Genomic DNA, 70,485 nt, shown 5'->3' with positions numbered 1-70,485 from the left:
CATAGCATCTACAATTCAAGAAGACAATTCCACCTTGGTATTGTCCTCGCTTGTGGGCATGACAAGCTTTCATAAGGATTTGTGCTTGCATTATAAGAATGATAGGGTGGGCTTCCCTAAACCCAAGCACACCCTATTATAATTGTCTACCCTCTTTACTCACACAAGCCCCCATGGTTTGGGCCTAGTGCCATGGGCATAAGGGTTTGCCCAATCATGTCCATTTCTTTATAGCAAATGTGGTGGGCCTTCAACATCCCTTTCTTTCACACCGGTGTTCAAGTCTCCATGCAACGTGTGCATGTATGGGTTTGGTGAAAGGAGAATTCCACCTAGTGAACTTTTAATTATTATAGTTTCAAGGAGGCCTTTGGTTTCTAAAATTATCGTGGTAATTAAAGTGAACTGATTCACAACCCTCATGGAATTTATTGATCTTGATTTTTAATGGATGGCAATATGAAGTAGTAGTTACATTCACTTTGTGAAGGGCTTCTAAAGGCATATATAGAGGAGTGGGCATCTTGTGGAAGAAGTTCAAGGAGAAGAAATGTGTTTCCTTGAATAATAAGTTTTCCATCATTTTCACCTACCACCAAAAATTTTCAAAAAACGTCAATAGAAAGGCAAAAAAGCTCAAATCTCGGTTAACAAGAGCCTCTAGATACTCTTTGGACATGGGAGGGGGATAGCCTGATTTCTCCTGGGAGTCTGCATGCTTGGAAAACACTATGCACGTGCATGTGTGTGTGCACGTGTTCCCCTTCTTTTTTGCTAGTTTATTTTGCATTTAAACAGATTGCTTTTGCATTTTACAAACTAATGACGTGGATTATGACATGGAAACCTTCGTGCTTGCTCTAGATTTGGACAGCCAACTACCATGCCTTAGCAATGAAAATAATTGAATGGTAAAAACAAAATCAATTTTCTAAGAATAGAGATGCCTTTGCAATAGTATTAATTACCTATAGCTTGTGGCATGACACCTATAACCTAGGTCTGGGAGGGGGGGGTGCTGCTGTTAAAAGAAAGGAAGAAAGCATAAAGTAAGAAAGGAAAAGTTGGCAGTTAGGTGAGATGCATGGCTATCTAAAGCAAAAGCATCTTTCAATGATATCCATAGTTGATGGGCAAGCAATAATTTAAATCTTGAGCATACATCATGAATAAAAGAAGATGGTCAAAAAATGGAGAGAGAGAGAGAGGGGGGGAGGGGAGGGGGCCGTGGAAGGGGGGGGGGCAGGGCCGGGGTTGGGGGGGGGCAATATTAGCTAGGAATGGGCCAAGTGTATAAGTGGAGCTAGTGATGGGATATCAATGTTTATCTTTGTATAAAGCTATGTGGTGCAATGACAAAAGCTAAGTTAAGCAAATGAGAAAAGCTATAGTATGTCCCCATAACACTGATAAAGTTGAGCGAGTATGTCCCCATAACATAAAGTTCAGCAAGCACATTATCAAGCTTAGGTTGTATTATTATGTTTCCAATGCAATTAGATTACATCATTATCAAGCTTAGGTTGTATTATTATGTTTATAATGCCATTTTATTACATCATTATAATAGATGAGTCATAAGAGACACTACTTAAGCCCCAAAGATTGCTAGCTTTGCATTCTGAGGATTGAGCGGAGTAGAGTATAGGAGTGGAGAGTTGTGCATGCGTGATGAAGCTGATGAGGGTGCTTGCCCTATCCCCACTCCAATCTTCGGAGTGCAGGTTAAGAGGTTGTGAAGTAAGGAGTCGGGTGTTGCGAGGGTGTTGCATTCGAGGTGAGCACTATCAGAGGTTTAATGTTTATTAATGTGGAGAAGGTGGGTCGAGGTGAGGTGTCCACGGAGAGGTCATCATTGACATGAAGGAGATCGTTGGGGAGAGGACACCCTCATATGCAGATAAGGGTAGCGAGCTATTCAATAAGGGATTTTGGGGTTGTCTGATGAGGAGGCACATCATGTAGATATTGCTCCTAGAGTCCAAGAGGCATAGAGGAAGGATATCCAAGGAGGAGGGAGGGAGGCATAGAGTTTGTTATAAGGTTATGCTATAAAAAGTAAGCCTATGGGTGGGGCATAGCACATGGGTTGAAGGGTGTGACTAACTGGGAACTATGCGCTAGACGCTTGAGAGTGGCCCGTGGAGAGATGTCGTACCGTTTTTTTTTACTCCACATGCAAAAATATTGAAAGTTGATGCTGTTGATCACCTCCTGGCCACAGACAATGCTCTTTTGCTGATGGATATTTCTCATGTCCAAGACTCTTACACTGAGAAGGCCAAGCAAGGGTGTGGCAGTTTTGGTTAGGACGATGTAGTGCTTGCTTTGCTTAGCTTGAGATATTAGCGAGCTCAATGCCAAACAATGATAGTCGAATGTGGTTGATGGGGTGCCTAAAGTTTTCAAAGCTTCCTTTCAACATTGAGCACTTGTGCCAAGAATATGCGAGGTTGAATGCATGTGGCTTTTTTATGATGTTTATGGGTAGACTCCCTACGGTTTACAAATTCCCTCATTGGTTGGCGGATGTTTTCCAATATCAATGTACTTTGTAGGACTTTTGTTTTGTTGGTAAGGGCTTTTTCCAAGGAATTGTTTTGGCCAAAGTAGAAAGGGACTAGATGCTCTCCTATTTTGTTGGGTTCAAAGGTAATCTAATTCATTGAGATGTGTGTCGAATTTGTGGCCAACTAATTATGTGGTTAGTTCTAGTCAACGTATTTTCGATTAGTGGCTACTGAGTACAGGTTTCGTGTTGACGAAAAAACAGGCTAAGGTGGTTTGTAGGGACTTGATGATGGACAAGTCATTGGGTGCAAGGCCAATTGATAAGTGGAGTCTTTGACACGGTATTCACTGGTGGAGTAGTAGAATGGAGGAGATTTGGAAGCCAGTTGGCATTGGAAGGGTGAAACTTCTTTTAAAAGTGCTCTAGAAGTGGTTTCCTCTTCATAGCAGGTTGTTTAAATGGGTGAACAATAGCCATTGTACCCATGTGAGCCATGTAAATAGGAAATTTGTGGTTTTGAGTGGTCTGTGGAAGAGATTGGAGGAGTCACTTCAATAGGTGGGGTTGATGCTGAGATTTTGGTGTAAGTTCAATTGGAGGTCTATGCTTGTGGAAGTGCTAGTGGGAGATACCCAAGGGTGGGAGAGATTGGAGTTAATTGGGAGGTACCCAAGGGCAGAAAGATTGCAAGGCCAAATGATAAGTGGAGTCTTTGACAGGGTGTTAACTAGTGGAGGAGTAGAATGGAGAAGATTTGGAAGCTAGTCAGTGCTGGGAGGGTGAAACTTCTTTGGAAAGTGCTCTGGAAGTGGTTTCTTGTTCATAGTATGTTGTCTAAATGGGTGACTGAACAATAGCCATTGTGGTTTTGAGTGGTTTGTGGAAGAGATTGAAGGAGTCAATTCAATAGGTGGGGTTGATGCTGAGATGGTGGTGTAAGTTCAATTGGAGGTATGTGCTTGTGGGAGATACCCAAGGGTCACATCTAATATGTGTTTGTCGTATTTGAGGGGTGCAAGTTTGCTAGGTATTTGGAGTGTGTGGAACTAGCGGCCTTTGAGGAGGAGGCCCAATTGGAAGGCTATGGTGCAATAGTGGCTCCCTTGTTGGAAAGAAATTTGTTAGATTTTAGTGATTCTGAAGAGAGAAGATGGTTGAGACTAGGACTTTGCTTGACATTTGTCATGCACTGATAGTTTAGTTCTTGTGGGCTGCCTGGCATGGGTAATATGCATTTTGTTGCTTTGGTCATTGTTTTGTGTGCAAGTTTTGTATATCTAGTATCTTATTGGATTTGAACAACAGTTAATATAAGCCAGCTAGTACCACCCACCCCAACAAAGAGAGACACCTCCTTAAATGAACTAAGAGACTTAAATGCCATGATCACCACACATAACTCATCTAGGATCACTAGAAGAATTACTCATTTAAGGATATTTACTAAAACATTACCAATGATCATGATCTAATAGGTTGTTAAGAGGCCTATGCTTTGTGCTATTTCTAGATCTTCTCTCGGTGTCCCATCACACCACCTCCTACTACCAAATTTGGAATTCCTTCTTTTGACTTGTTCTCACATTCCCAACGATTCAATGTTGTAAATCTTCTCCATCTTGAATTTGAATTCAAGATGGAGACGATAATAATTTAATCTTCTTTAGGACTACAAACATGTTCTTTAATTTTCCTACTAGCCAAGACTGAGAATAAAAGATGGAGAAACTTTTAGAGTCAAAAAATGACCCAAGAATGACGTTAAATCAAAGTTCAATGGGTCCAATACTACATGTGAAACGATTATTACATAACCACTCATTCAAATGAAAGGAATAGCATTTTCACTCCACATGAAAAGAAATTATTTGTCTCTTGGAGAGAAGTCATGGTTACCATATCATCCTTGATTTGAAAACTCATTCCACATTCTCACATACACATTTGTGATTCAATGTCATAATATGTGACTCATCCCACATCCATACATGCACACACACATGCATGCGCATGTGCGCACGTACACATGTGCACGTGCATGCGCTTATGTGCATGCGTATGCACACATTCCCTTGGGGATCCTTGTAATCTTTAGGGTTTGTCAACACTTTGATGACCCTGACCAACATATTGACATTCCAGGATCTATATAGACCCTATTATCGAAGAGCCTTCACTTTGTAAAGTACTCTATCACTTTGGAATCAATGTTGGATTAATTTTATGATTTATGGACATTGATAGACTCTGGGTTTTGCCTTTTTAATTGATGTAGCCTCCCCTTTACATTTTACAATACGGGGATTGCTACTTTAGTTCTTATCCTCATAATGTGAGTTGAGCACATATTGTGCAGCGATAGTATTTGAGGACCTTGATAATAATGTGAACTAAGCGCATATTTAGTAGCAATATATTCTCTTATTGGAAGAGTATACAGAAATTGTCAATTGGATCCCTTCAACCCTTGAGACATAAGGACGAGGAGAAGGGTAGATTTATGATTATAAGCATCCCTTTGATCCTGGATAAATATAGTCCATGAGAAGTTTCTACCACCATGAGATGTTTCGATTGAGGAAACATGCCAAGAAGGATATACGTAAGGTTCCATGGAAAGCCTTACTCCTCTTGACCACATAATTATTTTAAAGGTTTATAATTATGTAACTTTTTCTTTGGATGATATAATTCCTAAATGATGACCTTAGGAAATAACGCATGTGATTGAATTGGGTGCTTTTGATCCACCTACCTTTGAATATCCCTAAAACCATATAAGAAGACTTTTGAGTTGGGCCACATAGATCCATTATACCATGCATGGGACAATTTATGAGGAGAAATGGAATGGGTAATGGTGGAGATTGTGGTGTATTTCTTGTCTAAAAGTGTAGGATTTTTGAAAATGGATGAAGGAATTCCCACTTACATCCAATAACAACATTGGGAGATAAAAGAAAGAGTAAAGGCCCCTTTAGTCTTTATTGATCATGGGAGCAAAGGAGGAGAAGAACTGGCATTATACAGCCGGAGATGGATAGGGGCCCTTATGAATTCAAGGGAGCTCAACTTGAGGGAATTGAACACAAGGCTTGCCATTCATTTACTTAATAGCAACTTCTCAGGAGTCCAAGGAACATTCATGTTGTAGCCTAGCCCTTTGCTTTGAGGCTGACGGTTGATGGAGAACAATTGGAGACTAACCAGATCTTGCCCCTCTTTGCTCATCCTCCCTCTCGAAGCAACATTTCTTCCCAAATTGTTTTCTTTTTATAAGCGGATATACACTTACTCTCATTAGGAGGGAGTCAACATTTTGCTTATTTGGAAACACGTTTAACAATCACTTTCACTCCTACAATCTATGTTGCCTTCATACTTTTCTACTTTTGGAGGGAATGCAGTCATTCCTTCATTGAAATGCCTTCATTTCTCTAATTTGAGACTATAAGTTTAAATATTGAAACGTTGCAAATGCCAACCTTTGATTACTCTTGGACAATAAGGATGCCAGAATTCATTTATTCCTATTCTAGATTGAGTGACAAGGATAACAACCGTGTGCTAGCGATGAAGCGTGGCTTCCACAACATAAATGGATTTTTCTAACCAGTGAGTTTGGACACTTCTCCACCATTAGATTTGCAAATCAGAATCTTTGGCATGGCATATGGATCAAACAAATTTACATAAATGTATTGGATTGCAGTGAAAACTATAGTAGACTACATGAAATTCCTCTACCATTGTTGAAACATATTGAATGAAAAGGGATACCATTTTCCTTGATCTAGAAATACAAATAAATATTATGTATACTTGTATTATTTGCTTCATGCCTCCCTAATTATATGAATATGGATATGCTATACAATTGAATCGTTATGTTTTTTAGAAGCCATAGGCAAAACACACCCTTGTATCACCATCATAAAAGGTAACAAATACCCTATTATTGATGATTGTACATGTTAATCTAGGTTTCAACAAGGCAAAATGACCTCACAAGGTTTGGATATGGAAACCCAACACTAGCTCCATCCATGGTGTACCAGGCCATAATGATGGTTGGGAGAGACATCCAAGGCAATGAAGGGATACTCTTAGACTTCTTTCTAAATTTACTTTGCTTTTGGTATAGGTCAGGCCTACCATTATAGGATTGGTTCACTATTTACCAACTCTCCTCATGGGAAATTGACGAGGAATTACCTTTTTGGGGGATTTTTGGTCACTATTCATTGGGAAAAAGGTCCATCCCCACTTCTTTTGATATTAGGTGTTTGAAACAATTTATATTCAAAATATGGTATGCTTGGATGTCTTTGCATCCACATAGCAAAGCAAGAGGAATTATAACAGTCTTCATGCATCCATTTATAGAAAATGTGAAGCCAACTAGCTTGGGCTGAAATATGGACCTGTAACACTCTTACATTGGCCTATAGCTAGGGCTCAAAATTAAGGAAATTATAATATATGTTCCATGAACATGACATGAGCAAGCCAACTAACTTGGATGGGTATTTGGGACCCATTACATCTTTACACTCTTACACTTATTTTATTGAATGGGTTTGTTGACCCATTATACTTTATAGTTCTTTCACTAGGACCTCAATGGCCAATAATCGTGGCTCAACTTTAATGAGGATCCATTTTATACTTTATTACTGTAGGGCAGTAGTCCCCACACACACACATGGGGGGATTACTACCCTCCTTGTGTGTTGGTGTGGAGAGGCCTATAGCAAGTTGTAGTTTGGTGGGCTACACATGCATGCGCGCACGCATGCACTTTGATGACCCTGACAAGCATTAGTGAGATTCCAAGATTTGTATAGAGCCTTGATATTATGGCAATTCAATTGGAAAGATCCTTCACTTTGTAAAGTACTCTGCCACTTTGAAATTAATGTTGGGATTTATTTTGTGATTTATGGACATTGATTGACTTTGGGTTTTGCCTTTTTAATTGATGTAGTCTCCCCTTAACATTTTATAATAGGGGGATAGCTACTTTAGTTCTTATCCTCATAATGTGAACTGATCACATATTGTGTATAGCAATAGTATTCGAGGCCCTTGATACATGATGTAAATTGAGTGCATATTGTGTAGCAATAGTATTGTCTTATTGGAAGAGTATACAGAGATGTCAATTAGATCCCTTCGATCCTTGATACATAAGAGCAAGGAGAAGGGTAGATTTATGATTATATGCATCCCTTTCAAAAAGTATATATGTAAGGTTCCCATGAAAGGCCTTACTCCTCTTGACCACATAATTATTTTCAGGGTTTAGGATTATGTAACTTTATCTTTAGATGATTTAAATCCTAAGTAATGACCTTAGGAAATGACAAATATGATTGAATTGGGTACTTTCAGTCCCCCTAGCTTTGCATAACCCTAAAACCACATCACAAGAGTTTTGAGTTGGGCCACATAGAGCCATTATATTATATGTGGGACAATTTATGAGGAGCAATGGAGCAAGTATGGTGGAGATTGTGGTGTATTTATTGATTAAAAGTGTGGGAGTTTTGGAAATGGAAGAAGGAATTCTTGTTTACATCCATTAACAACATTGGGAGATAGAAGAAAGAGTAAAGGCCCCTTTAGTCTTTAAGGGAGCAGTGGAGGAGAAAACTGGTGTTACGCAGCTCGAGATGGACGAGGACCCTTAATTAATTTAAGGGAGCTCGGCTTGAGGGAACTAAAAATAGGGCTCAAGGCACTGCCATACGTTTACTTAGTAGCAACTTGCCAAGGATCCAAAGAACTTTTACATTGTAACCCAGCCCTTCACTTTGAGGCTAACAGTTGGTGGAGAAGAATTGGAGACTAACCAAGTCTTGCACTTTTCCTAAACAACTCTTGCAATCTATTTTGATCCTCCCTCTTGAAGGAACATTTGTTTTGAAAGTAGATCTAGACTTCCTACAGGATCTAGATCCTCTTATATGGTCCTCACTCTTCTTCCTGGTGACATGTCTTGCCTCCACTTCAAAAAAAATTATTCAGGAAGGAGCCACCACTTTGCTTATTTGGAAACACGGTTAACAATTACTCTTGCAATCTACGTTGCCTTCATACTTTTCTAGTTTTGGAGGGAATGCATGCATTCCTTTATTGAAATGCCTTCATTTTTCTATTTTCTAAAACTTTAAGTTTAACTATTGAAATGTTGTAAAAGCCAATCTTTGTTTACTCTTGGAAAATAAGAATGATGGAATTTATTTATTCCTAATCTAGATTGAGTGACAAGGATAACAATTATACGCCAATGTGAGAATTGAAGCCTTGGCTTCCACAAATTAAATGGATTATTCTAGATTTTATTTTTTTATCATGATGCTAGGTAAGTTGGGACGTTTCTCCATTAAATTTGCAAAGTAGAATCTTTGGCATGGTGTTATGGATCAAACAAATAATGTTGGCAACTTTGAACTTAACACTTTGGGTAACCAATGATAAAGGATCGGGTACTTTTAACCTTTGTCATACATATTTACAAAAATTGTTGGATTGTAGTGAAAACTATATAGTAGACTAGCATAAAATTCCTCTACTATTCTTGGAACACATTGAATGAAGAGGGATACCATTTTTGCTTATCAGGGAATACAAAGAAATCTTATGTTTACTTGTATTATTTGTTTGCATATCTCCATGATTATATGAATATGGATACACTATACAACTGAATCATTATGGCTTGCACTCATGCTCTTAATGGATGGATTGGCAATGCAATGGGTTTAGAATGAGTGATGATTGTTTTATGTGGAAGCTGTGATTAGTAGTTTTTCTTGGACATAGGCAACACACACATCGACATCCAAATATGAGGCCAACATGTATGAAAATTTTAAAATCCTATGATGATGAGAAGAACATTATGCATAAGCAAGAACATGAGTATCCTATGATGACAATGAGAACATTATGTACAAGCTAGAATGAATTATTATAGTTCTTATCACATGAAGCACACTCTTCCCCTCCTCAAATTTCTTAGATGCTTGATTTTTTGAATCTAAGAAATCAATGCATGGTTTATAATGGGAGTCTTCTTCAACCTAGTCTCAAGGATCTCTATCACCCTTTATCGTCCTAAGGTATTCAGATACTAGCATGGTACCCCTCACTCCACCTTTAAACTACTCTTAGGGATCTTTGTCACCTATGGCTATTCCACGGCCTTCAATCGTTATATGGTAGCTTCTCTTGTGTGTAGGAGCTTTGATCTTTAGTAACTCTAGCTCTAGCTCCTCTTCTAACTCTCAATCTCAATTCTCTAAAATATCATTGCTTCTTTTGCCTTTATAATCAATTTGGATGCCATAGGGGAAATTCCTAGTTTAAAGCTATTTTGGTATATAGATAGAACAAAATATCTTTAAATACAATGTCCTATTGATCAAATCCTTCTTTGTCTCCTTGTAATATAGCTGGTAAGCCTTTGAATATTCATTGCGCTTGATAAAGATGATGCACAAATTACATTTGATATCCCACTTGTTCTTGGTATCTTTATGAACATGCAAATAAGTTTCAAAACCAAAAACTCCTGAGTGTTGTACAGGATTCTTACTTGAAAATGCATCCAATGATGAAAAGAACCTTGCAAGATTATTTTGTTGTGTCACTCACAATTCTATCTTAACAATTAATTCTTCTCTCGCTATCACACCTACAGCATGCATCAAACTCACTTGATGTGAACTCCCCTCCCTTGCTCTATTGTGAAATTTTCAATATCTTTTTGGAATCATTTTCTTTTCTTTGCATACAACTTGTTAAAAGCTTTAGATATTTTAAAAACAATAAATACAAATCATTCTGCTAAAGACATCACTTAAAGTAAAGAAGAATCTTCATGATCATGTAGGTAAAGAAGAATCCTAATCTAGATCATGATCTTGAAAGCATGGGCTCATAGAAAGATGGATGCTTGTCTTCCCAATTGTTTGGTACTTCTAGATGCAAAGAGGTGTTTATGTCATTCCCGCTATAATTATGTAAGCTATGGAAATCGTATGCACCATATTAAGCCCGTCATTTTAGGTGAATGAACTGTGTAAAACATGAAGACATGATTACAAAGGTTTGAGGAGGTTTGACTAGATTGAACTTGGAGACGATAAGCTCTCCTATTTAGATGAAGAGCTCAAACATCGAACTTGAAGATCTCAAGCCTTGATTATGCATCATCAATATGTCAAACAAGTTCACATTTCAAGGCAAAGTTTTCTATTTTCCAGACATACTTTGTACTGTATCATGCACCAAACATAGTGTCTATACTTTGTACTGTACTATGGACAAGTGCTTGTTTTATGCCTTTGTACTCTCCAGATGCACTTTGCACTGTATCATCTAACATTAGTACACTGTATCATTCAAACTGGCCTATGGCCATCCTTTGTATATATATTTTCACATAGATATGTATAAAGTGGCTCGAGTTTTTCTTTTCTACTCCCCAAGGATTTTTTCATCCGTAGCTAGAGGGCCTAGTTTGAGTGGGGGTGTTATCTAGCAATATATAGCTTGCCCTAACTCAACCTATTCCTCAACTATATATATGCCTATGATGTATGAATAGAATCACTTCCTTAGGAGCAATTCTTGTGTCCGTCTCTCTCCTCTTTCTCTTCCTCTCAATAGAAAGAATATGGGGAGTCTTCTTATGAATCCTTTGTAGTAAAAATGGACTTTATAGGATCCTTTTACTCTGGCACTAGACTAATTCCCACTAGAACTATTATCATTAATATAGAACTACCATCGATAATGTGATGTATTGGTAATAAATTTACCAATAATAACCTCGTACAGTAGTAGCTGCTCATCCCCCTCTGGTCTTTCTTCCCCCATTCTTAGCTATAGTAGCTCTTGTAGTGGCTGCTCATGCCCCTCTACCCTTTCTCCCTCCATTCGTAGCTATAACACCTCTAGGAGCAGCTGCTCATCCCCCTCTACTCTTTCTCCCTCCATTCCTAGCTACAGCACATCTTGGAGCTTCTCTCAACCTTCAGTTGCACCCTCTATACCGTCTCCCTCTCTCTCCCTCTATCGGAGTTGCTCTCTTCCTCCAAGCTGCACTTTCTAGTCCACTATTGTTGTTGTGACCTCTGTACAAGCATGGTGAGGAGACCACACATGTAGTCTGTGTCCCATAGGAGCAAAAATGCACTGGGTGAATGGGTGCCTTGCACCTATAGCTTGAATGATTGGATAGTCATGAGAGCATCTACCAAGGGTCCACATAAGCTTCCCAAGAGCAAAAGAGGTGATCTTTTGCATGAATGGAATAGCCACATCATGAAGTTCAAGCTTGGGAAGAAAGGATTGCTTACAAAGGTGCAACAGTCCTTACTACACTAACACATATCTAACCCCCCTAATACACCTACATCAACACTTGGACAAAGGCACCCGTTCCACCTCTCACCAAATCTGCATGCAACTATGCTTCGACCAATGCCTCTAACAACCCTTTGCCCTGAATTCCCTCCCTGAAATTCAGCCAATTCCTTTGACTCCTCCATGACACAACATGGCAGACTGCCATCGAGATGATGGTGACCTTGAACTCGAAGCAGATGGGAAAATTTTATTTGACCCTCGCAATAATTTTGGCCGCAACAATAACAATCAAGGCCGACGCCCCCTGGGCAAACTCTAACTTCCCAAATACAATGGTAGGGGCGGTCTAGCATGATTTCTCCAGCATTTTGATGCCGCATGCCAAGCTGGAGGAGATCAATCCAATGAAACCAAGGTCGCATTGTTCCCCATGGCCTTCACCGATGAAACCTTTTAATCTTCTTTTGCATCATCATCCACTGTTTCATCCTATTAATACTCGCTCTTGCTCACAGACATGCGTTAGGCTTGGTTAGATGGTCGAATTGTTGATTTGAGATTCTAAAAGAGCAATAAAAATAGAGGATAAAATATAAATAAATGTTTCTCTCTCTCTCTCTCTCTCTCTCTCTCTCTCTCTCTCTCACACACACACACACACACACACACAATCCTTTTCTTCCTTTTTTCCATGCAACTTACATTCTTTCCTTGTTACCCTTTCGTAAAACCTCTCTCTTCAAATAAAACTTTCTCCCACACTCTCTATGCTTCCCCTCTCTTTCTTCTAATTTCCCTCATACCCTTTCTCAACTCCCCCCCCCTCCCCCTCGCCCTTTTTTTCCTAATCTAAGACCCATTTTTAAATAAAAATATTTTTTGTCCTATTTTTCCAAAAATTTAAAAATCTTTTTATATTTTTTTTATATTTTCCTCTTTGTTTCCTCTCTCTCTCTCTCTCTCTCTCTCTCTCTCTCTCTCTCTCTCTCTCCTTCCCCTCAGTTCTTCCAATTTTCCCATTTTCTCCTCTCACTAATCACTCCTCTCTCTTTTCCCTAAATTCCCTAAGTTCAACTCTCCCAAACTTCTCCTCTCCTAATTTTCCTTCTCTCTACCTATTTTTTTCCTAAGTTTTGCTTTTCCTCTTTTTTGCCCCTTTTTTTCTAATTTCTTTTATTTTATCCTAATTTCCTATCTTTTTCTAATTGTTTCCTTCTTCTTTTTTTCTCTAATTTCTTCTATATTTTCCTTTTTTTGTTGCTATTCTCCCAATTTTCCCCCTTTTTTCTTTAATTCTTATCCTAATTTCATATTTCTTCCTAACTGCTCTCTATTTCTCCATATTGCTTCGTAATTTTCCTAATTCCTTCAAATCCTTTCTATTTTCCCTAATTCTTCCCAATTTTTCTAATTTTCCATTCTTTGAAATTCCTTCTTTAAATTTCTTTGTTTTGAATTTCTTTATTTAATTTTATTCTTTTTTTTAAATCTTAAAAATCTTTCGTTAAATACATTTGAAATTCCTTTAAGCTCCTCTTTCTTATAAATTCTCCTTCTGTTATGCTCTAAATCTTTAAATAGATACGATTCATCATATAATACAATCTCTTTTTAATGTAGTTTGAATTCTTGCTTGAGTTGAAATCCTCACTAAAACCCTCTATTTCATCAACTTTGTCGGCTTCACACATGTTACACCAGCAATGGGCTTCCATCCTCAAATGTGAGTCTCTTGATCAGCCACCTCACCAAATTGACACAATTTAGATCATTACTCACAGTTGACGATGCATTAGCATTGTATGTCGTATCCACCACTACACCTACACCAAGGTCACACACACACACACACACACACACATACACACACTATCCTTTTCTTCATTTTTTCCATGCAACTTACATTCTTTCCCTTCTTACCCCTTTGGTAAAACTTTTTTAACAACCTCTCCCGTCTCTCTCTCTTCAAATAAAACTTTCTCCCACACTCTCTATGATTCCCCTCTCTTTCTTCTAATTTCCCTCACAACCTGTTTTTAAATAAAAATATTTTTTCTCCTAATATTTTTCTATTTTTCCAAAATTTCTAAAATTTTTCTATATTTTTTCTATTTTAAATTGTTCATATTATTTTTTCTCCCTATTTTGTCTAATTTCCTTTTCATCTCTCTCTCTCTCTCTTTGTAAACTTCCCCTCAGTTCTTCCAATTTCCCTATTTTCTCCTCTCACTAATCTCTCCTTTGTCAATGCAAGTTCTACATGTAGAGAGAAAATGTCTTACAATTCCTACATGTAAAGAGAGAAGCTCTCCAACTTGTATAAATACCCCATAATGGAATGAAGCCCACACTCTTTGGGGCATCATGTTGAGTTCTACTTTGGTATTCCAAGCAATTGTCTCCAAGTGTCTTTGCTTCCTTGCACTCCACGTCCAAAAGCATGTCCTAACCTTGCAACTCCTCCTCCCCTCTCCTCCAACCTTGCAACCCATCCTCTCCCTCTCCTCCTCCTCCTCCTCCTCCTCCTCCTCCCTCCTCCTCCCATCTCCTCCCTCCTCCTCCTTCCTCATCTTCCCCTTTCCTCCTCCCTTTTCCTTCCCTCTCCTCCTCTCTCCTCCCCTCTCCTCCTCCTCCTCCCTTCTCCTCCTCCCTTCTCCTCCTCCCTCCTCCTCCCTTCTCCTCTCTTCTTCTCTCTCTCCTTCCCCCCCATGCTCTTACACCTTCTTCCTCTCCCACTCCTATGCTCCCCCTAAACCCTTAGTCCCTCAACCCTTGACCTCCATGATCTATGAGGGAGACGAGTTCTCCACCATGTACTCTACCCTAGACCTTGGATCCTCCTTCTAACCCTTAAACCTCCTTTTGAAGAACCTCCTTATAAACCTTGAATCTCCCTCTAACTCTTAAACTTCTCCTAAACCCTTCAACCCCCAATGAAGGCCAAAGCTTTCATTACCGCAATCATGATGATGCATGTCCCTTTCACACATACATGCACTATATTTGCTTACCGTACTTAAGCCTACGTCTCTCACCAAGGTCTTGAGCTACACTTATACTATAAACAACGACACTGATATATCTGTAGGTGACAAAAAGCCTCGTAACCTTGCATACTGAAAATACCTTGCTCTTCCTGCGAAAGCCATGGGAAAGAGCCAACGCTGCCTAACCAAGCCTACTCACATCCTCTTACATAATTAATGTATGGCCTAATTGTTCTCATTAGGTAAATTAATTTACCAATGATATTTTGATATAATGTAGCATCTTGGAACTATTCACTATCAATTTTAAAGTTACTAAGACCTCTTTGAAGAGGTTTGCATTCTCCCATACGATTTTTTGATCATGTCATCAATGTAGGTACTTCCTTTCTATTGACTTCACTGCACAAAATATAATGCAATCTCAATAAATCCTTTATGTCAGCTAGATACTGGTTTGATGTATCACCTTCATACTATTGCCTGTAAGGATCACATCAATGAATATCAAAACTATACTTTATCAAAAGATACATAGTTTTTATCCATTACATTCAACACTCTACACGAGGGGAGCATTAGAAAAGGCAGAGGCAACATGTTCTTCTACTCAAGGGGTGATAAACATCAGCATGTATGCAGAGACTTCAACTTCTGATAAATAAAGGGAACACAAAGTAACATGTAGCAGGAAGACAAACAACAATAGCTTCATTTTGAATCCAAGACAAGTTGAATACTTCCTTTGTGTTGGCATTCTCTATGATTTTAGTTGGTAACCTGCTTCATGATCTTAGATTTCTTTGAGAATATGGTCATGGTCCTTGCTAAAGGTTCTGATGGTGTGGGCCAATCTCTCATGATCCTGATAGCCAGTCCAAAAAGAAAATTTTAGGATTAGTAACAATTTCATTGAATTGGAAAGCATTTCTAGAAATCCAAATATACGAAAGAGCATGAGCTCTGACGGATATCTAGATAGACTCTTTAACTTTAGTGAATTTCCCAATAGGATAGACTTCTAGTTCAGAGGTTCACCCAGGTATATCTAACCTATTTTCCACATTTTCTTGGCAAAAGGGCATGCAACAAACAAATGAAATATGTCTTCTTTGCACCCTCAGCAACATTTACAAAGTCCATCCCCCTTGCCGGATCTATGTCCCCTTGTATTAGTCTAAATTGCTTTATGCAAAATTAGCCACAAAAGTGTACACATTTTCTCTGGGATTTCCTTATGCTAGATTCTACCAAACCTAGTCTTCCAACAAAGGATACTATCTCCTACCTTCCATTTAGAGGTCATGACCCTTACCATGTCATTGATGTCCTCACTGGGCATGGGAATAGGTAGCAAGTGGTTGGAGTTAACCGAGTTGAACTCAATTAAGTAATTAAGGACTTTTCCTCCCTTCCATTGAACATATCCTTCCCATAAGGCCAATCTTGAAGTTATCAGCTTTTCAAATGGTTAGAAAGCCCAAAGTGTCTTCAGAGCTCTAGCCAATTCATCCATTTGAACCGATCTCTCAACCATAATTGTCCCCAAATCCATAGTCCTTTCTTATGAAGCAAACTGGTGATAAGAAAATATGCATTCCCAAGGGGAGATTTTTTGTGTATTACAGAAACCCAAATAGAATCAAGTCTCATAACAGATCCTTTCCCTAAAAAGGTGAGCTAGCTTTTAATCGTCTCAAAGGCTGACCATAGGGATTTCTAGAGCTAGCTACCTTTAGTGGAACAAGGCTTAGGATAGAAGATAGCCCAAAGTATAGGATATTCCTTCCATTTACCAGCCTTGACAAGTCGAATAAGTTTAAAGTTCCTTGCAAAAGTAGGTGGGCCCAATCAAGCTCGAGGTTAAGGATGGCCTTGATTATCCAAGATCCATCTAGTTTGGTAGTAGCCTGCTTCACATCTACCACCCCTAGTCCTAACTCATACTTAATTAACTAAACCAAATTTGCTAGAGTGCTAGCATGATAAATAAAAATCTGCAGTCCCAAGGGGAGATTTTTTGTGTATTCCCTAAAAAGGTGAGCTGGCTTTTAATCGTCTCAAAGGCTGACTGACCATAGGGATTTTTAGAGCTAGCTACCTTTAGTGCAACAAGGCTTAGGACAGAAGATAGCCCAAAGAATAGGATATTCCTTCCATTTGCCAGCCTTGACAAGTCGAATAAGTTTAAAGTTCCTTACAAATAGCCGGGCCCAATCAAGCTTGAGGTTAAGGATGGCCTTGATTATCCAAGATCCAGCTAGTTTGGCAGTAGCCTACTTCACATCTACCACCCCTAGTCCTAACTCAAACTTGGATCTGGTGCAAAATTTCCATCTCACTTTGGAGATCCTCTTGCTTCCCCCCAATAGAAAAGATATGCATTGTGAAATTATCTTAACCAAATTTGCTAGAGTGCTAGCATGGCAAATAAAAATGATAATAGGATAGATATAGTGGTTGAGCACCATTTTCTTCCATCTAAATTTGCTCGAAAACCTCTCCACCTCTCAAGGCTTTTACTGAATCTAACCATCTCGCAATCCCATCTATCCTTCATAGAGACATCAAACCCCTATAGGTATACCTAGTGGTCAAAAAGTCATCCCTTTTGGAATCTTGTGACACCCCAACTTGTCAAGATCCTCTTGACTTTCACCACTCAAATTTTCGTATCCCATTTTCAAGTGGTTAATTTGGGATCCACAAGCTTTGCAGAAAAGCTCAAGGCATTTCAAAACACCCCTAACATTATTTTGAGTGTTGTGGGGGTCAAGTTGGTATCACCTGGAAATTGCTAAGAGACCAGCTATTTACCAAAAGGCAGCTCAATTGCTTTCAGAGACTCTTCTTGGGTTTTTTCTAGCATTAGCCAGCCCAAAGCATCTGCCGCAATAGCGAAAAGTAGGGGAGCAATGGGACACCCTTGTCTTATGGATCTTTTTAAGATGAAATAGCATGACATAGTTTACCTTTACTGTCGCATTGGTTAAAAGTAAATTTATGTAAGATACATACTTGGTTCCAAGACTCGTGTCCTGCAAAGACTGGATATCTAAGTCCCATTCAAGCTATCGTAAGATTTATCAAAGTCAACCTTGATGAAACAAATGTCCTCCTTGGTATCTCTAGCATACTCACACCTTCCTAGAGGTTGACTATAGCTTCTAACAAGTGCCTCGGCCCTCCCCTTGATAAAACCTTTATGTCCTTGCAAGATCCAAGCATCCATCCTATTTCAAATCCTCAATGCTAGGGCTTTTGCAAAGATTTTGTAACTGCAATATATTGAGGGGCCTCCAATTTTTTAAAAGATCCATTTGTCCCTCCTTAGGGATAAGCTTGATATTTCCACCATTAATATGAGCAGGGAGTTGATATGTTTTAACACTCTCTTCCTAGACTACTAGAAGTATAGGATCCATGGCATACGACCCACGACATCCCAAAAGGTCTTGTAGAATTCAACTAGCAAGCTATCCTCTCTTAGTGTCTTTCCATCTTTCATAATTAAAATATCATTCTTAAGTTCCTAGAGAGTTAGGGGAGCTTCAAGAAAGAGTTGCTCAAGACTTTTTATAGACTTCTTCCTAACAAGCTGGCAAGTGGCCCTTGATAGCTCTATCTCGTCACTCTTCTGTATAGAAGAGGAGGATAAGAGATTTTGGAAGTGCTTGAGAATACATTCTTGATTTTCAAGATCATTGGTGCACCACTTGTTATCTCTGATCTTTACCAAAGGTATCTCTTCATTCTCCCTCTTTCTTCCATCATCTTGAAAACCTCCTTTGACGGCCTATCCATTTTGCGAGCCCACCACTTCTTGAAGTAGACCTTATTGTCTTGAAGCTTGACCAATTCCTACCTCCTAGTTTTAGCTTTAGCCTCTACCAATTCCTCTTGAGCATTACCACAGGCCTGCTTGGCTAGCATTTCAACCTTTGCATCATTGGCATCCATTCTTCTGGCCCGAATTTTAGCACGATTTTTTCTTGTCTCTCAGAGAATTCTTGGGATTGCAAAAATTGCATTCTGCTAGAAATCCGTGTCCGTTTCTCCCTCAGAATAAGGGGCGCTCCAAAATTCAAGAATCTACTTCTGCACCATTTGTAGAGAGAAGAGGGAGGGGTCAGCTTTAAACCAAGAAGGGAAGAGTCCCTACCTTCTCCAAAATCATGAACCATTAAGAGGGGTTTGTGATCTGAGATTAATAGGGAGGAGAACACCTATGTGCTGATCTTTATAGCACACTTCAAGAGATCTTGAGAAAGGTAAGATCCGCCCAGGCATGCTTCCCTTCTAAGTTCTTCAACCACTCGGCCTCACATTGAAGATTGTTAAATCTATCTCCATCTCAATGTGGGCATCTTGCAGTCATATGTGCTCCCGAAATAGCTTGTCATAGATTGTTGATGATCCTCCAACTATTCACAGAGAGACTTGCATTCTTTAGCCAAATCCTGGGCAGGTTGGTCATTTGCTCCTCAAAAAACCTTGACATCTCTTTTTCGTATTGCATTAAAAGAAACAAATTATGCCCAAGTACTTGAGAAAGGATAAAAAGTCCAACGCCTACACCACGTGCACCATGTTCTCCCTTAGGACCTTCCACTTGCTCTCAGTGGCATCCCTATCCTGATGATAAATCAACCAGGCACAATGCATCCTTAAGTGATTCCAATCTTGCAACTCAAATCCTTTGAGAACTGGCCTTTTGCATAGCCATCTGTCCTCTCTATGCTCTACCATATTGAAATTTCCTAAGACAATAGCATTTCCATCCAAGCCTTCAAGAGATGTTTAGGTTCTTTTCCTTTTGTAGGTGCGCAAACAGATATCACCATAAAATGCATGCCTTTGATAGTGCATTGCAGTGCCATCCATCTTCTCATATCATTTGCAAAACTCTTGAGGATTCCTTGTTTGTAATGGGAGAGTATCCCAATAGTAGTACCTCCCCTGCCCTTCTCATGCTAGTTGTAATACCACTCTCTTCATTTGTCAATGGCTTTAAGCCTTGCTTCAAGAGTAATAATTGTTACCTTGACCTCTTGTAGGGCCAAAAATATAGTGAGAGAGAATTTTCTCTCAGCCAACTAGCTACAACTTCCCACTAGAGGGGTCAGTCAACCCACACACATTTAATGTGAGAAAAGACATAGGCTTACTTACCATATTTTTTGGGGTTGGGGCTCTTAGCATGGGCCGAGGCTAATCCTCTTATTCTATATGATTGTAAGAGCTTTACCCTACATAGCCACATCTTTCTCGAATTGTGGAGGTGTAGGAAGCTCTTCTTTTGAGTCATCTTCATGATCCTCTGCAAGCATCTCATCTATTTTATTAACTTCTTTTTTGAACTGCAAGGTTTCCTTGATGGTGGTCTTGATTGATTGGAGCTGTGAGTCGTGACTTGTTCATGAGTGTGAATGCCCTGTCTTCCCATTGTCATGCAGTAGGGTTTGGGCCAAGTGCCTGATGGACTGACAGCGTTGAGTACTGTGCTGAGACTGAGTCGGTGTTAGGAGAGAGGGAACGACTCGAGAAGGAGGGTAGTCGGTCGAGAGGGAGTGAATCTGGAGGTTCCTGAGGGTGAAGTTGCGAGCAAGGGTTGTGAGGAGTCATCTCAGCCATCTTACCTTGACACCCTCACCAAAAGAATTGGAGGGGGGTGCTCAAACCTCGATGATGAGACTGCGAAGAAGTTTCTTCATTCGGAGGCTGAGAGAAGGGCAAGAGAAACTGCATGGAAGCCTTGGTATGAAAGCAGCAAGAAACATTCGGTGGTTTGTAGGTTCTGCATTCAATATCTCAAGCTTGAACTTATATGTTTGGCTAGAGGATGGCTTTATCTGTTTTTCACGAGCAGGATCCCGTCTTTTTCGAATGTGACATCCCTCCAGTAGGGTATTCTGCAAGGTTCCTCTGGAAAGGATCCTCCTTGCTTCGTATGGCCTCTGAGCAACTCAGAGATGAGTGGTGGGTAAATATCCTTGGAGCCTCGATTTTAGCATTGATGAATTTTTGTTCCATGAATGCCTGGTGTGGGTCGATTTTCCAAACCTTCTGTCGATCTTGGGAGAGTCGGTCGAGAGATTGGCTTCAGCACTAAAACTTATTGTGGTTACTTGGATCCTAACTCTTTTATGTCAATACACAAATCACCATTTTAGGAAGGAAAATTTTATGAACTTGAATTATAACTAAGAATCAGTACATAAATCAACATTTTAAGCAGGCAAATTTCATGAACTTGGATTATAACTAAGAATCAGCACCAGCGAGCATCCGCAGACAGACAACTGCACTGAGATTTGAGAGTCAATGTCTGAAGAGCATTGCCCAGATTTACCCAATGTGTACATTGCCAAAGACATGCAAGAAGCAAGCTTAGTTTAGGGAGCACAAAATATTGTCGCTAAGCCCTTCTCCACCACCATCTGAATGACTGGTCCATACTGCATCAGATCACTACTTCCGTCTCCATAAGCTCCCTTGCCCCTGGCTAATACTTCACCGTCTATATCGACAAATCCTCCTCGTATTTTGTTCCCTACTCTCCCACCTGGGGCCAAATGGAAAGCTTTCACCTGTTGCCATTTAGAAACACAACCGGATTATCATGTCATGTTGAACAAAAACTGAGGGAGAATAATCCATGACTTAACATTACTTCACTACTGGCCTTTTCCAACAGACAAAAAGATTAGTACTTGCCATTCCCAACAGAAACGCAGCAGTGTAGCACACGAGGCTTACAAAGAAGAATAACTTGGCTTCTTTGCAAAAAAAGAAGAATAATAACTTGACACTTTATTGGTCATTACTCCTCTGCTTGAAGAAAATAGTCTTTCATCCTTTGGAATAAATAATTGAACAACTTTTGTTTTCTTCATGTGTCTTTAACATCATCATAGCTACCATAAAATTGCGCACTTGATCCTCAATGGTCAATACCGTCCATTCTTTCCAAGATTGTGAGTCATCCTCAACGGTCAATACTCCTCTGCTTGAAGGAAAGAAACTATGCACATATGCAAGAAATAAACTCAAGACTAGTTTCATACACATTAAATGGAAGTAGCCATGATTTCTTACTAGATGTCAGCAGCGGCCTCCACAGCTCCTTCCAATGGCGTGGAGAGGAGATGGACCAGAAGTGATAACAGAATGGAGGGTAACTCTCACCTTTTCATAGCCCCTTGTGGGCTGGAATGAAGGGACTGCTCTTAGGGAGATTGACTTGCAAACTCCCAACTAGCACATGGCAGGTGACTGGGCCACATCAGTTGTCAGCTACATCAACATACAGCCGTCTGTCACTGTTAGTAGCCACCGTGTTTCCCATGCCATCAACTGCATGTGACACATCAGCATCACCCATCTTTGCCACATGATTACTAACAAGTGGCTGCCGCATGAACATCATGAAATGATGCATATCCAAGGTCTTCGATTGACCCTCCAATGCTTGTAAGCCAATGCATTTCATGGCCATTCTACCATCTGTCAGAATTCTTCACCTATCATATTGCTTGCTGGAATCTCATCATTTGGGGACCTCACATGTTGGCCATCTAACTACTGGGTGTCCAAAGGGTGGAGCATTCAACTATAACTGTAAACCGTACCCTCTAAGACATCACTTCAACCCTTCTTTAGCTGGCCTTCAAGGATACTTTCAACTGAGGAACTATGTCTTCACCTCTATCTCGTGGCGTCAACCTGAAGTAGGGACATTGCAAAACCTGTCATTGGCAACCCATCACCCTCTTAGACCCTACCTAGAAGATCTTAGACAAGTTCTTGAGTTTTCATGTCATTCCTTCTTCCAACCACAATCCACCACACACAAATAAGATTGCTCAATAACATAACAACTTGGAAAACACCTCCACCTTCCAAGAGGCCACGAATCGGGAACTCAATAGAATCATCCCTTTGTTGACCTTTGAGAAGGCCTACGATCCAATGGAATTGGGTGTTCTAGAGTGCACAAAGGGCTGGATGTGTTTCTCAAAGATGGATCCACGGCATCCTTGTAAGAAGCTTGGGCCAAGTGGTCATTATGGACATGAAAGATGCCTTCCCTCTATCAAGGTCGGTCCAATAGGGGTGCCCACTAACATGTTTTCTTCTCATCTTTGTGGCTGAGGCCCTCCAAGGCCCTAATATTGTAGGCATGCAACTCCCAATAAGGTAGGAGCACAAGCTTCTAGATTGAACTCATACACGACACTACCCTTTATGTGGAGGGGATGGCCCTGGGATCTCTCCTGATTTGGGGGCTTACAGGTGGGGCATTGACATTCTTATTCCAATGGTGACATTATAGGTGGGGCATTGACATTATACTTCCAATGATGGTGTAGCCGTAGTGATGGGTTTGTCATAAGCATGGAGTGACATTGCATACTGCGCACGCGGTGGGGAACGACCCAGCTGGTTGTGACAAGCAGGTTGGGAGGAACAGCCATTCGTTACGTTCTTTTGGAAGCTATTGCCTTTAGTAGGTTGGCTAGGCTAAGGCTTGCTTTAGCCTTGGCAAAGCGGATAGGTTTTGGAACAGAGCCATGGAAGCACCTTTTGCGGCATGGCATTCTCGAGATCTATGGGGTTCATGATAGCCCTAGTTCCTCACAGATGCCCATCACCCATAAGCATCCGTCATCGTCAGACACTCTGGTCTTTGTTGGTATCAATAATCATGTGTTATTAGCACTACATGCGGGAGATACCTAATCACACTGACACAATCTATGTTCTAACTCTAACTCAGATCACGGGCGATGGCACTTCGTTTGTTCCACCCAGCCATACTCTCCTGGATCACATTTTTTCAATAGATACGTTTTTTTAGTTTTCCTCATGCATATCCACGAGACCCTCAACTCCCTAGATGGTTCCCCTTGCCACGTCATCATTTTAGCCTTTTCACTTGGTGCACCATTTACCCCTCTCTTGGGACACATTTAAACCTGTTGCCCCTTGGCATTATTGCACATTTAGGTGCACCTAGGCCTTAGCACTCAGAACCACCTAGTCAATGCCATTTCACCCTCACCTAGGACCTTGGCAGTTACTTCTCTTGACCATTTCATTTACGCACATTAATTATTACAAAAGTTGGTCATCTAAGAGAAAATGCCCACCGATCTTTCCGAGGTCATGCTATCTCGGCTAGAGCATAACATTCCTTCCCTCTTTAAGCATCAGCGTCCTCAATGATGAAATCTGGGAATACTCTCCGTAATTGGTATACAGATTCCCAGGTAGCTTCCGATAGAGGCTGACCATGCCATGCAACCAACACCATGGGTATCTTCCGATTTCGTATTTGCATTGTTCCTCGGTCCAAGATTCTTGTTGGTTTGCGTCTTGCATTATCCTCTATCTCCTGAAACAAAACCACACCTTCGATTAGTGAGTCACCAATATGCAAAAATTTCTTTAAACGAGAAACATGAAACACTGGGTGCACCTTACACCCCGGTGGCAATTCTAATTTACAGGCTACCTTGCCTATTCTTTTCAGAATTAACCACGGCCCACAGTATCGAGGTGATAACTTAGCACACTCTCCTGAAGTCAACAACTTCGAGTGCGAAGGAACTCTGAGAAAAACTTTTTCTCCTTCCTTAAATACTCTTATAGACCGGTTCTCGTCCGCATATACCTTGGCTCTATCCATAGCCTGGCGGATATTAGCCCTCGCAAGTGCTAGCATCTCCCGCATCTGAACCACAAAGTTCGCGGCACTAGGCACTTTCTGAGGGACTCCAACTATAGTTCGATTGGCTGGTCTATAACCATAGTTCAGCTCAAACGGACTGAACCCGGTAGATGAATGCTTTCTATCATTGTAGGCAAACTCCAACAATGGCAACCACTTGTCCCACGTATGTTGCCTCAATGACACATATGCTCTCAGCATAGCCTCTAAAGTCTGGTTGACTCTCTCCGTCTGACCATCCGTCTCAGGATGGTCCCCACTACTCATTCCCAACTCAGTCCTTAGTGCCTCGAATACCGCTGTCCAAAAATGACTGGTAAATCTGACATCTCTGTCTGACACTATGGATCTAGGCAATCCATGCAGACGAAATATATGTCTAATGAACAAATCCGCCACTTGCGGGGCACTAACAGACTCTCTAGTCGGAATGAAGTGAGCCATCTTGGTTAGACGATCAACCACCACAAGGATAGAATCAGACCCTCCTTGTGTCGTAGGCAGCCCTACAATAAAGTCCATGGAAATGCTCTCCCACTTACCTAGTGGTATCTCCAAAGGCTGTAAAAGTCCGGGTGGCTTCACCCGCTCGGCCTTTCTTACCTGACACGAGAAACACCGTGTCACATATTCATGAATATGCTTTAAAATCTTTGGCCAAAAGAAATCTCGCTTCACGAGATCATATGTCTTCTCGACTCCTGGATGTCCCGCACACGGGCTATCATGGCACTGTCGAATGACTCTCTGCCTGAGATCATTCTGACTAGGTACTACGACCTTGCCATTTCTTTCTAGCATACCATCCCTTATGATATATCTTGCATAAGTTTGGCCTTTTTTGGATGCCAGGTCATCCTTTTCATTTTCCCCGGGTTTTAACACATGAGCCTTAGGCCATAAGCTCTGGACAAACTCATCCACCTTTTGAGTTTCTCTGATCTCGGTCATTAGAGCACTCTCTAATACCGTGAAACTCAGGTTGTGCATAATGCGAGACAACGCATCAGCAACCTTATTATCTTTTCCTCTTCGGTACCGAATCGTTAGATTAAACTCCTGCATGAGCTCTGCCCACCTAGCTTGGCGGCCCCTCAAGTCAGGCTGTTTACTAAAATGTTTCAGAAAGTCAGGATGTTTACTAAAATGTTTCAGAGTATCATGATCCACATCCACATAAAACTCTGAACCATACAAATAATGCCTCCATGTTTTCAAAGCATGGATAACTGCATACAACTCTAATTCATGAGTTGGCCAGTTCTTTTGAGAGGGAGAAAGCTTCTTGCTTTCAAAGGCTACTGGCCTTCCCTCTTGAAGGAGAACTGCTCCTACCGCAATGCCACTTGCATCGGTTTCTAGGAACAACGGTTTCTGGGGATCAATTGTTTTTAACACCGGTCCTGTGACCACAGCTTGTTTTATGGTGTTAAAACTTTCTTATTGATCCTGTCCCCATATAAAAGGTACTTTATCTGAGGTCAGATCAGTCAATGGCGATACTATTCCGGAATATCCTTTGATATGCCTTCTATAAAACTGGACAAATCCCAAGAATGATCGCAACGCGGTCAGACTCTGAGGGATTGGCTAAGTCAGTATCGCAGCCACTTTCTTCAGATCCATTTCTACCCCCTGTGGAGTAATTATGAATCCTAAATATTCAAGCCTAACCATACACAGTATAGTTTTCTTTTTATTTACATAAAGACTGGCTTTCCTCAAAGTACTGAATACTACTCTTAAGTGTTCACGATGCTCAATAATACTTTTACTGAATATTAGGATATCGTGAATAAAATGTACTACGAACTTTCCCATATACGGACGTAGTAAATCATTCATAAGCATGACGAATGTAGCTGGAGCATTGGTAAGTCCGAAGGGCATTACCAAAAACTCATAATGACCAAACCTGCTCCTGAAAGCGGTTTTATGCACATCCTCGACTCTAATCCGGATCTGATGGTAGCCACACTTAAGATCTATCTTGCTGAAAACCACGGCTCCATGTAATGCATCTAGCAAATCATCAATCAGAGCCATCGAATACCTGTGCTTAACAGTGATATTATTCAATGCTCTGTAATCTATACAGAGGCGAAACGTATCATCCTTTTTCTTCTTTAATATCACTGGCGAAGCAAAAGGTGAGAAACTTGGTTGGATCTGCCCCAACTTGAGGTATTCTTCCAATTGTCTACGCACCTCCGCCTCTTCAGTAAAACTCATTCTATAGGGAGGTCTATTTACAGGTTCTGCCCCCGGGATCAGTTCAATTTTATGCTGAACTTTTCGCTCTAGAGGTAACCCATAAGGTAGTTCATCCCTAAAACATTCAGAGAACTTCTCTGATATCTCTTTAGCCAACTCGGCCATTTCCCCATCTTGGGTAGCCTCAGTGCTAGTTGATGCATCATCAATCGACTCTACCGATGCTATACACAGACACAAAAACTCTTTCGGAGTCCTCCGAATTTCCATGGCTGAAATCAGTGGCCCTCGAGGTAAATCCTTCTCACCTCGCAAAACATATTCTACCCTGTTCATCTTGAACTGGTAAATATGCTTCTTCCAATCAATGGCTGGATTTTTCCGAAAATGCCAAGCCATGCCTAGGGCTATATCTGCGTGAGCAAGTCTGGTCAATTCAAAGTCCAGCTTCTCAACATAGTCCTGAATTCGAAGTTCTAACTAGGTAACCCTCTGGTCCCATACTTCAGTTGAACTTCCGTCCGCCATCCTGACCGTAAAAGCATAGTCAGACGGACTGGTTTTCAACTTGAGCCTCTTAATAAGCTTCGAGTTGATTACATTGTGTGTTGACGCTGAGTCAAAAAACACAATCACATCATGACTGGCTACTTGCCCTTTCATTTTAATTAACTCGGGCTCATCGAAAATCGTATATCCCGTTGCAGCGGGCTTAGAAAGGATGTTATCAGGTGCACCGCTTACTAACTTAGTAACAGACACACTTAACAACACAAGTACTAACCTCTGAGAAGGTCCCGTCAATTGCATCTGCATATGTTCCGCATTGGGACTCTCCTGCATTTCCACATTGCATTCAGATATTATCATATTAGCCGTGCAACGGTCTTTATTCAGTGGACAATCTTTCCACTGATGTCACTGAAGGCAGCCGAAGCACAATCCTTCTTTTCTAGCTTTCTCTTTTTGTTCAGGGGTCAACGAGGACTTTGACCAAGCCCGGGCTGCAATTGGAGTTATTTTTCTTTTCACCCCAACGGTGGTACTTGTTTTTGCTGGTCCCTCAACCGGCTTCACCTGCTTGGTTTGGCCACTTGGCTGCGAGACACTTGTCTTTGAAGTCCATTTCCTCTGAAATCCCCCTTTTCTCGAGTACTCATACTGAGTCCCTGCCTGCACAAATCCACTAGATCTGCCTCTGGCATCCTCATAGTTCAGGGCTACTGCAATAGATTCATCTAATGTAGTCACATATTTAGCCCGAACTTCCATTTTGATCTTGTCGTTCAGTCCATAGATATAGTCTTTTAACTGAACCGACATAGGGAGAGGGCCTGTTATTTTCATGACACATTCCCTGAATTTGTCAGTGTACTTTGCCACCGACAGACTCCTCTGACGAAGATTTCTATAAGCATCCCAAGCTCGGGATTCTTCATCAGGTGGAAGAAAGTGTTTCTTAAATTCAGCTTTAAACCCTTCCCAGGTGATAGGAGCAACTTGATCCTTCTGTTGCTTTATCCACCATCTATCCGCTGCCTCAATAAACAGGTGAGTGGCCTCACGGATTTTCTTCAGATCAGATCTGATTTCACAAATGGCGAAGGCTTCTTCCCACTTGTGTAACCAAACCTCGATCACATCAGAACTGCGCTCGGTCATCCGACCAGCGTACTTCTCCGGTCTATAGTTAGCAATATTAGGCACCTTGACCCTCGCGCGCTCTGATGAATGTATACTGGGCTCTGGCTCTGCTGGAGCTTTGCCCTTATCAATTCTAGATGGCCTAGCTGACAAGGCTTGCACCATCTCCCTAATCTCATTCTCACCAGCATTCACTTGAAGCTGCTAGTTCATAATTTGCTGTAAAGCATCTTCTAATACCGAAATCCTACCGACCAAAGTAGGTGTTGTGTGATGTGACATTTGTTGTGTAGACCGTGCTCTAGACTCACTAGGATTCACCTTGGAATCTTGTCCTTCTGCCTCCATAGTTTCAAAAGGGAAAATAGTTTTTTTTTTGTTTTCAGTCTTTTCTAGAACCCAAATAAAATATATATACACCTCTTTTCTATTTTGCTTTCCTGTTTTTCTTTCTCCTGCACACTAAACTCCCAAATATATAATACTCTGAACGTTCCTTTTACTGTGCAGAAATAACATGACCATAAATAAAAACTGTAAAAACTATATCGAAAGAAGGTGCTCCCTGATCTCTTTCTCAAAATGTCGATTGATCTCCCAACTCAGCCACCAACTGTCCTCAGCCTGCAAGCGTCTTTTCCCTTGTCGTATCTATCTCTGGTTCGCTGTCAATTTTTTTATTCCGAGTTCAACGATCAGGTTTAAGCATCCTGGGCTGACCACGATCTTTTCCCTCCACCTGCGTTAGGAAAAAATCCCCACTTCGCAGCTCTTAATGGAATATATACGGTACTGTTTTCTCTCTTGGCAGGTGAAATAAAAAGATGCAGATTACGATTCCCTTTCACGATGCTATACACAATCGAAATTCTCTGATAGTGATTCGCCGTTCGTTCTTTTCTTGACGATCCTGATCTACAATTATATTCCATCCCTCAATACAGCCGCGCTCCCTTTTTCCACAGTTCTGTCCACGTTTACAGAAAAATCACGATTTAATTAATTTGCATCGCCTTCACTACTGTTACTTGAAAAAGTAAGCCACAGTTCCCCTTTGAACAGATCGCGTCCCAATTTCTGCAATCGATTCTTCTAGACAAATCCTTCCTGTACGCTCTGCTATTCCCTACACCTGATTGAAATCCTCCACCACCACGAAGGTTCCCCGTCACGGACAGCGATCCTCCCGTCCATCGCACGTCACGAACAGGCGATGCAAATGACCACCTTGCGTCACCTCTGCGCTCCAAGCCAGCCTTCCGTCACCTAGCTCGTCGCTCTTCCCTTGCCTTGAGCTCTGATACCAAATGACACGATCTATGTTCTAACTCTAACTCAAATCACGGGCGATGGCACTTCGTTTGTTCCACCCAACCATACTCTCCTGGATCGCATTTTTTCAATAGATACGTCTTTTTAGTTTTCCTCATGCATATCCACGAGACCCTCAACTCCCTAGATGGTTCCCCTTGCCACATGTCATCATTTTAGCCTTTTCACTTGGTGCACCATTTACCCCTCTCTTGGGACACATTTAAACCTTTTGCCCCTTGGCATTATTGCACATTTAGGTGCACCTAGGCCTTAGCACTTAGAACCACCTAGTCAATGCCATTTCACCCTCACCTAGGACCTTGGCAGTTACTTCTCTTGACCATTTCATTTATGCACATTAATTATTACAAAAGTTGGTCATCTAAGAGAAAATGCCCACCGATCTTTCCAAGGTCATGCTATCTCGGCTAGAGCATAACACACACATCGATCAATTACATGATCAAAAGTGTCAATAAAACTTAAGTAAAGAACAAGAAGTAAATTTTGTTGTTCAAAGAAGCAAACAGAAATGAACCATAAAATTGGCAAACATTCAGATGCTTACAGACCCACAAAAATTATTCATGTCATTATTTTTTGCTAAAAATGAAGAGTTTCTCACCTTGATATATTCCACATGCTTTGACTTCACATGACTTCCGTCCTTCAATCTCAGAAATAATGCCAAAAGTACCCACCAGGGGCAGTCCTTGATAATGATCAAGTCCAAAAACCCATCGGCAAACTACATATACAGATAAAAAAACAAAAACGGGTTCAAAATCACATGCTAGAAAGTTAATGCTTTACTTCAAATTCGGCATTATAAAGCAAACATCAAAATGAAAACATGTAAGCGACATGACATTTTGGTTTTCAATGACGTAATCAAGCACGTAATTTATTGCAGTCTTCAATCAATGCTGCAATTTTCTCATTATGACAATGGTGCAAAAAATATTTAATAAATATATAATTATTCACAATCGAAGCAAAAGGAATGGCATGTACAAGGCCATGCTTACCATTGCTGATGGAGCAGCCAAGACATCCTCAGAAGCCCATGGAACATTTTGCAGCCACACCATCACAAAACTGCCTCGAATGAATCTCCAATCACTTTTTTCTGGAACTAAAATAGGTCCCATGTATCCTGTCTTATGCCAGCTTCTCTCACCGCCCAAATTGATATCAAGACTTTCTGTGATAAACAACTCTGACTCCCCACTGACTGATTCACCTGAACCTTCATAGCCAGGGGCAGGAACATAAGCAAGGCTACCAGTATACTTTCGTAGCTTTAAGATACGAATGAAGGCCTGAAAAAGAAAATTCAAGCATCAGATGCTTAGTTATGAGAAACTGGCATACTGGAATGTAAAACACAAAAGCTAAGATAAAAAAGGAAAAACTTTTTCAAAATGTATCTAGGAATATATTGAAGATAGACAGGCACTAACAATCAGATTGACAAGGAGATCCAGTTAACCAGGCATACACATGGAAGAAGTATTAACTCTTCTACTAAATTGAATGACAAGACAGCTTCCTTATCTACAATTCTTTTTCCATGGATTCATGATCCATATGGTAAAGATGTGTCTAGACCCCGATATCAATCTCTTGTCTTTACAAACTAGGTAGAGTCATACAATATGCAGCTCCACACAGGCAACAGACTTCAAGGGGAAAAGAAGAAGAAGATGCAGCAGAGGACCCGGGTGGTTGTTTTCTGGAGGGGGAAGGGGGGTGCAGGAGGTGGAAAGTTTTATGAACTTTCTAATACTAGACCTGTTGAACCCTGAATGTAGCTCACAGTCAACTCTATCTTGTCCAAAGACCAAGAGGAAGGTTTTATGAGCTCTCTGATATTGAACCGTACATATAGCTCACAACCAACTACATGTCTCATCACTCTTTCTCGATCTGGAGATTTAAATATCCTCAACCTTATAGCACTATTTGTGCATAAGAGGTGGTCCACTTCCATACAATCGGTTCTTGGTGAATTTCTTTCGCAATGAATTTTTCTAAGTTGCAAGGAAACAGGAAATGGCTTTTAAACAGACCAACACTATTTCAAATTTCATGAAATAGATAAAATAAAAAGGCAAGTATGAAGGCCTGATAGGTTAGGAGGCAAGGCCTAGCAAACATTAGGATTGATTCGAATTATAATTGACATAGAGCAATTAATGAGGAAAAATCAGCGATTCATTTATTTACGAAGAGAAGACAATTTAAAAAAGTGTAAGGCTATGGATATGTGCTTCAACTTTACATTAAAGCTAGAAATAGTTCTTCAGAAGGTTTGAATTACATAGAAGTCTCTTTTTTCGTACTCTGTAAGGATGAGTCATCTCAAATAAATGCATGCATGACTAGCAAGTTTATTTACGCTTTGGCAGCAAAAAAATAAAGTATAAAAAGGGCTACGATAAGACTAGGAGATGCTCCTGTGAAATCCCAAACTAGGACTTTAAAAAAGAGACAAAAATACAAGGTTGGCACAGCCAATCTGCTATTGGCGGATTTCACACAATGCTCCTTTGTGGACTTCAAGACTCTTTGCCTTTTTAACAAGCTACTTTCACATTGTCTGTTGTTGTAATGATGTTTTACTAAATCTGTCAATGATTGTAACTCCCTCCCTTTGAGCCATTATTATCATTTCTTTGGCTCTGCAGTATATGGCTATGGATGTGCGCTTGTGGCCATTTTAGCAAAAGCAAAAGCCCTTTACTGCTTGGCTCTCTTTCAGTACTCTTGAAAGAATGTCTCGAGTTGAAGGAATGCATGCATGACTATTGGTACGTGTTACCAACACTTCTTTATTTAATTCAATAGTATTTGCTCTTTTTATACAGCTCTTTTTGAATCGTTTCTCTATCCTTGTTTTTGTGATGAAATGCTAGCAGGTCTTATCAATTCAATCAATGAGTATAGCTCATTTCAAGTTTTTGTGCACACATCCTCAACCAAGAGATCATTCACAGAATTCAAGGAGGAACAGTTTTCCTCAAAATTTCACCGCATATAAGGTCTTGATTGTAGGTTAGGGTGTGAAGTTACCACCCCAACATTGTAGGCCATGGCTGATTCTAAAATAAATAGGCAAGGTAGCCTGTAAATTGGAATTACCACTGGGTCACAAGGTGCATCCAATTAATTCATCTTCTCGTTTAAGGCAATTTTTACAGTCAAGTGATTCGCTAATCAAAGGTATTGTTATGCTACAAGAGATAGAGGGCAATGCAGAGTGCATACCATAGTTATCGCTAATCGAATGTACTGTTATGCTACAAGATATAGAGGGCGATGCAGAGTGCATACCATAGTTATCAGGGAATACACCGTTCGCCCTTCCGGAATGGTTAACGCTGTTCCATGATGGAAGGAGGACCCAGAACCTGTCCCATATTCCTAGAATGAAGACCAGGTCCAAAACGCTGGGGAAACAGGTTCCCCATTCTCTAAGCACATTTCCGTGCGTTTTGGCATCCCCTCAAGTTTTGTTTTCATGATTTGGTATATTTCCATGTGATTTGATAGCATGTCATGTGACATGGTGTTCACGTTCCCCCTGCCATGTTCCCCCATCCCGAAAGATTCCAGTTCGGGCATCGGACGTTCCTGATATGTTCCAGTGTGTAGACCAATAGGAATCCTAGACCGGGGAAAAATGCAAGTTCGAAACTAAAAGGCAGCCACGGTGTTGGTTGCATGGCATGGAGTTCCTCTATCAAAGGCTTTATGTGAACCTATTTACCAAATATGGAGTGCATTCCCAAATTTCATCATCGAGGGCGCTGATTCTTTAAGAGGGAAAGCAAAAGAATGAAGGAGAGAAGGGAGTTTGTAAGCGAATTTAAACAAAATTATAGGTAAATAAGAAAAACTAAAATTAAAATAAGTTAGTAAGCAAAGCTACACTTATGTTTTCATCAGCACCCAAGCATAAGCTGCCATTTGGGTTCGAAAGATTCTGAAATCTCTTAATGTTTGCTAGAATTTGAGATCCCAACCCAAACAACAAAAACTTTGATATCAAACAAGAATTAAACAAGAAGAAAATAAGAAAAAGAAATGTGTGTGTGTGTGTGTGTGTGTGAGAGAGAGAGAGAGAGAGAGAGAGACTAGGTTAAATATCAAAAACCAAAAACACTAATGCTAACACAATGAAACAAAGATAAACCAACGCACATATAAGAAAACAAATCAAACACCAACACAAATGTGGTGTCACTCAAGACGACTCTCCACAAAGTAAAACCTTCTAGCTGCACCTGAATAAGTTGACCCCCAAAAAAAAGGGCAGGGGGGGCTGAGTGCAAATGTCTGATTCTGAAAGTTAATGTTGGACTGCCTGCACCTGAAAAACAACCCCAATGCACAAGGGCCTAATGCAAAAAATAAATGGAGCAACAACCCCCATTTTTATAAGGCAAGATGTACCAAAATAGCAGCCAAAACCTACTCAGTAAGCCTCCGAAGAAAAAAGCAACAAACAGTCTGCTTTGTCTGACAGTGCAGTCAACGATAGTCAACCACACTAAACCTTTGACTCGTACAAGTCTCTATTGAGCAAACATCTGCTCCAAATCCACCAAATTTGTGCCGATTCAGCCGAAAATGGAAGCAAAGAATGCTGATACCAATCTGCCTGTGCATAGCAAGCATAAAATGGCCAAAAATGGCAAAAGATAGGACAGCTCTCCTCTGAACATGAAGGCGGAAGATGATGTACGAGATCAGGAGAGCATTAATCAGCCAGAGCTTAAAGGTAGAAAAGCTAGATGGGCTGAGTTAATGCAAGAGCTTGATATACAATTGACATATAGGAAAGGGAAGTCGTGGTAGCAGACTCTCTTAGCCAATTGTTAATGAATTGAGTTTTACTCAATTTCAAAATGATTTCCTAGAGTCCTTAAAGAGGAAATGTGAGTTTGATCCTCACTTCTCTAAAATATGGAAAGCAATTAGAAATAGGGATCCAACTAATCAGTCACATGGAAATGGTGACACACCACAAGTTGGTGATAAAGGACTCAAGTGGAAAAAATATACTATTGAAGATGACTACTGCTCTACAGGGTAGAGTATGTGTCCGGGATAATAATGACATTAGGCGCCAAATTCTTTTTGAATGTCATGATAGTCCGAGTGCTAGACGCCTAGGAATTCAGAAGACATATGTGCTTCTGAAAAGACAATTCTTTTGGCCTGGAATAGGTAAGGACATCCAAGATTATGTATTAAAGTGCCAAAAATGACAGGTCAATAAGGCTGGTTAGGAGGTCTCCTACACCATTGGAGATTCGATCTGGCAAATGGGAAAGCATCTCCATGGATTTCATTGTGGGATAACCTAGGCCACAGAGGGGGCACAACTCAGTGTGGGTAATTGTGGATCGGTTGACCAAAATGGCTCATTTTATTCCTGTCAATGAAGATGTTAAAACTCCAGAATTAGCTAGGCTATTTGTGGAGCATACCTATAGATTATATGGGCTACCAGCCGATATTGTTAGTGACCGGTATAGCAAATTTAACAACCATTTTTGTTTAAGAGTTTAGAAACTTTATTGAATACGAGCACCGCGGATCATCCACATAGTGATGGTCAAACTGAAAGAGTCAATTAGATCATCGAGGATATGCTTTGAGCATATGTAAGTAAATGGCAAACTAATTGAGAACAATATTTGCCCATATCAGAATTTGCATATAACAGTGCCAAACATTCAGCTACAGGTTTTAGTCCATTCATGATGATGTATGGATTTCAACCAAGAGCCCCAATGACAGTGGGACTCGAAAAAGAGAAGGTTCAAGCGGGCAAAGACTTTCTTAAAGATATGAATCAAATGCTTAAGTTAGCTAAAGATAGCATAAGAAGAGCTTAGGATAGAGCACAAAGTTATGCAAACCCCCACCGGAGAAAGTTGGAGTTTGAAGTGAATGAGAAATTCTACCTTAAGGTACCTGAATCTTCAGAATCTCTAAAGATGGGTAAATGTCCGAAGTTGTCTCCTAGATATTGTGGACCATTCACAATACTTAAAGGAATTGGAGAACTCGCTTACAAATTAGCCTTACCTAAGGGATGTGGAGTGCATCTAGTTTTTCATGTTAGTAAGCTAAAAAGAAAGTTAGGAGATGATGATAATCTCATTGGAAATGAAGTCCTTGTTGAACTCATTGAACCTGCATCTTTACCACATGAACCAGAAATAATTTTAGGTAGACAAGAAAAAAGAACGCGACACACAATATGGCAAGAATGTCTGGTTAAGTGGAAAGATAGACCTGAAGAGAGTTCAACATGGGAAAGGGTAAGCAATCTCCAGATGAGGTTTTCCAATTTTGTTTTCGAGGACGTAAACCATTCTTAAGGGGAAGGGAATGTTACGTCAGCCATAATTCTCAAACCATGTGGTGTGATTGTGGTTAGGCAGGAAACTAGAGGACTTGATTGTGCTTGCATACTATGAGGAGGGTTTGGGTCTAGGGTCACGCCTAGACATTAGTTAAGAGGTGCAAAGGGGAGCCCATGAGAGGCCTAGACATTAGTTAAGAGGTGCAAAGGGGAGCCCATGAGAGGGCTAGAAGGGTAAGGTCCCTTGTGGGACACATGGCACCAAGGGAGGAGGTCACTTTGCAAGCATTGGGCTAGGGGGAGGTTTCCAGAGAGAGATCTCCATGGTGATGAAAAAGGAAAGAGGACTCATGAGAGGGGATCACTGGAAACTGTGGTCGAGAGGAAAAAAGCAAGAGAAGCCCTCTATGATTGAGGAGAGGTAACATTGGTTAATTGAACTAGGTGTCCCAAATGAGCTGAAATGTAACTAGCACTAACAGTCCTAGGCCAACAAGGCTATACCAAGGCTAGGTCTACAAAAACATGGAAAGCCCAGGCCCAAATGTATGTTTAAAACCCAGATCAGAAGCTCTTGGCTGCATACTTTCCCATCCACAGAACTTACTGTGCTCCTCATCCTTCTGATATCCCTAGAGAAACAATGAGCAGAGATAGGGTATGAATCTCTCTTGGCCCTAAGGGTTTCTCAAAAGTGAATACCGTATATGCTATCAGGGAGACCAAATGTGCACTCCCGTATTTAGGGGACACAAAAAGAAGTTCAACAACTACTAGGTAAAAAACCCATAAGCATCCCAATCATGGTACACACACACACTTTTTTTTGGGGGTGAAATCCATGTAACTTTATATTGCAATGAGTAGTTTCCAGAAAAGGAACATGCTAGTACATCAGAAAATGCCAAGTAAGCAGCAGGAGAATCTAACTGACGAGCACACAAACAAGATTAAAATCATTGTCTGAGCGACATCTGAAAGAAGCAAAACTTGGAGAAGGTAGGATCACCAAAAACTCTATGATTCCTGTCTTTCCACAGAGTCTAGAGTCCCCAATAACAAATCCATGCGAAGAAAAGATCAAAACCAGGTCGTTGTGGATAGCTTCCAAATAGCCAGAAATGTTTGCCAAACCAAGCAGTAGGAAACCGTGATTTTTTACACACACATACACAATTTTTTTGGTGTGGAATCTTTGAGTCATTATATTACAAAAAAAGCTATCCCAGAAAGGGAGATCTATAATACATCAAGAGAAAATTTCACTGTCGGACAAATATACATCATGATCAAAGACACGAGATTGCAAGCAATGAAAAAGTGATTGCTGCAAAGAGTGTTTGAAGAAAGAGAAATTGGAAAAAACAGGATCACCAAAGACCCTATGATTGCGATCCTTCAAGAGAGTCCAGAGTGCCCAGTACCGAACCCAAACAAAAAAGAAATCAAACTCCTGTCTGGGTGGATGTACACCAAAAAGCCAGAAGAACTTGCCAAAAGAAATCTGAGAAAACCGAGCTCTCAAAATTTGCCCAAGGAAGTCCAAAAAAGCACAAGAGGAAGGACAATGCCAAAAGAGATGAGGCATAGTCTCTCTCGGAGCCGGACATTTGCGACAAATAGAGGAAACAATATGTCGTCGTGCCAAGAGCTGGCTGTCCATGAGGAAGAACACCCAACAAAACTCTCCACAAGAAAACCTGTTGATGGAGAGGAATCTTAGAATGCCAAATTTGTCTCAAACGTTTTCGCCACCATTTCATAGGACAATTAAGATGCCAAAGCTGATTTTCCTTTTGCGAGATAAATGGTGGAGGAAGTAGAACTTTATAAAGAGAAGAGACAATAATATGTGCTAACTGCAGAGGACGGCATGATAAGCCCACATAAGAAAGTGTCAGTCTTGAAGACGATCCTATAGATGCAATGGAGGAACCGGCTGAAAAGGTTGGAGCATCAAAGTAATCTTATGCCAAAGTGGAATTCCAAGGCCAAATTTGGCAGCGGCCAAAGGAAAAGTAAGGGGGAATCCAGCATCATCAACAACATCCTGAACCAAACGAATCCCCTTGAGACTCAGAAAATACGAACGTCGAGGCTCCTGCAAAGCCAAAGGAAGGGCGAACACTCTAGACCAATGTATACTTTCAGCTGTAAAAGAGTAACCCTGCAAGGAATCATTGCCATGCCAATCCAAGTGGAAAAGGATATGTTTCCAATCCATTAACAAATGGGAAACCAAAGGACAGCCAGGGATTTCGCCTGTCACAGAACCAAAAAGAAACTCCCACTAGGAAAGCTGCAACATGCAAGAGTAAATGACCAATCATGGCAGCCCATGGTTGAGAATCTTGCAAAAACTGCAGCATGAGTTTCCCCTTATGGGCAAGAATGTGCAGATGGATATTGAGAACATTAAGAACTCCATGCATCTTTGGAGAACAAAGCTGTTATACCTGAAGCAAACGCAAGCTTTTTTTGCCATGGCGAGAACACTAGAAGATTTCTAGAACCTCAGACATAAAAGAGACAAGATCAGCCTTGCTGAACATAATAAGAGGCAAATAGAATTGAATATACCCCATCAGAATAGATTGCACAATTTGAAGACGAACATGAAGAGGCCAAGTTGCAAATTTACAGTACTCCAGCTTTTTCTTGAGAGCTGCGAGAATCCAATCAGATTGTTGACGAGGAGAAAGTGTCCAACTCAAAGGATAGCCAAGATGACAAACCAATTGAGTTGGTGGGATGATTTCTCCAGGCCATAAAAGAGAGTGCCATTCCTTGGAATGCAAAGGCAACAATTTTGATTTCTGAAAATTTACATAAAGCCCAACAGCTAAACCATATAAAGAAAGAGCTTGCATTAGCTCAGAAAGATCCTGCTCTGTATTGCGAGGAGTGAAAAAAGAATCATCTACATAAGCTTGAGCAAGCAATGGTTTACTGTCATGAATTTCCAAACCATGTAGCTTATCCGTAGCTACGAGATGATCCATATACTGAAGCATGGGGTGCGTGGCTATAGCATACAGGAGCGCACTAAGTAGACAGCCTTGACGCACTGAACAACGAAAAGTCCATGCTTCAGAGATATCCCCAGAAAGAATGCAAGCAGCTTGACTGTCATTGAAAAGCCAGTATATGATATGCTGCAATTTCTGCCCAAATCCCAAAGCATCCATTGTCTGAGAGTTGAAGTCCCATTGAACAGTATCAAAAGCCTTGGCAATATCAACTTGCAGTAAAAGAACATCCTGCTCTGTGTATTTGGCATACTCAATTCAACATAAGCATTTGCAATATTATCAATGATATGCTTGCGAGGAACAAAACCATATTGTGCAGGATGTAAACCATCATGCAAGTATCCTTTAATACGATCAACCACCATTTTTGTGATAATTTTATAAATGACAAGCATAAGAGTAATGGGTCTCCAATCAGCCAATGATTCACAAATCGTCTTTTTGGGAAGAAGCTTTACTAGCCCTTTTTTCCAAGAAACTGGCATATGTTGCTGTTCCCAGGCATGGTTGATCATACGCAGCAAAATGTGCTTGAGAAGATCCCAATATTCAAGAAAAAATTCCATTGTAAGGCATCCCATCCCAGAAATTTCCATTTACCACATGATCGGACAGCAATGGTCAATTCTATTTCAGTGAAAGGGCATTCAAGCTCAAGAGCTTGTGCATGCGAAACAATAGGGAAAACATGCTGCAGTAATTGAGTCCGAGCTGCCAATATTGCCGGAGAAAGAGGATCAGCCTGTCCAAACTGCCTGGAAAAATGATGAACACAAGCTGCAGCAAGTTGAGCTCGAGAGGAAGTCCAATGTCCATCAGAAAGCAGAGTAAGGCAAATATTGGTAGCTTGTCGCTTATGATGTGAGCAATTAGAAAAACCCTTCAACGAGCAACCTTTATCCAAGAAAGCTCGTTGATGAGCTCGTCTCCCATTTGGCAATTTTTCTATGATCATTACCATAGTTGTAAGACACGTTAAGACACGACACGTTAGACACGCTTTAGACACGAGTGTCTAAAGTGTCTTAAAGATAAGACACGTAAGACACGTTTTCCAGTTATAATAATATTAAATAAATATTAAATTTAAAAATATAAGTATGTATAAGTACACTGTACAACTTGGTAGCAATGTAGCATGCTGCATGCTGCTAGTTTTAAGTTTTAACATTTTAGAAGTACAATGTAGTTAAGAGTCAATCATCATAGTCTTCAATAAAGTTTAAACATATGTCATAAATAACTCGGCCAATGCCACATGAAATTTGAATGAAATCTGAATCCTCATACATATAACTGAATGGAAAACTTTTGAATCTCAAGACTCATCCTAGTCTGAATCTGAGTCAAGAGTCAAGTCTCTCAAGACTCATCCTAGTATGAATCTGCTAGGTCACTGCCACTGCTGGATCCAAAGTCACCATCAGTGATAGTGTTACCCTCACTATCATACTGTGGCTCCTCGGGCACCTCATCCTCCTCCTCCTCCTCATCCTCCCCCTCCTCCTCGTCCAAGGCAGACCGCATAGGTGTATCTGACGAGGTACTGGCCATAGCCACGGCTCTCCCATGGCCACGTCGGATGGCACAACCACGACCTCGTGCTCCTCTTCCACCACTCCTGCCTCTGACTCTGCCTCTGCCTCTGCCCCTGCCCTCTGATGTGTCCCTCTGTACTGGAATAGCAATGGCTGATGATGCTGATCTACGACGTGAACGAGTGACTCGTCTATCTATGGTCTCTAGCTCTCTATGTAGCTGTGCATATATCTCCTCCTCATCAGCTTCAACTCTAGCATAAGTAGGCAACTCGGTTATGTCAATGCTTGTAGGATCCACCTGCAACAACATTTAGAAGCATATGTTATTATGTTCAATGTTCATTGTTATGATTTCAATTTCCTAGATATATTTAGAATCGAAATCATAGATGATAGAACTGTGAACATGTTACAATAGACTCAAGCTAGTAGCTACCAATGTTACCTGCATTGGACCTGCCAAGTTTTTAAGCTTTCTTATAAGCCTCAACTTTGCACGGCAGTATACTAAGCGCTCGAGTTGCCTTGTGCTTAACTTGTTCCTTATTTTCGTATGGATCAAAGAGTAGGAGCTCCAGTTCCTCTCGCATGCTCCTGCTGCACATTCCTTTTGCCATTTGGTTCCAAATCCCGATTGGCATTTACAAATCGAGATTAAAGGAGTGAGAATCAAGATCACTCATCATCTACATTTACAGTTTACCTAACCAGGAATAGCAAATGCCAAACTTCAAAGATATATGTCTCAGCTCTCACCTGAGATAAAATCCGGAGAGCCAACTTCCGCACTCGAGGAGTGGAGTAGCCATATGTCTCCCACCACTCAATTGGCTTCACACAAATCTCTTTCCTTCTAGACGTGGGTCTAGAGAAGGAAGCACCCACACTATTCTGATACTGAGAACGCTCCAAGTCCAGCTCCAATTGCTCATCCTCTGAAAAAACCCTCCCTATGTAGGCATCTCTATCCGCCAATAACTCTGGCTTATTGAATAAATCAGCTGACTTAAACAGTGGATGCAAAAGTGTTGCAAGCCCATGGATGGGCCTACACATGAACTGCCATCTCGTATCCACTAGAGACCTTATTTCTTCCAATCTACATATCAACATAATTTGTAAATTATAATAAACACTCATAATGGATTTATGATAAGTGATGATTCATTACTTATTAATATAATGGACATAGACCAACCTTACCTCTCAGGTGCAAGGGAGTTACATGTACTCAGCAAAACACGCAACTGCTCCATGAAATGATGGACCAAGCCAAGAGTACTTCCCTCCATATCAGTCACCCACAAGACAGCGAATAAAGGATGGAGAGCTTTCACTATGGACTCCATGTCAGTCCAAAGTGAGTGATCCAAGCACATCCTCTGTACTGTCATGCTCTCTGCCCTGGTAGAGTCAGGCCACTCCAACCACATCCGAGACACCACTGTCTGTCGAAGAGCTGCATGCACTGCAAGAAGGCGCTCCAAAACAATGTGCATGTATGCAAAGCGTGTCTTCGATGGCCGGACAATTTCCAAGTTGCTATGCTCCCTGAATATGGCCAAGGCCTTGGGCTTCTTCTTAAAGAAGGCTGCAATGGTACTAGCAGTCTGCATCACACTAGCAATCCAAGGGAGCCGACCGATGTCCTCCATGAGAAGGTCTAGGCAATGTGAAGCACAAGGAGTCCATACAATGGAAGGAAACTCTGCCTCCACAAGCTCTCCCATCCTCACACAATTACTTGCATTGTCTGTAACAACTTGGACCACATTCTCAGGCCCTATCTCAATGATAGCTGCTCGGATATGCTGAAAAATGACTTCACCTGTAGTGCTAGCACCTCCTCGACCTGTATCAACAGCTTTCAAAAAATACGTACCAAGGCATGAGGATACCTATTAATGATGCCCCTCCTCCTAACATCACTCCAACCATTAGACAGAATGCTGCAACCAAATTTCTTCCATCCCTCCTTGATAGGATCAAGAGCTTTGTTAATTCTGCCTATCTCCTCCTCCAACACAGATGTCCTCATCGCACCATATGTCACACCTGTCCATGTATCTGTAGCTCCCACAGCTGCCACTGCCTTGATCATCCTCTTCCACTGTGGTGTTTGTAGGACATTGAAAGCAAAATTGCATTCAATCACAGTCCTCCCAATTTCAATATCTGCCAAACGCTGCCGCTCTTTTTGCCAAGACTGTGTGGACAATGCACCTGATAAAGTCCCCTGGTGCTTTTGCGAAGTAGCCATAGTGGTGGATGGTTGTGAGGATGTAGCAAAAGCAATGCCCTCTTTCCTGGCCCTCTTCTCTGCATGAGAGGAACCAATAGCACTAGAGTCACTATCCATAGCATCATCAAGGTTGATAGTGTGAGACTCAGGCCCCAACAAATCCTCATCTTGCAAGGCAGCAGGCATGGTACTAGGTCCACCACAAAGTTTTGGATGATCTCTGATAACTTTCTGCGCAATCTCAAAAGGAACAAAAGTACATCCACCAATTCCCCTACCACCAAGTCCAGACACATGGAGAATAAGACGTGTCGCTGAGCTCACAAAAGGCTCGCCACAATAATTGCATTTCCACTCTTTGTTTCCTGACCCCGTTGCCACAGCGGGGTTAATCATAGTGGTATGGATCCCCCAAAGTGGATTTGGAGGTTTAGGCATGGTAAATCTCTGCTGCAGCCTGCTATGCTGTAATTCTCTGTTGCTATGCTGTAATTCTCTGCTGCTGCTATGACCTGCGACCTGTCATGTTGGCATGCACACGAGCATAATTCAATATAAATTTTGGGAGAAGTAGAACAAGCAAGTAAACTGCAATCTATAGACTAATTGTGTTGAGAAATGCACATGCCAAGCTTGAAGCAAGCTGCAATAGAAGCTTCAAGGCTCAAGCATTAAGCAGTGACAAATCTAATGCATAAGGTGCCATGCAGCCCTAAGGAGGCCAAATTAATTAGGGCTTTCAGCCCATACTTTGCCCCCTTTAAATTTACTGTTATTCTAGCAGGCTCTTATATGAAACAAACCCAGAAGAGGGCCAACTTTCTTAGGGATTTCAGGAATCAGCCCATAATTGCCCCAATTTTTTGGGAAAGGAGAAAGCAAGATGCAGAGTGGAGCCAGCACTATATAACGAGATAAAAGAAGGCTGAAGCAAACGATGCAGTGTGCACAATGTGAACCTGAAGGCAGGCTGAGCTCCAGCCTCCAACGTTGATGCTCGTCACCCAAACCAGCAGGCTGCAGAAGGTGCCAAAAATGAACGTACGGTAAATCCGTACAGTGTACGGCAGATCCGTACGGTGTACGGCGGATCCGTACGGTGTGTACGTCGAGTCCGTACGGTGTGTACGTCCTGTCTGTACGAGATACGTCAAGTTTGTACGGCAAATCGTCAGCAGTTGTGCGGGAGAGGCGAAAGAGCGTACGGATACCGAAAGGCTTGTACGGCGAAACGAAAATGCAAAGTCTAAGGTTCCAAAACGTAGGGTTTTTTAAATTTTATAAAAAAAATTTAGAGCGTGTCTAAATGTGTCTTAAGGTAAGACACGTGTCTTAAGTGTCTTAAGTGTCTTACCATAAGACACGAGTGTCTTAACAACCATGATCATTACTTTGCAAACAATGTCGAGCTTGGCATAAAGATGTGCTTTCTTCAAGAGACAAAGACCAAAAATGACTGAGTTCAGGTAGATTTTGCCCGAGCAACCATATACCTCAATGTTTTGAGATAATTTTTGCCATAATCACGAATAACTGATTGCATACGAGCAACAAATGCATCCCAGGCATAATCAGTATCAATAAAACTCTGAGGTGAAAGAGGTTGACACGCATCATACAAAATGATCATGATCCAAATAGCTATTGTTAACCATGAGGAGCCTTCTGTGTGGAAGCCTATCATCTGGCATGTCATGCAGAAAAATCCTCAAACATAGAGGTGCATGATCAGAATGCACAAATGCATAATCAACTGACAAGGTAGTAGTAAAAGTATCAGAGTGCTGAGGATCAACTCTGCACCACTTGTCCAGTCTAGCTTTGTATGTAGATTGAGCATTGTGCTAGAAAGTAAACCCAGGCAGCAATGGATAAGATGCTGTCCAAAGATCAGCAAAATTGAAATCAAGCAACAATTTAGACCAGCTCTGCCTCTCAGAGGCCAACATATGTGTATGGCCAGATGTATTATCCCCTGGCTGAGGAGCATTGTTGAAGTCACCACAAAGAAAAGCATATTGCCTCCATGGATACCTCTACATATCTTCCCAAATTTGTCCTCGATGACGGGAGGATTGAGGAGCATAGACAGATGCAGATGCAAAGATATCACCCTGTACAATGCATTGCATAACCATCCATCTGCCTTGTGAATCATTGAAGGCCACAGAGGGATGAAGATCATGCCTGATCAGAAAGACCACTCCCGAAAAGGAATGCTGTCCAACATAGAAAATCTCATAACCGTGAAAATGACCATGCTGTCCAGCATACACATGCTGATTATGTTCCTGTAAAGCTACCACATGTGGCTGTAAGTGATTGAGATACCCCCAGACTGTCTTCCATTTAGAAGCATCACACAAACCCTGTACATTAAGTGTCAAACATATAAGTTTTGACAGCATATTTATAGAATATGTACAGCAGAGAGCGAACTGAAATCAGGCCTGCATATCGACCTCAAGATCCGGAACTCAGCCCTGAGGTATCACAACTGGTGGAGAAGTGGACAGCAAACCAACAATATCTTCTTCAAGAAAGAGAGTCCGACTGGCTGTCACAGCTGCCCATGTAACTCCTGAATTTTCTTCAGGAGTACGACCAGCCGAGGATGCACCATTCCAAGTGCAAGAAGGTAAAGATCGTCTAGCAACGACAGTTTTCCTGGGAGTCTGCCAAACCTCCTGCAAAGTTTTGTCTTCCCTTTGGGCTGAGAGGTGGAAGGCATAGAGGGAGAGGCATTCCCATTGGACACAACTAGTGTCTTGCCTTTTTCCTGAGCTGGAGTAAGAGGCTTGACACCCTTCTGTTTGAAAACGGGCTGACCCATCATTTCTTTAGTAGGCATTTGAGAAGGCATATTTTCCAAAGGCCTTTTGTGCATAACAAGAGGGCACTGAGAAGCCATGTGGCCAAACTTCTTACATTCAAAACATGCACCTGCAAACAGGCCCCACTTGAGCTTGTAAAAAGCACTGCCCATATCCACCTGATTCACCATAACAGAATAGGAGTCAGGAGTGGGATGATCAGTATCCCACAAAATGCAAAATCAGAAGAAGCCAAGCACTGAGGGAAGTCAACCACTTCCACCCATACCGAACAGCGATGGCGAATTAAAGCCTGATAATCCTTGGTGGGTGACCAGGGCAAAACATGCACCATCTGCTGCCCATAAAACAAAGGGGAGTGTTCAAGGAGCATCTGTTTGTGCAGTTCATCTATCATAATAACCTCAAAAAACCCCCGAGCAGCATAATGCACTTTCCGAACAAAACCACCACCCAAAGTCCTGGTGAGCCAATTTCCCACATCTGCTGCAACAGGCATGCGTTCCGTGAAAAAAAAAATAGCATGCTTGGCGTATTCACGCACGGGATCATTGATGTCATCCACCTCCACCACGAGCCCAACAGTGGGAGCAAAGTCCTTCCAATCCCGGCGCGTGTCTTCAAAGCCCTCATGCATAACATCAAAAACCAATTGAGCCTCAAGAGAAGCATGCATCGAGCCATCCTGACCCGAGTCCTATTTCTACTTCTTGTGCATGTAGGTCTTGACAGTTTCCATGGGAAAATGAAAGGAGTAACAAGGTGAAGCTGAAAGGGAAAGACAAAAGGAAAATAGAGAGAGAGGCTGAGAACTCTCTCTACAAACAGCACGGACTGACAAAATCTGACTGTACATACGCGACTGTACGGAATGTACGGATTTTTGTATGGAAATATCTGGCAAGTACGGAGAGAGGCTGAGAACTCTCTCTACAGACAGCACGGACTGACAAAATCTGACTCTATAGACACGACTGTACAGAATGTACGGATTTTTGTATGGAAATATCTGGCAGTACGGAATTTTTCTGACAATACGGAATCTGTACGGGTTTTGTACGAACATCTGCACTGAAAATTTCTGGCAGTGCGGATTTTGTACGGATTTTTCTAACAGTATGGATTTCGTACGAAATTTTCTGACATTATGGAATTCCGTACGGATGTACAGACGGCTGACCCCAAAAAAATCTGGCAGTATGGACGGATGTATGGACGGGCTGACGCGAAAACATACGGACAAGCACCCACAGCGTGGGAGCACGAGGGCTGGCACGGGAACCAAGACTAGTACACACACACAGAGCTGCTAGATAATATGTCAAGACAACTAAAATTGATTCTATCTTACTAGAAGCTCTTAAATTAATCAAAACAATAGAAAAATGCACAGGATGGTCCAAGTTATTGAGCAGCTAAGGGAATCAGAGAATAGGTTTGAGAGCTTCTTATGCAAAAATGCTATCCATCCACGACGTAAATGGTAAACGTACATAAATTTTAACTTCCAGCGATTATGATATGAATATTCCTTGAGAATTCTGGAGTATTAAGGATTGGAATATTAATCTATCCTTACATATATATCAGTCCGTAAACTGCCCAGGCTCCTTAACTTTTCTGATTCAATATCAATGTCTGCTACAATACCTGTATTTCATTCACAGTGAGCATGTTAATGGAGAGGAATGTTGATGCAATACAAGGCCAAAATATACCTACTCGCAAAGTTTATGATAAACGCCGACTTTAGTGTGCAAACGAAAAACCCAAGTGAAAATTTCGTTCAAATCAAAGCACCAACCCCAAGTAAGCAACAGAATACTATGGAAACATGTCTGGCCCTGCTTCACAGTCGCAACATCGAGCCCTTGCTTGTGGCCTAAACCACGCACACGTTGGTATGGAAAACACAAGAATAAAATCATCAGTAAGTAAATGTAAAAAAGGCTATACAAAACTTGAATTCAGAGCTCGGAATGCAACATTATCTATGCATCCCCAAGAGAGTCTCTGCATGAACTACCTCGAATAATTGCAAATGTGGCGTTTGCAGCATTACAAGGCTCATCACCTAGATTCAGTACGGATTTTGCCATCCCATTCCCTGTGCCTAGTTTTTCAAGGTCCCAAACAATCACACATGGAATGACATATCAGTGAAGCAACAAACAACACTAATCATGGAACGTTTGAGTATAGCTACGTGCAGCTTGACGAGTTCCATGCATCTGCAAATCAATAATGAGAATCAAGCAATCAATCATCACGAGATCAAGGTGCATGGATGCCAAATTGCTAGTTCAGATTCGAAGGAGAGACAGGAAGACAAAAAAGAAATGAAGAACACAGACTTAGAATCTTTCTCTTGGACTCAATCCTAAAATAAACTACTTGATGCAACTACCAGAGTAACTAGATAATATTAAAAAGTGAAGGCCTGAATCAAGGCTTGTATCTGGCAATACCCTCAGTGAAAAATAAGAGGTGAACAGGTATTTATCATGCACAGCACAGAATGTACACCTTCATAAGCTGGAATATACAATACTTAACAAATTGAGTGAGAGAGAGAGAGAGAGAGAGAGAGAGAGAGTGTGTGCGTGTGTGTGTGTGTGTGTGTGAGAGAGAGAGAGAGAGATGCAGATACAAAAGAAGACAGACAGGAAGATAGAAAGAAAGAAAGAAAGAAAGTTTAGTAAAGTCTTCGAGAGACCGTGAAGGTCTATGAGACTAAAGATAACTGATACAATGAGCGTAACGGTGGCGGTCTCAAAACGGGCCAGCCAACCGTTTCTACAAAAAAGAGGTTATGAAGGACGGTGTGTCTGGGGCACCAAAAATGGGGCAGAGGGGGGAGATACAATATATATGTGCAGGTGGTGATCGTCAGAGACCAATCATAGAGGGGCCGTCAAATGGGAGGCTGGAAAAAACCCTGCGATAGATGATTGGCCTCTGACGTCATGCGGCCTAGTCGAGCTCGGTCGTCGGGGGCGGCGGGTGGCCCTGTGGATGAGGGCAACGGTAACCCCGGTGGGACGGGCAGAGCAGAGACGAGATGTCATGGACCCGGATGTGTGAGTCTGTCCGCTCGCGCAGCTGTCGTGGCTCTGGCTCTCGCTCACGTCCGCATCGTCGGCTAGACTGAGGAGAGGTATCCTGTGATTGGAAGAAATCAGTGATGGGCCACTGTGTGCTGCGCGTGTCGGGTGGCGAGTCATCTCATGTAAGAAAGCGGCTAGGCATTGCTGATCCGGGAACTGCAGCATGTGTGGGAGGCATGTGTGGGAGGGAGCCGAATCCGTTGCGGAAGAGGCAGTGGTACCGGCCTCGAATGGCATAATAGGTAGGACATCTGAAAGCAAAGTGCTCCTCCGACTCGATCTCCTGGAAGTCGCAAAGTGGGCAAAGGCGGCCCTCTCGTGTGATACCCTCTGCGCGTCCGCTCTCGATCCGTAATCCGTGTGACGAAACCCTAAACTGACCGAGGGAGATCCGGAGCGCATGTGGTAGATGAAGCTGTGTGTAACCCGGAGGTGTGATGAAGCCCTCCTGTGAGATCTGGAGGCAGTGTCGACGGTAGAAGTTGAGCTTCACAGGAAGCTCGGGGTGAAGAAACCATGTCCGCCAGGTGTGGAGCTGGAGCAGATCCGCTCGAATGAGCCGTTTGACCTCCTGGTCAGTGGGGGAGAGGAGAGATGATGGAGCATCGAGGCTGTACCGAAAAGGAGGCAACCGGTCTAAGTCGAGGCCCAGTCGAGTGAACCAATTGGAAAGACGATTATACTAGCATCGCTGGTCCCCATCAACGGATAAGGCCATAGAGGAGGATAGGGCTAGCCAAGGTAGGCGGAGGCAACCGTCGGAGGAGGAGCTGAAATCCCTGACTCTGTGTAGATAAGTGATAGCCTGGAAAGCCGCATCGAACTGTAGGGGTGAGGCGCCGACTCTGCTAGAATGATTTGGTGTGGTACCGATGGTTTGCTACGGATCATCCGAGCAAACATCAGTATCTGTAGGCGCTCGACTCGAGCCCACTCTGTGTCTGAAAGGTCGGCTCCCCACCACGAGCTACCGTACATGCCTGCTGGGCGGACCAAAGAATAAAAAAGGAGAGACTTGGTCCACGGGTCCTGGAAGTGGGAGTGGTAGCACTGTCGCTCCAGCCTGGCAAGAGCGGCGTAGCCCCGGCTGATCCTGGCCTGCATGGCCCGGCGCATCGTGAAGATCGGGCCTGAGAAGACAACGCCCAAGTATGTGTATGAGTCAACTATCTCAACAGGGTTGCCGGCAAAGAGGAACTGCTCTCAGTGCATAGTGGGTCTGGAAGTGTTGAAGATCATCACCTTGGTTTTCCCAAGGTTGACCTTCAAGTCATGTGTATCACAGAAGACCTGAAGTCCATCCACGTGTCGCTGAAGACCAGTAGCAGAAGAGGATAGTAGTACTACATCGTCTGCGTATAGGAGAATCTGGATGACAACCTCCGCAAGAGAGCAGCCAGCACCTCCGAGTGTCCTGATGGTGGTCTCGAGCTCGTCGATGTAGAGGCCAAATAGAGTCGGTGACAAGGGACATCCTTGTTTAACTCCGATAGTGCTCGTGATCTCTGGGGTCCAGCTGGTGCCAATCCTGACCTGGCCCGTCACCCGCTCATAGAGAGCTACTACTGCCCAGATAACCTCCGAGTCGTAGCCTAACTCCTGCAGGCGTCTCACGAGTCGGGCGCGGGGAACGGTGTCGAATGCTTTGCGGAAATCCACAAAGCAACAATATACTCTCTGTCTCCTGTGTCTGGCCTCCTCAATGATCCCTCTAAGTGTAAAAATGTGATCGTAAGTCGAGTGATCCGTCCTGAAACCGGCCTGTCCGGATGCCCTGAGCCCCTGTACCTCTGCGCGAGCACTGACCTCGCCATCTAACACTGATGCATAGATCTTGGACATAACATGTCCAATCATGATGGTCCTGTAATTCCCTAGATCCATGGGATCTCCTGCTTTGTGGATGGGTGTGATAGTGTTCAGGATCCAGGCTCTGGGGAACCCGTGGCAGACAGCTTCATTGAACAGTGTTGCCAGGATGGGGGCTAGAGTTTTGATGCCATAGGTAACAAACTCTGTGCATAGGCCCTCATGATCCTTAGCTCGGCCGTTGTGAAGCTTAAGCGCTGCGTGGGTGACTCCTTGGGTTGTGAAGAGGGTGCAAGAAGTGGGGCGGGGGGTGGCTGAGAGGTCGGGAGGAGGCTGATCAGGGATATCATAGAGTGTACGTGCGTAGGAGTGCCAGAGGGAAGTGTCTGTGAGGGGGGAGGGGGATCGGCGTTCTAGGAATTTCCTCCAGAAATCCTTGGAGTTTCTACTAAACAGAATGTTCAGTAGCGTATCCTCATTCTGTCGCAGGAAGGCTAGCTTCTTGCGACGGACTAGTCGACGATAATCCCTGGTGAGATGTGGGTTGGCCCTAGTGTTTCGCTGGGTCGTGAGTCGGAGTGTGCGGCGTAATGCTTTACACTCATCATCATACCAACTATTGCAAGGGTTGGAGCCAGCGGGTGGAGGGCGAGTGGACCGAGTAGTGGAAGGAAAAATGTGGCGGGCTGCATTGTGAAGGGAGTGGGTGATAAGGGCGGCTCGGTGATCTAGAGAGGGTATGGTGTCTATGTGTCTGAGGAGGGAGGCTAGGTGGGCTGAGTAATCAGGTGAGAGGTTATGATCAAAGTGTATATCATGATAGGTAGTGTAGTGCGGGGTGTGGCTGGGAGGGGCTCGAGGCGCAAGGATATGAAAGAACAGATAAGTGTGGTCGGCTCCTGGGGGTAAGGGTGCAGTACAGAAGTCAGTGATCTGTGGGGCTAAAGCAGGGTGAGTGCTGAACGAAAGAGTACTGCAGAAGAAATTATATGAATATGCCGGGGAAGAAACCCACTCACCTGCCGGTATCACCCCCAGAGGCAGCTTTATCACATTTTCCCAATCTGGCCTTTCCAATAGACCGTTTAAAACCTACAAACAGTAATCCAAAACAAAATTAAGAAACACACCAACAAGGGAGACAACAAATTTAGGTTTGAATGCAAAAATAGATGAAACAACACGTCTTCATAAATTTAAAACCTACCAATTTAGGTTTGAATGCAAAAATAGATGAAACAACATAAACTATTTAAAACCTACAAACAGTAATCCAAAACAAAATAAAGAAACACAACAAGGAGACAACAAATTTAGGTTTGAATGCAAAAATAGATGAAACAACACGCCTCCATAAATTTTGTAATTTGAACCTATTAGTCCAGACCAATAACTTTTTACCAATCTGAAAATGTACATAAAGAAAAAATCATGTCCTTCACACAAGATAAAGGACGAGATAAATATGCTGCAGATAACTATTTACAGCAAAAGTGTTTAATGTAAAGAAAAAAACCTAGATGGACCCAAAAATTTCAAGTGTTCATGTCCACAATTAATAGGATGGCATAGTTCAATCATAAGTAAACAAGGAAAGGGTCACTTTTAAACCCTGCCCTCCACGCAGCATATGGATTTACTTAACTTGTTCATGGTTAAGTATCCTGTTTTAATAGGAAATGTGGTCAAAACATCATCTTTCTAGATTGATAACAAGGACATCAAACCACATGAGCAGCGATGCAGAAATAAAAATTGCCACAAAATGCAAAAACGCCTTGTTTGTCACCACACAATGTCTACAAATGTGAAATTACAACAAGTACTGGCTATCCCAAAGCTCAATCATTTCCCATAACTGTCACAGATGCATAGAAAGGCCTGGATGAGTCAGTGTCAAATTGCATCAGAGGGTGGAATTTCACTCTCAGGAGTGAAATTTCACCGCTGAAAGTGAAATCGACTGTCAGAACTCTAAAAAACAGCAACCCAGAGTGCAAGCATACTGTTTTTGCGGGATTGAGCCCATTTTGAAGTCAAATTTGTCAATTTTTGCAGGATTGAGCCCGTTTTGAAGTCAAATTAGGGAATGGAGGGGTTCCCCAGGTTGCCCATCTCCTTGTATCATAGACACTTGCCATGTAAACCATAAATCTCAACTTGCTGGCAAAATGCTCCACGAGTTAGCATCACTTTCTTGGGTAATGTCTCAAGGTCCTTGATTATCAAGGTCACCTTCAAAACTCCATCATCGTGAATCACACAAGTAGGGGTGCCAGGGGTTCGACCACGAGATAGTACAAACCCATGCCTTGACAAGGAAGACCAAACTCGACCACCTCCCCATCAGGATTCAATAGAAGTAGATCGCCCCATAGGCTCAAATCCCCACAATGACTCCAACAGATGGGAAGTGGACCAGTGCTCGGGGAAAGAAGTGAGGCTCATATGCTGTGAAGCAAGCCAAGAGAAAAGCCCATCAGAGACAAGAGGCCACATATCAATAGGCATCTAAGCCACCTATGGCACCAGACCAAGGCCAAGAACCTAAGGCCCACACTACTAGACTAGCTTCACCAAATAGAAAGCAATGCATTGATACTTGGCCCTTGGATCCCCAATGCAAGAGCAAGCTCCCGTCCCACAAGAACCCATAGCAATAGCCCTAACCCCACAACTCTTGTGATCTGCACTAGGAGTTTCAGCCTTCTAGTCAAAAGAGTTTCTGCTCCCTGACTCTCCTCCTATCTCCCCCGAAGACTGACCCTCGGCCCTCTATAGTACCTTGACTACCTAGCCCACAATCATACCACAACCTCTCCATCCCCTACCCCATGGCCCTAGAGCACCTAACTCCCCATCCTCCTACTTCGCCTTCCCATTCTAGTCCCTCACCTAGCCCCTCAAGATCATCTTATCTTCCCCTTCACCCACTCCTAGCATCAAATCTGCAAGGAACCCTTCATCAAAACCAAGTGCCTTCTTTTAGCCACCAGGACGTAAGCCCCATGTCGGATACCCACTTTCTCACAAGTTGTGGCACTCGAGGCCCTAGAACTATGCGAAGGTGCTACAATCATACCCTCTTGCTCTTGAGGGATTCTCTAGCTCCTCAAAAGGCAGCACCATCACGGCAATTGGGAGCTTAGTCTGGCCCTTTTGACTTTAATGTTACGGCTAATAAGGAGGACCAATGGGCTTGCAACCTCTTTGACTTCTCATAAAGGTCCAAATGATGCACACTTGAGGGAAATCGATTGGTTGACAAGGTCAAGACTTATGGATAGAGCACGACTAGAAGGCTGTTTATTACATTGTGTTCCCCAAGGACACGCCTAGACTCGTGCATAGGGGTGGTGATTAAACTAGAGACAAACATGAAACTCCACAATGTCACTCAAATGGCCCCTGAACCAGTGTCAAGCACGTTGGGAGTGAATTCTTTGACTATAATGTATTAGGTCCATAAAGTAGGCTTGGAGCTACTGATGCTTGGAGAACGCTCGTGCACATTTGGATTACTTCTACTCCAAACATCTAGCACAATCCACTCATTTCAAGGTCCCATTACACAAGCTTCTAGCCACCAAAAATCCTTGGCAATAATTATCAATTGCTAAGTGCTTGCCGAACATAGATTCAAGGGTCATCAAAGGAGACTTTAACAACCTAGAGTTCATAGAGGATAAGATGTTGGATTAGGGTTGGTCACCTCCCCACCTATGAGCCCCCAAATGAGGAGTGCATCAAGCGGGTAGATCATAGGACAAAAGCAAGTGTTTTGGGTGGGCAGCAAACAGGCTGCCATGTGGACAGCAAAGAGAGGAGTGCACCTGGCAGAGGAGGGTAGATCTGAGACAGAAGTGTCCAGAGGAAGTCCATGCATGGAGAAGAAAGATCTGCACAAGATATGCATATGAGAGAGAGAAAGAGAGAACGAAAGAAAGATATATTACCATCCTCAGGAAACCTCACGGGCCTATGGGACAAATCATACACCAAAAAGATAAACACCAAACATCAGTTGTAGACTGAGAGTCTCTTAGGAGCGTGTATAACACTCACAAAGTTATTATAGGTTAACTACGGTCTACTACAAAAGATAATCGGCCTGCATTACACCAGATTAAGACTGAGAGTCTTTGGGTTTGGATTTGAATCTTTGATAAGTGCTTTTCCATCTCTATAAACAGCCCATTTTCCTTGCTTGCGGGCTTCCTTCACTTTGGTCGGTTCTGTTGCTTTCAGCTTGAGCTGAGTAGGAGTAAGCTCCTCCGAGATCCATATTTTAATGCCTCTCAGCTTATTGGTTTGTCTGAGAACCTTACTCCTCCAATGCGTAGACACCGGGTATTATTCTCCCTCCTTTCTTGTTCCTGTACCTCTTCATATACAGGCGCTGCTTGAAGCTTCACTGTGTATCTGCAGAACCTCCTGTATGATTTCTTTCTTGCCATTGCTTTCCATTCCTCTTGAGGGCTGCAACCACAAGCCTGAGCTCTACTGTAGATAATAAATCTGCTCATTTGGATCTGTGCCAATCTTTCACTTGTACGTCAGTACGAATGGGCTAGGTGTTGCAGTATGAGGGCTTCTAATCGGGGTAGAAAGAAAGAAAGTTTATTATTAAAGTCTTCGGGAGACCGTGAAGGTCTATGAGACTAAAGATAACTGATACAATGAGCATAACGGTGGCGGTCTCAAAACGGGCCAACCAAACGTTTCTACAAAAAAGAGGTTATGAAGGACGGTGTGTCTAGTCCTAATACAAGAAATATGTGTCTACCTCCAGATGATACAAAAAAGAAGGGGGGGGCACCAAAAATGGGGCAGAGGGGGGAGATACAGTATATATGTGCAAGTGGTGATCGTCAGAGACCAATCATAGAGGGGCCGTCAAATGGGAGGTCGGAAAAAACCCTGCAATAGATGATTGGCCTCTGACGTCACATGGCCTAGTCGAGCTCGGTCGTCGGGGGCGACGGGTGGCCCTGTGGATGAGGGCAACGGTAACCCCGGTGGGGCGGGCAGAGAGCTGAGACGAGATGTCATGGACCCGGATGTGTGAGTCTGTCCGCTGGCGCAGCTGTCGTGGCTTTGGCTCTCGCTCACGTCCGCGTCATCGGCTAGACTGAGGAGAAGTATCCTGTGACTGAAAGAAATCAGTGAAAGGCCGCTGGGTGTCCTCACGTTGTGTGTGATGCTTGTGTCGCCGTGCTCGGAGAGAGGTATCTCGGTGGCGAGTCATCTCATGTAAGAAAGCGGCTAGGCATCGCTGATCCGAGAACTGCAGCATGTGTGGGAGGGGGACGACGAATCCGTCGTGAAAGAGGCCTTGGGAAACGCCATATTGGGCCATGGTGGATCTGAAAAACCCTTTGCTGAGTCTAACACCCCAAGCTGAGCCAAGGGCTCAGCTCAGCCTGGGCTGACTTAAATCTGACCTGCAACTCCCCTCAGCAGCTCTCGACCCTTTTCTTCCTTCGACCTTTGACCTGGTGTAGCGGCTCTTCTGCTGGCGGCACGACGAGGCTGAGGCTGAGGCGACGGATGGTCTATGCTACATGCAACAGAGGGCTACAGAGGGAAGAAGCAAATAGTTTGGCCTTGGGAAACGCCATATTGGCCATGGTGGATCTGAAAACCCCTTTGCTGAGTCTAACACCCCAAGCTGAGCCAAGGACTCAGCTCAGCCTGGGGCTGACTTAAATCTGGCCTGCAACTCCCCTCAGCAGCTCTCGACCCTTTTCTTCCTTCGACCTTTGACCTGGTGTAGCGGCTCTTCTGTTGGCGGCACAACGAGGCTGAACCTGAGGCGACGGATGGTCTATGCTACATGCGACAGAGGGCTACAACTCATGAGCTATGGGGTACACTATGGGCAAGCGACAAGCGATGGAGGGCTATGGGCTACGACAAGCGATGGAGGGCTACGGGCGACGGAGAGAGATAGATAGATAGATAGATAGAGAGAGAGAGAGAGAGACAGAGAGAGACAGAGACAGAGAGAGAGAGAGAGAGAGAGGGGGGGGCACAAGTTTGGTGGGTGCAGAACCACCCTAATCTTCTTTTTCATTCATTTATATATGTGTTTGAGTATTGTACATAACCGGGGTTAAGGCACAGTGACCTTTAACCCCCACAACCTCCCACTTAAAGGACAATGTGCCTTTAAGGGAGAATAACTAGTGAGCATACTATCCAATGCCCATCAATACACGACAATACTCAAACCGCTGACTAGGTAGACTCTTCGTCAGCATATCTGCAGGGTTATCATTTGTATGAACCTTGACAAGCTCTATGCGCTTGTCCTCAAGTACCTCCCTAATGAAATGGTACCTGACCTCAATGTGTTTGGTCTTTGCATGAAAGACCGGATTCCGTGCTAGCTGAATAGCACTCATGGAATCACTATGCAATGTCGGTACACTTGTATGAATCCCCAAATCTCCCACTAGCCGATCAAGCCATATAGCCTCCTTGCAACCCTCTGTGGCTGCAACATACTCAGCCTCTGTGGTAGACAAAGCAACGCACTTCTGTGTGCGAGACAGCGATGACATCAGTGATGACGTTATCACCTGTACGGAATGCCACATTAGCATGTGCGGACTGTTCTAGAGCAGTTTCGGAGGCTGGAGGGGACCTGAACAGAAGCAGATCTGTAGCAGCAGGAAAAACAAGGCATTGCGGGTATTTTGAGGGCCAGAAGAGGCCTAGATATGGTAACAAAAGGCGGGTGGGGGGGCCTGTTTGGGTCGGCCAATACCCCCTACTAGTCGGCTGAAACAGAGAGGGGATTTGCCCCTGTAAAAGGGGGCCTTTGGGTCCCCATTATGCATCACCTCAAGCAGCAGGAACCAGCAAAGTGGAGCAGCCAAAGAACCCTCTCTTCGGCTGATATTCAGGAGGTGAAGGAGAGGACTAGAAGCTGCAGACAAAGAGCTTGGAGGGCTGCCCAACTAGGCTGACTACCCAGGCAGTAAGGTGGAGGGATCGCTGGACAGAACGTCTACATAAGCTCAGAGGAGCACGTGGGCTTAGAGATCTAGAGGTGCCAAGCAGATGGTAGGAGAACTTTTGGTAAGATTGGAGGACCATGGTTTGGTGGGACTCCACATCTCTTTTGTATTGTGTCTGGTTTTGGATGGAAATAAATCATTGTGGATTCTATATATTTCTTGGAGCATTGTCCATTTACTGGCTTGCACACACACTTATTATTGTGAAGTGTATAACACAAAGTTAAAGAAGTTTTGATTCCGTAGTGAAACACTCCCGTGTATAATTCCTGGGATGCTCTATCAGTCTTCCGCTGCGGGATACCCTCTACAGGGATTTCGTTTTCTAACACAAGCTAGGGAGCCCTTCTTTTTCAAGATCCCCAGCAAAGAACAGCACTTGGAAGCAGTTTATCTTCTCCGCCAAGGGTCAAGACCCAAAGTTTCTAGATTAAAGCACAGTCTCAACTATTCGCTCGATCAGCATCATCAAGATCGGGTGCTAGAGAAGTTGAACCACTTCTATCTGGGTCATCGGGCCATGCATAGGGGAAACATTACAAGCATTTTGGAGGGTACAACAACGTCATACCATTCTCTCGTTGTGCTTCGCCTCGAGCAGCCCTTTTTAAGAAGGTAGGCAAGGATCTTAGAAGGAGATCCACCAAGCCCTTGTCCGAATCTGGATAGTTATAAAATGCACTTTCCCAGAATGGGAATGGTTGGGCTTGATGGACAACAAAGGCCATTCAAAGCAATTGTGCAGAGCTTCAGGCACAAGCACTTAGCCACAGAAGTGCCCTTCATGAGAGAATAAGAGAGAGAGAGATAGAGAGAGAGAGACACACACACACACAGAGAGGACCTTGGCCGTCATAGAGAGGCTTAGAAAGAAGCGATATTTACTATGGCTAAGTAGACGAGTAGGAGTGTGCATAGATTGAGTGCGCATAGACTAGGGTTCTAGGTGGTGGAGGCCAGGCATGCAGAATACTAAAATCTTACTCACCACAAGACCTAGATCCGCAGGGATCATGGCAAGGATCGAGCTTCAACATTTGACCACCTCCTTGTGTAGACAGTTGTTCCAAGCAAAGGAGGCCACCCTCAAGTGGTCAATACATGAAAACCCTCAAGGAGGCCACCCTAAAGTGGTCAATACATGAAAACCCTATATAGCATGTACGTTCGAGGGGTATTTATAAAACCCCCTACTTAAATATTTTTTAGTTTAGGTATACTCCTTATGTGCCCCTATTTATAATTAAAACACCCCTTCTATATGGAATTTTTCGCTTTTCAAATTAAAAAATCCCTTATGTATATGTATTTTCTATAACAACACAAAATTGTAAAAACCCTTCTATTGAACTTACCGCTATCTTACATGAATTTGAGCGACCCCCCAAGGATGCAAGATTGAGGAGATTGATGCAGCCATCAAAGAGGCTTGGCAAAGAGGGACTTAAAGGGGGGTTGCAAATGCCACAAAGGCTCATTTGGTTAGGCCAGTACTTCTAGACAGGAGTCCCCCTCAAAGCCTTTTTCATGGCCTATCACTATAAATTGTGTGATGATGGGGTTTCCAAGATATGCCCTACCCGTCTTCTTCAAGGAGAGGTTCTACAGTTTGATGTAGAGGTTGTTGACAGTGACCCTGAGGATGACAAGCTTTAGACTCCCTTGAGTGATAGAGGATCAAAGTTGTGGCGCAACCGAGGAAGGAATGGACCATTGACCCCAGATTGGACAAAAAGGACTACACCCAATGTAGGCTTCGGCTTTGGGAGGACCATCCCTTGGGGGAGCTGCAAAGGGATCCGAAATAATGGTTTTGGCCAAGCTAGGTAGGGCAGTTTGAGAGGGCAATGCATGTACACTTCTCCCACACTAGCTGCATTGGCATACACTTGCAGCTAGCTGCCTCCCTCATGACACTCATTGGAGCAGTAGGGGTTGCATGAGGTCCTTATCAAATTTGGTTTGGATTGTGAACCAACCTTTGGCCAAGGAAGATCTCTTATTTCTTCTGGCTGGTGGCTCACAAAAGGCCTTCCCATAGGTCCCTCACTGAACCAGAGGAGGAAGATTGCACACGCCACTGCTGTGCAGCAGGGGACCTAGAGACGAACGACTGTTGCTAGGATTCAACAGATTCAACGTTCATTCATGCAGCCTGGCTGACGAAGGGGAAGCATGACTTTTCCATAGAGATGATCTCCCTGACCTACTTGGTGGATGGAGAGAGGGTCACAAAATAGGACATCCAAGACTTGATACCTCCCTCTCAGCAATATCCCAATGCCAGATGACAACCTCTAGGAGACAATGGCCAGCATCACCACCTAGAGCATTTGGGTCACATTGTACCTTGTCATGGGGGGCAGACTGGCTGCCACCCTTGTCGATATTCGGTTTCTATACCTTGCATACCATCTACATATAGAGGGCTCTAGGAAAACCACCGAGAGGCAGGAGCGCTTCTGCAAGGCATGCCTGTAGATATCCATTGTTATCCACCGTGTCGGTTGCTAGCACCTGCTTCTAGGGAACCCTAGGCAGCAAACTGAGATCCTGTGAAGCAGGCTAGATTTCTTTCTCAGCCATGGATTGTTGACTCTTTGTATTGCTTTCAAGTCTGAACAGAAGGACCTTTCCTCTGAAAGGGGAAAAAGAAAAGGACAATATGTTGGGCTCTAATACACATGTATAACAAGTTAATTTTGTCTTACAAATCAAGCACGATGATAAGTGAAAACAAAGAACTTGAAGTTGAAGCTTGAATGTACAGACTTTCAAGAACTGTCATTGGGACTCTGCAAACTTTCTATCTAGCCACAAAAGATCATAGAAAATATGTTGTGCTTTCATATATTTTGAAGTTCTATTTTCTAAAAGAATCATGGAAGCAGTTTATCTTTATTTATGAGTAGACATGTGAGTGTTGCAGACTTCTCAAATGCAACCTTTTTTTTCTGCTTACTGATAGAATGTACCATAACGGTTTGGAACTATGGTTTTCAAAGCACCAACATTGAAAATGAACTTACTAAGCCCCCCCCCCCCCCCAAAAAAAAAGAAATTTTAAGGATTCACGATCCTGGAGGACAAGAGGAAAAGTACAAACCTCCACAAGCACACCATCTCCACTGACACAAACAATGCCATCATATTGAGAAACATCTATGGATTTTGCTAGATCTTTGGCATGGCGCTGAAATTGAGTTTCTGTTGAATCCATGCATCCATAACCAAAGGGGGAAAAGATAGTTAGATGATCAGCAAATCTTAAGTAACCAAGAACTATGCAGTTACAAGCTGAGATAACATCAACAATAATAATCAAGGTGGACTATAACTGAAGCATGTTACAGCTTAGACTACAAGATAGTGCACGATGTAAGATCATACTTCGCTACATGAATGTATGCACAGCACGTAAAGTTTCCAAACCTTGTGCATGAATGGATTTGACAATTGTTCTCTGTCAATCAAACACTAAAAGATTCATTCCAGACTTCCATCCAAGGAAGTGCAACCTTAGCCACCATGCTTGTTATTGATACACTAGTTCTGGACGAAGAAGTTCTAGTCAAACATGAGAGATTGGGAGGTATATTTAAGCTAAAGGGTGATGTAAAAGAAGCAAAAATAGTTTGAATTTAACAAATAATTACATGAGTGGTTTATTGCCCTACCCACGAGAACTATATCATCCACTTGAAAAGCTCTCAAAGTTCGGAGAGGCCATGGGTCTCTATGATAACTTGGCCTTTAAAACGGGATTCGAGGTGTTCATCTATATACTTATTCTCAGATGTAATGATAACCTCTAGTTGAATACTGGGTATATCTTTCAGAGGACTTTCAATATGTACTCTGCATTTTTAGGGTTGATGTAGCATGTATTGGCACACGCCATCATGTGATGCATCCTAAACTAGGGGTTTCAGTTCAGCCTCCTGATAAGGATAAATTTCTTGCTCATTTTAACACTGCACTGTTGGCAATCAATTAAGAACTCTTTTCTCCAGATTGTGTTCACATTTTCTCAACTGTGTGTTCTAATATGTTGCATTTATTTGGCCCTTCATCAAATATACCTGAAGTATTGTTATCTTCTCTGAAAGGAGTAATATCATAGCTTCCCCTTGCAAGTGTAAAAAAGGGGAAGTACAGATTGGGAAAAGGGGGAATCATAGCAGAAGGTGGGAGGCAGAAAGGGAGAAGAAGCTGAGAGGGGAAGAGAGAGAGAGAGATAGAGAGAAGGGGGGGGGGGAGGGAGGGAGGTTTATTAACGCCCATGGAAAACCCAAAAAGCCTATGAGGAAACTGAAGTCAGCATGATAGTACACCCCTCAAAAGGGGAATTGGAGGTATCTATCACACCTCCAAAAAATTTTTTAAAATAGTGACCCTAGGAATTACAGGAAATACTTCATGTGTCGGGAGTAGTTCTAACATGTATCGTGAGTCAGGTATCGGTCATGAGTAGTCTAAGCTCCATATATGCCCAGCTGGGGTCCCATCAGGAGTCCTGATGTCTCTAGAACATGTCCAAGATCTGTTGTGGGCATCCTCGGCTCCTCTCCATAGGGTGTACTCAAGGGCCGTGTGAAGCTGCCTAGCACTGAGGTGCTGCAATGATAGTACCCCTGATCAGATGGGTAGTTGCAGGACCTGTATTCAATTTCGTGTTGACCTAGTGTACCTAAAATCAAAGTTCCTCGACCACTTCCTCACCTGTGAAGAAGTTTGTGATCTCTTGTCATCTAGGGCTGTGTCCCCCAACCACTTCCTCACCTGTGAAGAAGTTTGTGATCTCTTGTCATCTAGGGCCGTGTCCCATGATGTGTCTCATAACGTCCACCAACCACTTCCTCACCTGTGAATAAGTTTTGATACTGACGTCCACCAACCACTTCCTCATCTGTGAAGAAGTTTGTGATCTCTTCTCATCTAGGGCCGTGTCCCATGATGTGTCTCATGAGTCTAGACCTGAGTTGAGTGACCTTGTATACAGAGAGTGTGGTGCATCTCTGGTCTAGGTAGTCAATGACGCTTCCCATATCTGTCTATCCATGGGTGAAAGGACAATGGTACCTCCCCCAAATCTCCTAGCATCTGGGACACACATCAGGATTCAGGACATGCCCCTCCATCTCCACCTTGTGTGTCACAAAGTGTACAGAGACTCAAATCTATGTGGTGCTGAGTAGCTGCAATCTCAAGCCCTGCTTCAATCTGGAATCTGTAGAGTTCTGGAGGATGATTATTGTGGATCATGCTAGTTGCTATAGGGTTGAAACAGACCCACAATGCATGGTGCAGGGTCCGGTATGTTCCCTGCTTCACAGGAAAACTTGATGTACTTGTTCTTTGTACCTAGGGTGTCTTGATGTACTTTGTGGGTTTGTGATGGATATTGGCGGAGCCATTGAAGAGTGGTGGCATTGTCATTATTCCTGTGTACCAACTTGGTTCCTAGAGTTCAAGAATGATCTGGAGGTCCAATGTATGCAGGCGGCTGGACCAGATTTTCTCAATATGTTCCTGAGAGCTTCTGAAGGGAAGCATACGGAGCGGATATTGTGGGCCCATAGTGTAACACTGAAGTGGGTGTTCTGAGTAAATTCCCACCTGTAAGCTTCCACATCAGGAGAGCATGGAGGCATGATAGCTGGATAGGATGGGGGCCATGAGAGTGTACCATGTGGCCATGGGCATGAGATATGCATGCCACATGAGGACATCACAACGGATCTGGCCCATTGCAAGGGCTGACATGTGGACAGTATTTAGGCTGACAGATAGGCAGCCACTTGAGCCTACTGTAGCGGCAAGAAAGGCTGCCACATGGGCCACATAGGCTGCAGCTGGAGGAGGAGACTGGCTAAAAGATCCAGATGAAGAAGCTGGCAGATCTGCAGACTTGAAACAGGAGGTCCGCCCCTATTGCTGTGGGCAAAGGCCAGGCATGGTGGCTATATTAAAAGCCAAGGCTGGGGCAGAGTCCTTTGTAAATGATTCTTGTGCATATATATCACTTGAAGTTAGATCTACGTGAGTGTTCTCTCTTGGTTCAAAGATTCTTCCTTTGATATCACATTCTTCCGCTGTGTAAGAGACCTAGCAAGCTTTATCATCAGGGTACATGCCTAGATTCTCCAACAATACACATTGCACGTGGGTCGGCATTAGGCAACCTTTGACCAATGATATTTATCTTGCAGCCTGCTTCTTCCCTTGAGACATCAGATTTGCAAATGCTGCTACACGTAAGGACCATTCATATCATTATACTCAACATACAATGGCTCACGAGGGAAGGATACTTTGTTGTTAGGAGACTTTATTGCCCGCATGTTAGCCATACTTGAGGAGATACTAATTCCCATAATCATGAGATTGTACTGCCACAAGTAGATACCAGTGACGCAATTTCCAGCCTTACATCAACAAATACATATGTGCGGTAGGGAGCATGCAATATGGGAAATACTTATCTGTATCACTGACAAAATTGATCTTGTACAATGAATTGCAGAGATGAAGTGAGTTCGAGGAATATATATTTCACCAGACGCCCCACAGCATCCAACTTTTATCCACCTCAAAGTCAAGCCCCCATATTCTAGGAGATGACCCCTCTCACCTCTCCTTTTTCCTTGCCTTAGACCATACACACCATTGCTTCCATTTACTATCAATATGAGTTCAATCATACAAATACATACCATATAGCAAGAAATGCAAAACACTATAGCAAGAACAGCACAGAGCTCACAGGCAGTCTAACCCACTCCTAAAAGATGCATAGCCAACCCCTGCCTTGATGGGCAAAAGCAAGCCCAATTCCTTACACATTCTCCCCATAAAGGAGCAAACAATCATTTCCCAACCATGGGAACCCAATCAAAGGATTTGTTCTGAAGAGTTTGTTCCTTAGGATGGTTGGTAATTGTACAGTGCTTTGATGACATATAATGGGCATGAGGAATACATATTTCTCTCACTAGACTGCCCATGCTATCGATTGATTGCAGAAGCATGAGTGCTAATTGGAAAGAGAAATGTAAATCCCATATACATACAAAAGCTCCATCATGTTGATCCACAGAAAGACTAGCTCACAGCAGTGTTATGCTAGCTATATAGTTGTGGCCTTTGCAATCACCAAGTGCTCAAAGATTAGAGCTATAACTGGCTCTCAATAAGGAGAGGCAGACCTTTGTCATTGTTCCTCAATAAAGAGGCTGGCTATGGCTTGCTGTAGAGGTGGGAAGCGCTGAAGCCTCAATGTCTGGCTGGTTTGGGGGCCTTTTATAGGCTGAACCATTACCAGAAAGACCCAACTTGAACAGCCAACTTGAACAGGGGCCACCTGATTGAAGCCTGGGGGAGCTCACATAACGCTCATCGCGCTTACAACAGCTGAATCCTTCAAGCATAGACATTTTTTAATCAGTTTCTTAGCCTTAGGGATGCACTAGGCATAGTGTGGGGGTCTGGATCACATGTCTTGCTCACATAGGCCTCTCCCTCCCTCCCCCCCTCTCTCTCTCTCTCTCTCTCTCTCTCTCTCTCTCTCTCTCTCTCTCTGTGCATATTTTGCATTTGCATTGGTGTGGATGCTCGTTTAGTAGCTCCACCACCACAGCTTGTTTGTACCAGGTTTTTCACAGTCTCATAGACCCATCAGTCTTCCGAAGAATTTAATAAACTTTCTTTCTTTCTTTCTTTCTTTCTCTCTCCCCCCCCCGGATGCACACCCCCCTAAGTACATACATATTCACGCGCGCACAATCCATATGTCAATGTACATGTGTGTATAGACACACTGTACATCTAAGTAACTATGGGAATGTTTTTACATGGAGCTTCAGAGTCTTTTATTTAGTCCTTAATATTATGTTCGCACACATACATACAAGATACCTACATTTGTGGAGATGCATGCACACCACATGCACATGCACACATCCAAGAATGCACTATGTTAGAAAGTTTCCCTAATGTTGAAGAGGGCAGCTGTCTCTTCGAACTATGCACAACTCAAAACACAGTGACCTGCAATCAGCTTTAAGGAATGTGTTTACTTCATCGCTATTTGATGCAGAGGCGAAAATAACAAGCTGAGAATAGACCAGTGCAAATTTATACCAGGTTTGAAACAACACAGGTCTATCTTCCAGCAGCACATCGTGGCCTATGGGCCTTCAATTGATGCAAGTCCACCACAAAGCTTCAAAGCATAAAAGTGGCATGCATAAAGAGCTTTAACCTTTGAATATACTCCGATCGATATGCTTATTCTCGACCACTTTCTCAAGGCAAACGGCAAACTTAACCATGACAAAATGCTAGCTTCTATCTATACATATTATTTTCAGTCAAGATGGTCAAGCCATCCAAAGCTGAGTGATCTAAATTTCTCTTGTACCCTGCATTGTTAGAACAATAATAAAGTCTCCCCAAAAAAAAGACTACAAAATGATGCAAACTGAGGTAGAGTTTGGACCTTTTACAGTGTAGCCAACTCCAGCAGTAAGAAGAAGCGGTTCCACCTGTTCTCTAAAAACTGTAGGGGCCAATCTCTTTCCTCCAAATGGATTCAAAAAAATCAATAACCTTTTTGGTCGTTCTGCATAGGACAGGCATGCCTGTATCACTACGATGCATGTTTAAGTAATTCAATAAAGCAGCATGTAATGCCCTCTAGTTTAGCTGACCTCAAAACCCAAGCATCAATCCGCAAGTGCAGTTCACATTGACTTTCAGAGTGTACTTCTGTTTTTCAATTTCATTTCAGTTTGCATTAGATTTTTTGAAGTGTACTAGAGACCTCCGGTTCTCTTACCAAAGGTTATTCTCTCCTGATGAAGTCGGGTTTGGTCTCACAGGACTTTTTGGCGTTCCTCAGATGTTAATTCTCTCTCTCTCTCTCTCTCTCTCTCTCTCTCTCTCTCAGTTTTAACAGCATAGGATATATGTAGACGCCACTAACTTTAAACGCACGTAATTCATCATTGATCATTTTCTAAATGGCATATTCCCTCTCCTGTTGCTGTGTATTTCCGTGTGCAGAGAAGAAAGGAGCATCTGAAAGCAGTAATTTGTTGCAAGAATCGCCAGGTTGTCAACATACATTTTTCGATTTCTCGTCGATGTTTCACATTTTCGAGAAATTATAATTCGTGATTCTTCTCCCAATAACGGAGCTCTTTTACATTTATGCTTAGTAAGTCGAAATATTAAAAGTCAAGCAGTTTGACAGTCACATAGCTCTTTACGTTTGGATTAGATGTAGGATTGTAGGATCCGTGACAAGGTTTGTGATCTTATGTAATTTGAAGTCGACACAAGCTGCCAAAACAGCGTACCATAGAGGTCTATGCATCTCTGTATGTCTTCGCACCAAGCATTGAAGGAATCTGGATCTCGAATTTCTAGAGTAATTTCTTTTCGAACCCTGTCCTTGCCTCCTCCAAAACAAACACCACGCTCTTGGCGTTTGAAGGTGTGAAGGGTGATGGTGGTTGTCCCTCTGGTGTACCCGATGAGATCGTCCTGCATTACGAGACTTCCAGTGGTAGAACCAAACCATCGAAGCATACCGGTCTGATGAAGGGTGGCTCTAACGGGGCGTCCATTCAGCTCCAAGTCTTCACTGAGGATTACACCAGGGGTGTCCATTGCAGATAGCTATATGGGCAGGGAGGCGAAGTCTCCCGGGATGCGAATTCTGGGTGCGAGGGTGTCATGCAAGCAGCAAACCAAGGATCAGATCAAGGGGAAGCAAAGGAGGAATGCAATGAGAAGTGGTGGGTTTTCGTGGAGATGGGAAGCAGGGAGGGAGAGGCCAGGAATGAAAAGGGGTGGCGATGGGGAGCTAGAAATTGGAGCAAGGAGAAGATGAAGAAGAGGAGGATGAGAAAGGGAGAGGTAAAAGAGCAAAGGAAATGGGAAAGAGGAAGATGATGAAAGGATCAGATGACGAAGAGGAAGCAAGAAGGATGAATTAGGCCAGAGGATCAGAGGATCAGATGATGAAGAGGAGAAAGCAAGGAATGCAATGAGAAATGGGTTTTCCTGGAGATGGGAAGCAGAGAGGGAGAGCTAGAAAATGGGGAATTGGAGAAGAAAAAGAGGATGATGAAAACAGGAGAGGTAATTGAGCAAAGGAAATGGCAAAGAGTATATGATCTGAAAAGGAGAGCGAATTGAGCAAAGGAAATGGCAAAGAGTATGATCTTAAAAGGAGAGGTACTTGAGCAAAGGACTTGGCAAAGAGCCTCATCTCAAAAGGAGAGGTCATTGACCAAATGAAATGAAATGGCAAAGACGTGTAGAATGTCGTTGACTCTCCCTTCTCTCAAGCCATGTTCTTCGTTCATCTCAAAAAAGTGGCTTCCATGCCTCCTTTGCTTTCCCACTACACTTTATTAGGTGTTTACGCACTAGAGCTCCATGCATCGGCCGGATGCATCCAATGCACCATAAGGCAGCATGAGGAACTCTAGTCTGTAAACACCTCAGAGCCGATCCCCGTGGAACAGAGAATCAAGGGACCGTGGCTTGACGTCACGAGGCATCGAAAATGGCACAAGGTACCCGTTGAATCACAACTCTAGCTCGTTTTTCATCGTTGGCTCCACTTTACCAAGTAAGTTGAACTTAGAAGGGCAAGAGAAGGCACTGCAGACCATTAATGCATGACAAAAATAGAGAGTAAGTCCCCAAGTGAGAATTTCTTCGTGGAGAATTATCTCCATCTACCTACCTCCAAAAATGGCACAACGGGTTGCACGAGGCTATGCATGGGGACTCTGAATCGAGTTGGGATCTTCAAACAAGTTGGGAGAGCTAGTCCATAGGGACCGGCTCTAAGGGCAGCTTTAAACGTGTATACAAACTAGAGCTACTCACACCCAACCCCTTAGGTGTTTATAGGCTAGAGCTACCCATGCCTGCCCATGGTGCATTGAATACATCTGGACAGACTAGAGCTACCCATGCCCACCCATGGTACATTGAATGCATCAGCCCAGATGCATTCAAATGCACCATGAGCAGACATGGGCAGCTGTAGTATCTTAAGGGTGTTTATAGACTAGGGTTGCCCATGGCCGCCCCCTTAGGTGTTTATAGACTACAACTGCCCATGTCTGCCCACGTGCATTGAATGCATTTGGACCATGCGCAAGCAATCTTGCTCATCCATGGTCCGTGGGCAATGGTGCACTAGTTTGTAAACACCCTTTGTTCTTCATTCATGTCAAAAAGTTTGGTTCTTTTCCACCACACTTATAAACTAGTTGATCTAGTTATGTTAAAGCATGTTACAATGCTTGAAAATTTAACCTTTAAGAAAATTTAACTAGTCAATTTACTTACATTAAGGCATGTTAAAGATGCTTGAGATTTTCACCTTTGAAAATTTAACCCTTGCAAAAAGGCTACTTTAAGGACCGTTTGTGAGGGAGACACACATGCACACACCAAAAAACAAATGAAAATGGCATCCTCCAACACTCTTGTCCCAACATGTTCCCCCTCGATACTAATTTGCTTCATCTTTTGCAAGATATACAAAGAATATCTCTCCACATGCTCACTCTCCTATATCTAGTTCTCCTCTCTATGAATTCTTGTATTTCTCCCACACCCCAACTATGCTAGGCCAAGCATTAGCTATGGATATAAAGCCCTAGATATACCACATATTTGTTCTAACCTATGGTTTAACCTATGGTTTAGTTACTCTACCTTTTCCTTCACGCCCCAAATTGCTACAATATTTGTTGCTCTAATTATCCTTCTTAAGTCAAATTGCCTAGTTGTTTGTCGCTCTAAATTCCCACCATGGATTGGTGTTGCTATATGTGTGTGAATGAATGGATATGATTGTCACTTTGGATTTCAATATGGAGTCATAATTTTGATTGATGTGATTTTGTAGACTTTCACCAAGTACTTGTCTTTGGGTCTAGTGAGAAAAATGGCATGGTCCTTCCCACATGGTTATGCATTTGGTCTAGCCTCATATACATGTATTCATTCATTACAAGTTGCTCCGAACCCACATGCTCCAAATTCTATGATTCAAGTTATCCATTCATTCCGGGTTCTAAGTTCTAAACATACTTGTTATAGTGGTAGGATATGCTTTTTTGAGACCCGAACTAATCTACTCTAAATATTATGGATTCAATATCAACAGATCTCAGGTTTACTTGATCTAAGTTTCAGATCCGCAAATTTTGAGTTTATCAGTGTTCTTTAAAAATTGTTTGCACACTCACTTATGTCTTTGAATATATATCTCCCTTTGTTTATAATTTCATTTTTTGTTACATATTTGTATTTCCTACATTACTTGCTACGAATATTATATATATCTCCCTTTGTTTATAATTTCAATTTTCGTTACAGATTTGTATTTCCTACATCACTTGCTACAAATATTATTTGTCTTAGTCATGTTGACTATGACCAAGTACACCATAAAACCGCACCAAACACGGCTGGGGTTCTAGTGGATGCTTTGCATGCTTTAGTTGGGGATGCCTAACTAATCTATACATTTGAGATGCTAGATGGTTGGTATTGTGGGTGCCTCCATGTTAATACTGATGTTGCTAGTGTTATTGGTGTTTGACTACAATTATATTTGGATTGATTGATTTGGTGATTCGTTCAATTGGTTGCTAACAACTAATTTTGATTGCAGCTTGACTGTAGGTGAT

General features: G+C 42.6%; 2 protein-coding genes across 3 annotated transcripts; both read right to left on the bottom strand.

Moving 5' to 3' along the window:
* Window positions 1–20,996: 20,996 nt before the first annotated feature.
* On the bottom strand, window positions 20,997–68,045 carry LOC147886265 (sphingosine kinase 1-like). Of its 2 annotated transcripts, none has more exons than XM_087395113.1 (10): window positions 67,120–68,045; window positions 66,258–66,380; window positions 60,864–60,964; window positions 51,752–51,824; window positions 47,840–47,929; window positions 47,621–47,698; window positions 47,396–47,466; window positions 30,814–31,107; window positions 30,411–30,533; window positions 20,997–21,470 (listed from the first exon to the last, which is right to left on the bottom strand). In XM_087395113.1, exons 1-10 carry the CDS (start codon window positions 67,430–67,432, stop codon window positions 21,276–21,278), a joined length of 1,461 nt encoding a protein of 486 aa, XP_087251239.1. In that variant the 5' UTR covers window positions 67,433–68,045; the 3' UTR covers window positions 20,997–21,275. The 2 variants fall into 2 exon arrangements, with proteins under 2 accessions (XP_087251239.1, XP_087251240.1); XM_087395114.1 differs by having other exon boundaries at window positions 47,843–47,929.
* Window positions 40,574–42,079, bottom strand: LOC147886266 (uncharacterized). Its single transcript, XM_087395044.1, has 4 exons — window positions 41,944–42,079; window positions 41,497–41,839; window positions 41,186–41,347; window positions 40,574–41,038 (listed from the first exon to the last, which is right to left on the bottom strand). The coding sequence occupies exons 1-4, from the start codon at window positions 42,030–42,032 to the stop codon at window positions 40,574–40,576; spliced, it is 1,059 nt and encodes a 352-aa protein (XP_087251170.1). The 5' UTR covers window positions 42,033–42,079.
* Window positions 68,046–70,485: the final 2,440 nt, after the last annotated feature.

This window comes from Dipteris shenzhenensis, chromosome 24 (genome assembly GCF_047967505.1).
Source record: "Dipteris shenzhenensis isolate YYH24624 ecotype China chromosome 24, Dip_SZ_1.0, whole genome shotgun sequence".
NCBI lineage: Eukaryota > Viridiplantae > Streptophyta > Polypodiopsida > Gleicheniales > Dipteridaceae > Dipteris > Dipteris shenzhenensis.
The sequence above is the reverse complement of the archived record's forward strand: the minus strand, read 5'-3'. Positions and strand labels throughout refer to the sequence as shown.

Excerpts from the sequence above, each read along its gene's own strand:
- LOC147886266 (XM_087395044.1), bottom strand. The coding sequence starts at position 42,032 with ATGGAGGGAAGTACTCTTGGCTTGGTCCATCATTTCATGGAGCAGTTG. Across the intron at positions 41,348-41,496 it reads CTCTCCGGATTTTATCTCAG|GAATGTGCAGCAGGAGCATG; the intron begins GTGAGAGCTGAG and ends AAATGGCAAAAG. Across the intron at positions 41,039-41,185 it reads ACTTGGCAGGTCCAATGCAG|GTGGATCCTACAAGCATTGA; the intron begins GTAACATTGGTA and ends ATGTTGTTGCAG.
- LOC147886265 (XM_087395113.1), bottom strand. The coding sequence starts at position 67,432 with ATGGACACCCCTGGTGTAATCCTCAGTGAAGACTTGGAGCTGAATGGA. Across the intron at positions 47,467-47,620 it reads TATTCTGTTGCTTACTTGGG|GTATTGTAGCAGACATTGAT; the intron begins GTTGGTGCTTTG and ends AATGAAATACAG. Across the intron at positions 30,534-30,813 it reads TGGCTGCTCCATCAGCAATG|TTTGCCGATGGGTTTTTGGA; the intron begins GTAAGCATGGCC and ends CTGTATATGTAG.